The 72,089-nt window shown below is 41.3% G+C and overlaps 1 protein-coding gene across 2 annotated transcripts; it reads right to left on the bottom strand.

Moving 5' to 3' along the window:
- Positions 1-34,573: 34,573 nt before the first annotated feature.
- Positions 34,574-62,190, bottom strand: MXRA5 (matrix remodeling associated 5). Of its 2 annotated transcripts, none has more exons than XM_048494864.1 (7): positions 61,543-62,190; positions 56,268-56,483; positions 53,171-53,300; positions 52,053-52,443; positions 45,446-50,200; positions 43,880-44,780; positions 34,574-37,883 (listed from the first exon to the last, which is right to left on the bottom strand). In XM_048494864.1, the coding sequence occupies exons 2-7, from the start codon at positions 56,471-56,473 to the stop codon at positions 35,975-35,977; spliced, it is 8,292 nt and encodes a 2,763-aa protein (XP_048350821.1). In that variant the 5' UTR covers positions 56,474-56,483; positions 61,543-62,190; the 3' UTR covers positions 34,574-35,974. The 2 variants fall into 2 exon arrangements, with proteins under 2 accessions (XP_048350821.1, XP_048350820.1); XM_048494863.1 differs by having other exon boundaries at positions 61,547-62,190.
- Between the last annotated feature and the right edge of the window lie 9,899 nt (positions 62,191-72,089).

The following is a 72,089-nucleotide window of genomic DNA, read 5'->3' as shown; positions in this document are numbered from 1 at the left end:
AGGTAACAGTTGTTCCATGTACAAGGAGCTCATGGTATTTATTCTCTCCTGAGCTGAGTAATGAGAACTAAAGAATGAAAAAGCAACTGGCATTTGATATAATTTTCATATAAAAATTCCATACTTTGAACTAATACTCACTTTTCTTACTAACAAAAATGACGCATTGTGCACCCTTCTGACTCCAACACAGTACTGTATTTTTCCTAAAATGCCATCCTGATAAAAATATATGGGAAATCAGAAGAAGAATTTTTAAAAATCCATATCGTAGGAGAGCAAACTGCTGCTTCAGTAGAATTTCCATTGTGGCAATCCCAGGGGCAGGTATCTGCCAAATGTACATTTTGGCAAATTCCTGTAGTCTTAAATAATATTTCACATCTGCTATAAAAATCTGGCTGTTGACAAGCAAAGCATTATCTTAGGAGCCAAGTAAATCTTGATATTCAAAATATTCAAAAGGCAATTGCTGAGGTGGTCAGGAATCTGGCATATTTTTATGTTAGCTAGCTATAGCTAACAGTCAGGGTGTAAAAGTAAAAGAAATAGCTTCAATGACTGAAGAATGAATTCATGTATTCCTAATGGCTGCTGTTATTGTGGCATGTTGATTCTGAACACTGTAGTGGAAAATTGATCTCAATGAAACAAAAAAGAATGTATGGGAATACAGCTTGTGAATATAGACTACTTTATAAGCGTCACCTAGCCAGAGTTATCAGGACCTTATAAGATCATTACATTTCTTATGTACACATGGATTTAAGTATAGGTTATCTTTTGACCAATATGTGTCTTCCTAGCATTTATAGCATTTATTCATTCACGGCATCTATATGTCACCTTTCTCCCTGCAGAGTCCAAAAGTCTCTCTCACACGCAGCTCCTGTCCCTTCCCCCATGACATATAATAGAAACAAACATTCTACTTCTTGCTGACAACAGTTTGCTCTTATGCCAGTGATGGTGAACCTATGGCACAGGTGCCCCTCTCTGTGGGCACGAGCAAACAGAGTAAACCCCCCCCCCCACACACATCTAGGATGGCCTGGACCGCTGGGCTTGATTATTAGCATTAAACCTAAGACCTAGTTTTGGAGAAGCAGTGTAGGTAACCCTGTTAAGCACTGTTAAACCCCACTGATTTTCATGCAAACAACTAAAGCATAATCCTTTACCTGGGAGTAAGTTGCTAGTAATGGGACTTGCTTCTGAGTAAACCCTCCTAGGGTCGTGATTCACCTGTTGGAAGAGTTGCACGGTTGCTTCAAAGCAAAGCCATCGACTACCACCAAGCTTACTCCTGAGTAACGCACGCCTTGGAGCCAACCGTTTTTTCTAAACTAAAACCTCAGTATTCAGGTTAAATTGCTGTGTTGACACTTTGCAATAAATAAGTGGGTTTAGGGTTGCAATTTGGACACTCGGTCTTGAAAATGTTCGCCATCACTGTCTTATGAAGTGGATTTTTTCCTTTCTTTTTATTAGCAAGCCCGTGTAATGCAAGATGCTTTTGCAAATCCTAGTGAAGTGGCTTGAGGATTTTTGACTGAAAAGGAAAGAGTCTCATCCCATTATATGAGTGGCTATATCCACAAGGCTCTTTCAGTCATGGCCAGTGACCATAGGCTTCTCACATTCATGTCTGCGTTGGAGTTTAGCTTCATGTCGTAAATTCAAAGCCACTTTTCACTTTGTGAAGGAATCATAAGTCATCACACTAGTGTTTGCTTTTCTGCAGTTAATACATAAGGTGAGAAGAATACAGAGCAGTTGACTTTGTGAAGGAACTTTGTCCAGCTGGGAGTTTCAAGTTTTTACACATGCATGGCAATATTTATTTATATATTTAATTACTAACATCTGATACTGGTTTTTTGTAAAAATATTTAAGACTTAGGCATAAATAACAATGTGAAAATTTAACAATAACTACAGTAGTAAAAAATCATAGCTCATTAAAATTCAAACCACCACCAAATAGGGTTTGATGCCTGATGGATTTTATGTGCATTTGCCAGGATTCAAAGAGTCTGGACTCTCAAAGTGAGAGAACAACCTGACATTTTTGTAACCCTAAACCTGAGACAAGGGACCACTCCGCATGGGCCTGTGAAGCAATGGCACACCAGGATACATCATGCCGGTGGAGCCCCAGGACCATTTGCACACTCCCGAATGGGTGGCCCCAGAGCCATCACAGCCTGGGAGGTGCCTTCGCATGGAGGTGCCTTTATTTTGTTTGTAAACTTACCTTCTATTCACTGCACAGCTCTGCAGGGATGAGGGGACATGCCCCCATGGCCATGGCAACACCTCTGGGGTTTGAAGGCAGGGGGCATGTCCCCTCATCACGGCAGAGCTGTGCAGGGAAGAGAAATTAAGTTTACAAACAAAATGGAGACGCCTAAAAGTGGTGCCTCCAACCCAGTGCTGTTTACTTGGTACCGGGTGCAAAACGCTGTTTTTTAAAAGACTCGATCATTCAACGAGTTTCAAAAAAAAGTGTTTCCCCGCCGGTTGGGTGGGGGAAGCACAGTGCTGCCTCATTTCAGAGGCAGCAGCCTACAAAGTGCTCCCCTGGAACAATGTTTTTAGCATTCCAGGGGTGCTGTTTTTAGCCTGTGCGGAGTGGGTCAGAGAGTTACAGAGGGCAGTAGGCACTCAGTGTGAATGAAGAAGGGGAATGGCTGTGGTTGGAGGCGGGGAGGTGGAGCTTGTAAAAACTGTGTGCAGACCTATTTAAACCTTCTTTGGGTCGGGCCAAGAATGAGGAGATTTGGGCTGGTACTATTTCAGAGCTAACACAGGAGAGGGGGCCACAATGTACAAGAATGGAGCCCCACAACAGGATGAGAAAGATCCCCTCCATATTGGAAGGACCTAGGGCCCAGATTCCACTTCTAGCTAGGAGCCAAGGAGGCTCCAGCTACTTGGCTCAGTTTCTCCCTTTCCCATTCCACTACCCCGCAGCTACACCAAGCCACTATGATGCTTTTAAGGCTGCCCTTCCCTGCAGCAGACCAACATGGCCCAAGAATCTCACACTATCATACTGGAACTCTGATTTCTTATGTATTGTGAACATCAAGCATACATGCCAAGAAAACCACTGGCATTTTACATTTATGGTTTGAATTTAGCTTACGCCACCTAGTCTGCAAACCAACAGCTGCAAATCATGAGGTAATGTGAATATTATAGAAATATAATTAGAATTGCTACTATGAAGCTTCCTGTGTGGCCTAGAGGAAGATGTTATCTCTCATTTTAACTATACTTACAGGGTCACTGAGAAAGTAATTAAATACTGAATAAGAATTGCAGTGCACTTGGTACTCTTGCAGTGTATTCCTGTACAGAGTTATTCTAAACAAAGATTTCAGAGCTTAGAGTGTAGTAACTTTGCAATGCATTCTCAGGCCCCTTCCGCATACGCAAAATAATGCATTTTCAAACCACTTTCTCAACTGTTTGCAAGTGATTTTGCTATTCCGCACAGCTTCAAAGAGAACTGAAAGCAGTTTGAAAGTGCATTATTCTGCATGTGCGGAATGAGCCCATGATTAGAGAATCCTACTGGTTTCTGAAAAGTGTGACTTTTTCTCTCCCTTCACAGGGTAAGTGAAAGAGACCACTTTACACAGTATGTAAAGCTTTCTTTAATTTTCTCCCCCTCCCCCGTCCCCGCTTTTCCCCACCCACACAACAGTAGTTTTCCCATTCTTCAGGTCAGTGTTTCAAAATGATCAGAAGTTCTTCTTTTTTTAAAAAAAACATTGAAATTGAAATGAAATTTACATGTTCTAGCAAAAATAACACTAGAACAAAGACAGCACACACACACAAACACACACACTGTCACACAAACAAACACACACCCTCCCCAGAAAGAACAAGGAAGGCAACCTCCCCAGAAAGAACAAGGAAGTGACAAGCAGGCAAAATGACACATCAGCTAGGCTAGGGCCACTTCACAGGAAGAAAATCCTTGTGTAAACAAAAAACCTCAGGAAAAACACTGTGAAGCAAACAGCCATGGTAGTAGTGCTTCCATAAATGGCGTATGTGTGTTATGAGATATGATTTTATGGTAATTTAAAAAGAACATTCTAACCTTCTTCTTAATATATCTTTAAAAGCTTTACTTTGTTTTCTTCTTGGGCTGCTGTCTTCCTTGTTAGTTCAGATTTACTTGCTGAGTGTCAATCGACTCCAGAAAGAATGTGTTTATAAAAACTAGCCAAGGAATCATGAGCATGAGTTACCAGCAGGTCTTCTGCATCAGATTTATTGCTTCCATTGCAGAAGCTGGACAAGTTCTCTTTTCATTCTGCTAATACAATTCAGGTGAATCTATCCTAAGGTTACCAAAATATTCTAATCAGGAACTTCCTTTCAATATAGACCTGGGAATATAGGCAACAGGTTTACTATTTTAGTATATAGAAGGCCAAAATGTCTACATTCTTTACCCAGGAAAACATACTCATGCGAAAGCATTTCTAAATAACATTTGAATCCTTTCCAAAATGAATGTACCTGAAGAGTTCCCTAAAGGACACAAAAATGAATGGAGGAGAAAATAAGGGTTCTTCTTTAAGAAACAGCAAAGGCTGAACTGATGAATTGAGGGTGGTTCTTAAATTATTCTAATGAAGTGCCTGGGTATGAAAAACTCAAATCCATTTTGTGTTATTCATCAGGATGAACAATTTAAGATATTGAACACTGGCCCTTCCACACATGCAGAATAATGCACTTTCAATCCACTTTCACAGTTGTTTGCAAGTGAATTTTGCTGTTTTGGACAGTAAAATCCAGCTGCAAAGTACATTGAAAATGGATTGAAAGTGCATTTTTCTGCATGTGTGCCACTGGCTGCTCTTGCCCCACTAAAGAATGGCTTAAATAGATCTACTCAAGACTGGGTGCTTCAGTTAGCTGAATAAGAACAGGAATAGGATTTGGGAGGTCTGAAATTATGTCAAACCTCTACCTCATGTTCAAGTCCTGATTCCATCACTGGAACCGTTAACATGTTCGGGGAAGCCTTTCAGACTAGTGGGAGTACAGTGACGTAGGTATAGATTTTTATGGGGGGTTCAGGGGCAAGGCCATGCCCCCATCCTCCCCTGGGGCGTGGCCACACCTCCCCAAGCCCCACCCCTGGCCTCAGTGCTTATAAAAGCAGCTCTCCGAGGCCAGACATGGTAGACTCCCCTGCCCTGCCCGCCCCCCCCACCGGCTGGGCTCCCAGCTGGTAGCCGGCAGTCCCTTCTCCCTCCCCTCCAGGCAGAGATAGGGAAAATGGAGCCCGGTGCAAAACCTGAGGTTTGCGCCCCCCGCATGGGTGGCTGCTGTGATGCTGAAATCCACCCTGAAACAGCATCACTTTCAATGGTGTTTAAATTAGGGAGCCCAGATTCTCCTTTTAAATCCATCTTAAAGGGAGAATCCGGGGTCCCCAGTTAAAACAAGTTATTTTTGGGTGGATTATCCCCCACCCTGAAACAGCATCACTTTCAAGGTTTAATGTGGGGACCTCAGATTCTTCCTTTAAATCCATGCCGAAGGGGTTGGATTCAAAAGGAAAATCTGGGGAAATTTGGGGGGTGCCTGCTGTCAGGGGTCAATTGTTAAGTTAGCATCACCAAACTTTCAGCGTATCTTTAGGAGACTCTCCTGATGATACCGCCCAGGTTTGGTGAAGTTTGGTTCAGGGGGTCCAAAGTTATGGATCTTCAAAGGTGTAGCCAGTGGTGGGATCCAAAAAATTTAGTAACAGGTTCCCATGGTGGTGGGATTCAAACAGTGGGGTAGCGCCAATGGGGTTGGGCGGGGCACAACGGGGGCGTGGCTGGGCATTCCGGGGGCGGGGCATTAATTATTTCTCTGTTACTGTAAAAAACTCTTACTGTAAAAAAAAAAGTTCCTAATTTCCAGCTGGTATCTTTCTGTCCATAATTTAAACTCATTATAGCAAGTCCTATCGTCTACTACTAACAGAAACAACTACTTCTCCTCTAATTGACTGCCTGTCAAATACTTAATACGTTCAAATACTTAATTTTGTTTCTAGAAATCAAAAGAAGGAGACTTTCCTTAAACAAGGAACTTTACCATATTTCCAAAACATGTTTTTAAAACAGCCCAACAGGGAGAATTCTCCCGTTTTCTACCTTCGCTAACCAGCCACAGAGGAAACAACAGGACTTTATGATTTTTGGACCTAATGGAATTTCTAACGGAAAAGCAGACCCGATTAGTAACAACCTCTCGGCACACACAAATAATTAGTAGCCCACTCTTGGGAACTGGTGAGAACCTGCTGGATCCCACCTCTGGGTGTAGCCCCATCTTCCATTACCTCCCATTGGAAACAATGGGGGATGGGGCACCCCTTTTGGGAGTCCATAACTTTGGACCCCCTGAGCCAACCTTCACCAAACTTGGCTGGTATCATCAGGAGTGTCACCTGACAATATCCTGAAATTTTGGTGCTGCTAGCCTAAAAAAATGTGCCACCTGAGGGCCAAAAACAAAAAAACACTTTAAAATACAAAAAAACCCACAAACGGGGGACAGAGCTTTGGACATACAATGTGTGTGTGTGTGTGGGGGGGGGGGGGTTGAACCCCAGACCTACCCTTACCTACGTCCTTGTGGGAGTATATTTCATGTATTGCTCTTCAGATCCATCCCCTGCTGGTAGCTGGGGATAACTAACACCCTATCAATGTAGCATAACAATGCCATCATAACATGGAAGCAGCAAGGATATAATGCTCTCCGCTATATCTCTGAGATTTGTTAGTCTGGACATCCTCCATATTGTTCCTTGATCCTTTTAATTATGTTTTTGCCACACAAGTGGATTAGGAGATTCACTGGCGCATTCCACCTGGAGTTGAAGTAAGAGGCATTTTTATGGACCTATCTGTGAAAGGGTTAACTGCGTTACTATTGAATTCTGAAAGTGTTACAGTAATGATGTCGGCCAGCTGGCAATCTTTGTTTCTACTCAGCTCCTTCTACTCTCCAGGGTTCTTGTACTGATATATTTCTCACTTGAATATCTTCTACTGTAATCCCACAAGGGAAACTTCATGGCAGCATTTTCTTCCACAGAAATCAGAAACTGCCACAAGAATGGTTAAAAAAGAATTGGTCTGAAAATTAAAGCTAAATGTGTGCAGGAACAGCTTGAAGGCATCTAACACACTATAGACAAAGGAACAGTGTTGAGATCTTGAAGGCTTAATTTAACTAAAATTATGAGAATTTTGAAAACATTAGCTACTGTCCTTTGAGACACAGTAAACTGTTATTTGCCCTCAGGCTGGCATTTGAGGCTTTGGGAGTGAGAGCAATGAGAGCACTTGAGTAATGTTCAGTGGGCTGTTTTTTTATATAATGAAGACAAATTTGCAAGAAATTAATGTATTGTGGGTGCCAAGATTCAAGTTTTAAGTTGTCAAAACTGCTTTGTCATAACTGGAAAAAAAAGCTTACAAAACAGCACATATAATATTCTACATGCCAACCAAGTACAAAAAACACAAAAACCAGTCAAAAGTCTTAACTGTCATTTCAACAATTAACATTTTTGTCAAGATGTACATGATACAGTTTACCAGAAGCACAAATCAGTAGTACTTGAAGTTACTTCGCTAGTTGTACCAGTAAGTAAATACTCAGTTTAGGGCACAGTATGCATTTTGGGTGATGATTTTTTAATATCTCACAGTGTTCTGAGATTTAAAATGCTTCTATTACAAAACCTACATATGATCTGAAACAAAAGCAACTGATTTCCTTTTCCTCTCTAAATGGTTCCTCTTAAATTCTCAATTTTTAAAATCATAATGAGCCTCTTAAAATCAAGAAAAATCAAGTGTGAGAAAGAACAGTTTATGCCAGTGTTGGATATTTGGCTTTTTTATGCCTGAATTTCAAATGTCACCTTCTTGGATGAGTGGATAAGTGGACAGAACACAAACACTAGGGGTATGCACCATTTTCTTTTTGTATTTTTCAGATTCAAGTTATTGGACCTGGAAAAAGCAAAAAAAGTAAGAAAAAGCCATATACCCATTCTGGTAAGGAGGCTTATTTTAGCTTTTTATTTCAGATATCTGAAAATTTTAACCTCCATTCAAGTTTGGAGGGGGGATCTTTGGAGGGGATCTTTGGGAGCTGTTTTTCAAGGTAGAAGTATCAAATTTACAGCTCAGCTGCTGGTCACTCACCTTAGAAGAACCCTCAAGTTTGGTGAAGATTGGGTCAATGAGTCCCCAAAGGGGGTACCTCCATCTATCCAATGGACTGTTTAATCATTTTTTTTTAATGAAAATGAATGTACACTCCTAACAAACATAATATTGCTGTAAGAGACAGGTTGAGACTCCATTTTCAAGTCTTAATCAAGTCACTTATGAAAAATATGACATAGCAATTTCAAATAAGACTCATCCCTTTGATAATAAACAGTCTGTTTCATTATTGAAAGCTGCTATCCATTTAGAATGAGGGATCCAAGCAATTTTTAGTAAACTCTGCTGTGGAGAACTGATGCCATTGTGCTCCACCCAGTTAGTGGAAAGCTGCTTCACCGTCAGCATTCTAGAATCTAATATTTCATTGCTGAAGCATGACTTTTTTTGGCCTTTGAATCTTCTTTCAAGAAGATGATGTCCACCTGATTGAAACTGGGGCAAAGTTAATGAAAAGTGTCTTAACTACAAACTGGATAAGAATTAAGATGGAGACTAGAACTTTTGGACCTGCTTCTTGGTTTAAGCTTTCTTATAAAGCTGAATTTTCCCCAAGCAAAGATTTGACCACTGTAAAATCAGGGAAAGACCTTGGCAAAAGATGTATGAAATTTTAGTTAGCCTTCTCAGCTGCTCAGAGAAAACACAACAAAATGTGGGGACAGAACGAGTTCAGTCCTTCTGAGATGAAGTACAATACAGATTCTCTCCAAAGAGAGGAGTTAGACTGTAAAGGTCCAGAGATTTTGCAAAGTACTCCATATTTCCAATGTGTCATCTGAAATTAATACCAGGAAGTATTTCTTTAACATGAAGATTTCATTCATATTTCATATCTCTTCCAATTAATTTTTTTTACAATATCTACAGTGTCAGAAACACTTATGTGCACACAGAGCACTTACATGCATTCTTATTCTTATTTTTATACATGGAGGTGGCAGGTCAATACAAATGGTTATGCAAAAGACACTGTATATCTTGTACCCACAGGATCAGGATGTACATTGCTGACCACACTGGGAAAAAAACTCTGTATGACAAAGTTCACTAAGTCCATTAATGGTGCCACCCGGATTGTTAAAGGCATCCTGAAGTAGTACAATCATGAAGCAAACATCTGTTGATCAAAAATATCTTTCATTTACTTGTTTCATATAAACAGTTACATTTTGGCTGACAACATAATAAAACAATAAAGAATGACTCCAATATAAATCAAAAAACCTAACTGTTTAACAGCTAATCAAAACATAATGTATAAAACTTCTATAGCCTTGATTTGAAAAAAATCTCTTTAAGACCTCAAAGAGATGAATCTGCCCCATCAATCACTGCCTTCTTCCAGTGGGCCAGAACTTATCAGTTATAATTGGCTATTCCTCATTGATCTCCCTTCATATGTGTTTTAATTATTTGTGTTAATTTGTTGTTTTTAATTGGTTTTATAAAATATATTTTTAAATGCTTGTTTTAATGCTTTTATTGTTCACTGCTTTGGGAACCACGGGTTGGGTGGAAATGTTACTGAACCATGGTGGATGGGGGAGCCCTGTTTTAAGACAACAGTGTCTCTAGCCATCCTGCCAACCCTTGGGGTGACCTAGCAGTGCATTGGCAAGATGGAGTGCTATTCACTGCATTGGCTCAGTGTCACCCATAAGGACAAGAACTAGCTGAACTAGCCCTCGCCAACATCAGCCTTGCAAAATAACCTGCCTCATCTTCTTAAAGAGATTAAGAAAGAGAAAATACCCCAGCTTGGGAAAGCTAGTTTCCATCTCTAGCTCTGGTCTACATGCCTCTGTGAAATGAAGAGTGCACTAATATGACTTTATCGAGTATGCTAATATGACTTCATCAAGAAATTCCTGCCAGTCATTCCTCTAGAATGTCTTCGTCCCAGAACACAGGAGCCTCCCCTTTCCTGGAATTCAGGGTCACATGGCCTACCCTGAGGGCCCATTTCTCCCTATAACTAGCCCCCTCCACCAGCATTCAGAGTTCAGTATTTCCATGGACATCTCTTTGTCTTCCTAATACTGTCCCCAATGTGTTGTCTTCTTCTTCTACTGGAGGTCAGTGTGGGTTGCTGAACTCTGCTCATCAGGCTATTTTGCTCCTAGATCAGGTAATTATTGCCTTTATTCACCAAAACCCTTCACTTTTCCAAACCTATCCCCTCAATACTATATCCTAGGACCATATGATTTATTTTGTGTATTTTGACCATTGGTGTGTCTGTATTTTTATTATTTTACTTTTCCTCATCAAAATTGTTAAACTTTTACTCCATTCTCCTGAAGATTTCTTGTGAAGACCCATCTTCTTAAATGTTGGCAACAAAGATCTTGAGCTTACCTGGCTGCTTGCGATGTTAGATCTTACCTCTGCTAATTTCCCACTCTAAAAGGGGCAGACCATTTACCATTTCAAGTAACAGATTGGCAGCTTTAAAAAGTTTTAAATAAATAATAAATAATTCTCTTATAAATTATGGAATGATTTAACCTTTTGGTCCTTCTTTGGGGGACTAGTCCAAATCACAGGTGCTATGGCAGAAAGCCAGTAAGATCCTGACACAGAGAACCAGATCTGATGAGGTGATGTCATTACTAACAAAAACGGAGAAGTATTAGAGAAGTGTTAATTCAGATATTCAGCTTGTAGGACATGAAGGGCTTAAAGGTAATAATCTAGCACCTTGAATTGAGGCACAAAACAAACAGTCAACCACTGGGAGCCAGGGGGGCTCTGCCACCACCACCCCTGATGGAGGTGGTGTCATAACCACAGTCCCTGGATCTTGTCTAGTTCCAATTGTTGCTGTTGCTGCCACCTCCCCAATGTCTCTGCATGGCCAGGGGGTTTCTGCCACTAACTCCCTCTGGAGGCACAAGAGACATGTTTGAGAATGACTGGCCAGCTTGGGATTGCTCAGCTTCATGTGCTCATTCAACCTCAAATGCATGCAAAAGTTTTACTGTTAAGCAGTGTCACAGATTAAGTTAAATTATAAAATCAACTATTATGAGAAATAAATCATACCTCTATTTCTAAGGATGAGTACAGACAAGCGTGACAAGTAAACTTACCTAAGAAACGTAGATCTCTCCTGAATTCCATGAAAGGCTTTTCTTCAGCAGGTCTCTCCTGAAAGTTACATGATCAAACACATCTGTGAACAATTTACCTGTCTTCATTGAAATGCAAATGAATTTTTAAAGGAAGTAACATCTGGTCCATTTTGTCCTTAAGTGAACTTCTATTTGATGTGCGTGCAAGGTAGAAAAAGTGGGGAAAGTAGACAGAATAATTGGAATATATAAAGGAGTTCTTCACTGCAATTTGGGGGCCATAAAAGTTTTATTGAAAGCACTGTAGATGCAGGACCTCTTTAAAATGGGCAAAGAAAAAAATCCCCTTTGAAGGTCTACATGGTATAATTTTAGAATATAGCCGTAAACTAGTACAGTAGCTCTGGGCATTTAATTAAACGTAGCACTACCTGGTTCAATATAAATCCAACTTCAAAGCAATAGAAATAATTTTAAATAACGTTAGATGGTGATTCTGCGGATATTTTTAATCAGAGGTTCAGGCGAAAGCTTGAATTTTAATTAATGTTGACATTAACTTGCTGGCTTTGCATTCAGATTAAAGTCAATTGCTCTGCAATTAAGGTTATTCCATTACTACTTTCCTGCTTGTTTGCTATGGAATTTAAAAAGAACCAGATTGCCGTAACGATAAAACCAGAAAGAGAGAACAATGCATTCCATTTTTGAGCTTCTTGGAGGAAGAGCAAAATAAAAATGTACTAGATAAAAAAAAGGAATAGGAAAAGTGACCAGAGGAAGGGTAGAAAAGGAGGAAGAAGTTGGTGAAGGAGGACAAAGAAAAGAAGGTAACTTGAAAAAGAATAAGGAATATGGTCAAGAAGTGGGGTAGCAAGCATGTGCAAAGAAATACATTGGCAGGGACTGTGTTTAGGACTACAGAACGAAATACTTGACCTGTGAATTACAGAATCACAATGCCATGCTTTTCTGCTGTTGCCTGAAGAACTTCAATACAAAACAAATTATTTCTGTAATCATGAAGCAAATCTTTTATATACTAGCTGAAGGAAGAGAACAGGGCAAGTATGAAAGGGGGTGGGGTGGGGTAAGATAACAGAAGCTGATATGAACCCCAAGCTGTCATAACCAACTCCTATGCAAGTAGGGATGTCACTGATGTCATAGCAAACATATTCAATAGGTCAGGGGTCTGCAACCTGTGGCTCTCCAGATGTTCATGGACTACAAATCCCAATTGGCCATGCTGGCAGGGGCTGATGAGATTTGTAGTCCATGAACATCTGGAGAGCCGCAGGTTGCAGACCCCTGCAATAGGCAAACCTATTGTGTTTGACAGCCAAGATCACCTGTGAAACCTCTGAACCTCTCAAACAGTCATTGAAGAGTTTTGCAGCTGCACAGCAGCCTTAGTAATTGTGTTCAATTTACCTGTGGGGATAGACTTTCTTTTCTTTGTCCTGAGAGAGTTTTCATATCTACTCAGTAGGTAAGACAATTGTACCCAGGCCATGAATAGTTAGATCAGGTCATTAAAGGATGTGAAGGGAGAAGTATGCCTCCAGGAAGGTTGTATGAAAATGCACAATAACATTAAATAAATGGTACGACTTTTTAAGCATACAGTGATTATCATAACTGGCTGATAAATTTTCTTACTGATATAGGATCAGCTGCCAAGAGGTTTGTGTGGGTGGGAGGAAAGTAAAAATCTGATTAGATGGGGTGTGGGAATGCACATGTATGAAACACTGCCAGACGCCCCATACTGTACTGTTTGAATATGTGAAAAGTAACCTGAGATGAACAACTCCAAACTTTTAGCAAACAGCCAAACAATGGAGGAAAAATCAGCCTTTTCTTCATGACTGTCGAACAGCTCATGAGCCAAACACATGGGTGTTCAAGCATCCCTACATGCTAGCACAGATTTACAGTACCAAACAAAACATTTGCAAATGTTTGTAGAAAGTATGGCTGAAATGCAGCCAGAACAATATACTTCAAATTGCTATTTAAAAACTTCCATATTAGAAGGCCCATACCATAAATCTGCAGCCAGCCTCAGGGAACATTGTAAGCTTTATATTCCAGTTAGGAAGCTGTAGCTATATAAATTTTTCCCCCTTCCAGGAAACAAACAATTTTAAAATTTGCAAATGAGCTCAATGAAAGTATTCATTGAAGGGCTATTTTATTCTCAGTGATACATGTGGGATTAAAATTAAAATGTACTCCTTCCAAGAAGTGGGAGTTTACAAACTGTTGCATTTAAGTCTGCCAAGCTCATTCAGTGCATAATGTTTATTTATTTTACTTATTTTATAAAGAATAAACATAAGTTAAAAATTTTATTTGACAACATGATATTGTGAATTTCAGAGTGTCAACAGAATCTCCCCAAAGTGAGGGGCTATCATTAAGATCTGAATATAGACGTTTCCAGGTTTAATCCCCAGAATCCTGAGGCATGACAAAAGTCCTTAACTCTAGCTAAGAACTGCTGCCATCATTTAGACAATATGGTGCCTTATGCACCAGTAGTCTGATTCAGTACAAGACTTTTTCATATGTCAAAATGCCATTGGCACTGTAGAAATACCAGTGAACTTTTTCAATGTTTAAACTGTGGACCTCACATTCTCCCTTTAAGTCCATGCCAAAGGGGTGGATTTAAGAGGAGAATCTGAGGAAATTTGGAGTGTGCCTGCTATCAGGGGTGCAATTGTTAAGCTAGCAGCACCAAAATTTCAGGGTATCTTTAGGAGACTCTCCTGATGATACCACCCAGGTTTGTGGAAGTTTGGTTCCGGAGATCCAAAGTTATGGATCCTCAAAGGTGTAGCCCCCATCTCCTATTAACTCCCATTGGAAACATAACTTTGGACCCCCTAAACCAAACCTCACCTAACTTGTGTGGAATCATTAGGAGAGTCTCCTGAAAAATCCCTGAAATTTTGGTGCTGCTAGCCTAAAACCTGCATCTCCTGCAGGCCAAAAATCGAAAAAACACTAGAAAGATACAAAACACACATGAACCTGAAATTCTTGCGCCCTCCACTAGGGGGCACCTGGGGACATGGGGTACCCCATGTCCGCTAGGCAAATACGCCACTGGACTAGCCCAAATTCACCCAACAGGCTTCACTTCATGTGTAGGAGTGGGGAAACAAATCCAGTTCACCAGAGTCAGATGCTCATGTGGAGAATTTGAGAATCAAACCGGGTTCTGCAGGGCAAACTCCACTGCTCTTTAATCACTATGCCACCAAATACTCATGTTGGCGAGCCCATACTGAAATTAATCAGTCACATTTTATCTCAGGCCCTTTCTGCACAGGCCTCCGGGCACCTTCACACCGGCAAGAATTCTGCCAGCGTGGGGGTGGAGGCCGTTCGCACGCAAGTGTGTGAGCGGCCCCAGCAGAGGCCGGCGCAGGAGAGGCGGCTCCGCATGGAGCCGCCTCTTCCCCGTCCCTCTCTTACTTACCTCATTGCTGTCGTCGCCCTGCTGTCCTCCTAAGCCCTGCCCATGCTGCCCTCCGACCTCCAGGGGTCGGAGGACAGCGTGGGCGGGGCTTAGGAAGAGACAGCAGCGGCGATAAGGTAAGTAAGAAGAGACAAGCTGGCGTGTTCCCGCGGTGCTGTTTGCACCGCGCCGCCGAGAACACGCTGTTCACTCAAAAACTACCCTTTAAACGGGTGTTTTTGAGGACGGCCTGACGCCGCCCTGAGGGAGGGGAAGGGGAGCCAGGTTGGCGCTGCTGCGTTTCAGCAGCGCCGCCTGTGTGAACCGCGGCCTGGGGACGGTGTTTTTGCCGTTCCCAGGCCATCGTTTTTGGCCTGTGCGGAAAGGGCCTAACTCTCTTTGCATCATTCTTTGCATAGGCAGTATATATAGTCCACTTACCTAGGCTGATGAGGCAGACTAGACTGAGGGGGAAAGAGAGAGAGAGCAAGTAGCCCAGGTTTGCCCAGTAAACATTATTTCCTGCTGGGATCTTGAACAAAGGGCTTGGATCTATGAGGGCAAAGACTTCTACCCATGGTGTGATTTTCATGACTTTACCATTCAGTAGCAGCCAAAAATTGCCTTCCTGGGGGAAAAGGGACTTCAAAGAACAGGATTTAGGGGGGCATTTGGGGCTGCTGCAGGACAGAGAGGCAAAAACATCAGTCTGAATCCAAACTTTGATTTCCGCAATCTTAGCCAATACTTCGAACACTAATTAAAAAAAATAAAATGTCTGTCAGATCATTTTGTAGGACAGCTATATTGCTGTGTTTTTATTCGTTTAGTGTTGGCTAAAAGCAAATTTACTTCCTGTACCTATCTCAGTGCAATGGAGAAACAGTTGGCATCAAGATTCAGAATTCAACTGACAGGATTATGCAGAGTAATACTCTTGAAAATCAAGGTTGTAATTATGTATATTGAAAAGGGCACAATCCATTTGTAACATTTCTTCACAAGACCCATATAAAAATGAATGGGATCCACACAAGAACACATCCGTGACTCACGTTCATGTCTATCAGGCTTATAGTAATGCTGACTGCATTTGGCACAGACAGCCTATTGCAGTAGTTAATGTACAAAACTAGGATCTGGAAGATGCAGGCTCAAATCACTCAGAAATTAACTGATGGAGTCCTTGGACTTGTCTACCTACCTTGCAGGACTGTTATGAGATTGAAATGGAGGAGGTAGGAACCATGGAGAGAAGAATTCCTGAGCTCCTTGGAAGGGTGGGCTATTATGTGCTTAATAAAAACATCAACATTCCACCAAGGCTTCCTAAGACAACTTACTGGTAATTCCTACTATTGTGAGTTGATAGCAATGAGATATGGAATATGGAATCAGGTATTCTTTTTTGAGTCATGAGGGCTGGCTGGATTGAAGCAATCCAATATAGAAACCTTTATTGCGCTAAAGATCAACCTACTTTTTTTGAGTAGCAAGACTTCTATAAATCAATTTCTCCTTCTGATCCTACTGAAACTAAATAAAACTCAAAGCAAGCTCTTGATGTTAATGTCCCAACACTTCACCAACATGGATTTGCTTAATTCTTGGCTGTGCTAGAGGAGCTATAGCTCATCCTGTTACTGTTAATGGGCTCTCTGCCAAAATACAAACCCCACTCTCATAACTTAAAAAACAGTCAGGCCAAATTAAATAGTTCTTTTAAAAACTTGCTGGTGTTAAATGATGAAACTTGGCATACTTAGCAAATCTCTTTCAACAGTTAATGCTATTGGGTGTGTTGTAGTTAGATGTGGATTCAGGCGATGTCACAATTACCTCTTTTTTAGCACAATGCTTTCTAAATATCTATCGATTGTATCCATATCCTGTCTTTTTCCCAAGGAGCTCAGTGTAGCATATGTGAGTCTGTCTGTCCTCCATCTTATTCTCACAACAACTTTATGAGATAGTTATGCTGACAGAGTGTGACTGGCTCAAGATTACCCAGTAATCTTTAGGGGCAAGTGAGGGTTTCCTCAGTCCTACCCTTACAGTTTCACTGTATCACAGGTCTCTTAATATACCATACTGCAAAGATAATATTGTTTGGAAGTATGAATAAAAATTCACTCAAGACAACTCATGCATTGCATGTATGGATCACATCAACCGGAATTTCACACATAGCCAGCTTACCTCACGTATCCAGCTCACCCATCTCTCTTACACCCTTTACAGGGAGTTTTGTGGCAGTGGGCAAATAAGTTGAGCTTCTAACTGAGGACATTGTGAAAGATTATAGTTCTTCAACGCTTGCCAAACTCTGCACCTCATTCTGTGTATTTGCCTTTTAATTGTGTGAATCATTAGGTATGGTATTAATTTTTACTAAGCATGTCATCAGTGAAACCCAGCTTTAAATATTTCAGCATAGGATGAATTAATGTTAGCATTTAACACAGTATGCTTTGCTTAACTATATTTGTATATGCGTTCTTAAATGAATTGCAGATTTGTACATGCACTCTTAAATGAATAGCATATCTGTTAACTGGGACAGTGAAATGGGTGGAGATGTTTTGAATCGGATCAGTATTACTGAACAGCATCAACATCCAATTGTCATTTTTTATGTATTGTCAAAGACTTTCACGGCCGTATTCAATTTATTGTGGTGGGTTTTCTGGGCTGTGTGGCTGTGGGCTGGTAGATCTTGTTCCTAACATTTCACCTGCATCTGTGGCTGGCATCTTCAGAGGTGTATTATGGAGAAAAGTCTGTTTCACACTGTGTCTAGTGCAGGGGTAGGGAACCTGCGGCTCTCCAGATGTTTAGGAACTACAATTCCCATCAGCCTCTGTCAGCATGGCCAATTGGCCATGCTGGTAGGGGCTGATGGGAATTGTAGTTCCTGAACATCTGGAGAGCCGCAGGTTCCCTACCCCTGGTCTAGTGAGAAGGGAAAGTTTAGTTTAAACTTCGGAACAAGATTTACCAGACCACGGCCACACAGCCTGGAAAACCCACCACAATCTGTCATTTTTTACTTTAACAACAAACTTGCAGTTTAAAAAAAAATCTGATTTTTGTAGGAGAGATTAATGATGTTAGTTGCTTTCAGTACCCATTGGAGAATATAATAGGATGAAAAGGAACAGTGGTGGAAAGTGCTGTCAAGTCACAGCCAATTTATGGTGATCCTGCAGGAGTTTCAATGCAAGAGACACACATAGGTGGTTTGTCATTGCTTCCTTGGTGGTCTCCACCCAAGTACTGATGAGGGCTGACTGAATAGAAATAGATAACCTTGTTACTGATGGGATACACTAAGGCCCATTCCACACATTTATTTTTTATTTATTTTTTTTTTAAGCTTTTATACCGCCCCATCCCCGGAGGGCTCTGGGCGGTGTACAGCAGAGGGAAAACAATGTAAATAATTAAATTAAAACATTTAAAAGCAGCGACAACCATAAAACATTCCTAATAATATGATAAACTACTGTAAAATAGATGGCGTTCACTAATCTACTATAGTAATTTCGTCACCTCCCCCAAAAGGGGGGGCGTCCAGCATTCTAACCTAAAAATTCCCTCCCCCTTCCAAAAGGGAGGAATGGTGAGTCTGAGATGACAGCTGGCCCAGATGTCAGGGCCCGGCCCAAGTATCAGGGCCGGGCCAGGGGCGGGGGCACCATCAACGGCTGAGTCCTCCAAAGGCCCGGCGGAACAGCTCCGTCTTACAGGCCCTGCGGAACTCGCCAAGGTCCCGCAGGGCCCGGACAGCTGGAGGAAGAGCGTTCCACCAGGCCGGGGCCAGAGCCATGCAGAATAATGGACTTTCAATCCACTTTCAATGCACTTTGCAGCTGTGCAGAATAGCAAAATTCACTTGCAAACAATTCTGAAAGTGTATTGTCGAAGGCTTTCATGGCTGGAATCACTGTGCTGCTGTCTGGTTTCCGGGCTGTATGGCCGTCTGAAGATGCCAGCCACAGATGCAGGTGAAACGTCAGGAGAGAATGCTGCTAGAACACGGCCATACAGCCCGGAAACTAGACAGCACCCCAATTGTGAAAGTGGATTAAAAGTGCGTTATTCTACATGTGCGGAAGAGGCCTTTAAGAGGAGAGAGAAAATGTATAGTTACTCAATCCTTTGTGTTGAAAAAACCCAGCAACCCTGCTTGTTGAAGGGTTGAGGAAATGCAGGACACTGATAGAAATAAACATGTTTTTGTCAATAATATAAATAATCTTTTTTTATTTGAAGGAATAACAGGTCAGCCACATGTTTAGTTACATGTGCATCTAGAAGTCCTACTTTGAAACCTGTTCTCAAGCAATGATTGATCCATTCAAACACTTACTGAAGTGATCCTTACAATATGAAGAACATCAAATTATGATTTTGGTCCAAACCAAACCCCAAGGAAAAATAAAAGCAATTAATGCAAGGCATTCCACGTACATGAAGTAAGATTGTTCCTTTATGAGATTTACTGGAAACAATTATGTCATTTAGCCACTGAAATGAATACAGTACTTCATCCACTACTGATTGGTAGTGATCTAATTTGAGAATTATGTTTTTAATCCAGATGTTTCCTATGATTCAGCCAAAATATTTAGCACAAATCTACAGAAAGAAGGTGTCATAACTTTCTTTGCACCAGAGGTACGGCACTGAATTAGATTCCATCCGGAGATATCCTGAATCTGCATGAGTCCATGAACTTTAATTTGGAAGCAGGTCAGAAAGCTGATGTTTAGTAGACAATGATTTTCCTCCCAGCTTGATTCCTTTTTGCTGACGGTGAAATGGCTGTGTCAAGACTTTTACAGGTAGCTTCTATAACATCCAGGCAACACCATAGTACACTTTTGTAGAATGGGTCAGCAAATGAAACTGACAGGTCACATCTTCACCCAACCCACTTCTTTTTGAAGGTTTGCAATGGCAGAGTCAGATGTAAAACCTCACACAAACATCTCATCACATGAGGAATACAGAAGGTAATTGCAACTGAAATTGCAACTGCTCTGCCACATGGGGAGTAGCTACTGTGTGTATGTATGTTGTGCTGCCCAATTGTATGCATGTTTATATCAATAGAACTGCATGTTTATATCAATAGAACTATTACAGAGGTCTTAGTCTCATGTTTAGACTCAGGGTTGGAGCTTAAGGATCTTTGCAACCAAAGGTGGAATCTTCCTTTGCTTTAAAAAGCCTTTCGCTGGTGCAAGGTTCCTTGCTCTGGAATCACTATCAATTGTGGAGAAGTTCTGTTGAATTCAATCCATAGGTTTTCAATTACTTTCATATATATATATATATATATATATATATATATATATATATATATATATATATATATATATATATATATATATATATATATATATATATATATATATATATATATATATATATATATATATAAATAAAAACATATATATACATATATAAACATATATATACATATATAAACATATATAAACATACATACACACATACACACACACACACACACACACACACACACACACGTGTATGTGTGTGTGCATTGCAGGGACAGCACAAATATTTATCTGTTCAAGTTCACATGAGAAGCTCCTACTAGATTGTCTAATAGCCAATTCTATTCTACTGTCTTTTTTTGATTTATGACAAAAGGAAATTCTCCCTTCAAAATCTACCTGAAGTTTCAAAAACACAACAAATGTTGGAGGCAAGCGCTACCTTTAATACATGTATACTCACAGTTTGATACATATCTTGCAAATTGTACAAATCACAGTCAATATTTGGGCTGGGGTGGGGTGGAGAAAGAAGAGGATCTATTTTTTGCTGTTTTCCATGCATGCACTTTAGGACTATGAAGATCATAAAAGGTACCTTTGAAAAAGCTTTGTTTTTCACCTGGATAAGAGGACAGTGTTGAACATGAATGTTTATGAAGTATTTCTATATTATTTTAAGAGTGCCAAGATTATGTGTCCAAAAGAAGTCACAAAGGGAAAAAAAGCATGAAAAGAGATTCCTCCTAAACATTAGGAAGAACTTTCTAACTGTCAGGGCTGTTTGACAGTGGAATTCACTGCCTCGGGAGAGTGGTGGAGTCTCTGTCTTTGGAGGTTTTTAAAGAGAGGCTGGATGAAAATATCTCAGGAGTGTTTTGATTGTGTGTTCCTGAATGGCAGGGGGCTGGACTTGATGGCCCTTGTGGTATCTTCCAATTCTGTGGCAGTTTCTACATGGGCCAGCACCAGCATCTCAGGGATGGTAAAAACACTGTCTTCGTGGTACTTTTTCCATGGCTGCTGCAGCTGCAATACAGCAGTGCTGTGCTTTCCCCTCCAAAACGGCGAGAAAATGCTGCTTTCTTTTGGAAAGTGCCGTCCTCCCGCCGGCGCGTGCAAAGCGCAGCGGAGTGTGGGCGCCGCTTTTAGGTGCTGCTGGTTGTTTTGTTTACCTACCTTTTCTCCCTGTGAAGCTCCGGAGGGCAAGAGGGTTGGAGGGCAGCATGGACGTGTCCCTTCCTCCGTCCAGAGCTTTGCAGGGAGAAAAGGGAGGTAAACAAAACAAACCGGAGGTGGATCTGTGTGGAGCTGCCCCTGTGATCCATGGGGGCTTCAGGATCTCCTGCACGAGACCATGTGATCGATCCCGAGGCTCCACTGGAATAATTTATGCCCGTGGCCAGCTGCTTCTTCCACCCATGTGGAAATGGCCTTATTGTTGCTGCCCTACCTGGCCCTTTTCTCAGCCCTCTCACAGGGCTGCTGCCCTTCTTAAGACTGTGACCCTGCTCCACCCCTCCTCTGCTGGGGTAGAAAGTCCTGGGTTGTGACAGTACCACTAAAAATGGCTGCCACATAGGGTTGCTAGCCCCCTCTTAGGGATCCTCTACTCCAACTGGCACTTCCCACTGCCAAGCAGTGGGTGCAAGAAAAATAAAAAAATAAAGGCCATTGGCAATAGCATGGCATTATTTCTGGGGAAACCTGAAAACAACATCTAAGCTACCTAGGAATTGATCAAAATTCTATGGTAAAACTTAGATGTGCAACATCATTTCCAAGTTTTCTGGGTGGACAGTATAAAAACATATGCACACCCAGGAGGGGATAACATGCATATAGAACAAGAATAAGGGAAAAGGAAGGTAAAGCACCCATGATAATGTCTGGTGCTCCCTAGTGCCCCACCTCCCTGCCTCATAGCAGTCTGTGTGTCTTATGTACGGGATCCTAGATCCTTCCCCAGTGAATGGAGGGAAAAATCCAAGTGAAAAATCCCTTTATTTGTACAAAGTCACCAGCCACAGGTTCCGTCTTCTCAGTGGCCTAATCTACTTTCCTGAAGCACATGGTGGACACCAGAGGAAGTGCCTGCAGATGCTGTGGTGTTAAGTTGGGAACCCTTGACTGAAGAAGGAGGTGAATAGTGCAGGGACTGGCTTGATTTCGGTTGTTCAGGACTTCTTGGAATAGGTTTCTCAGGTAGCCTCATCCATCCTAATAATGAAATAGGAGCCCATGCAGTATAGAAACCCAACAGACAACACAACTACTCCAAATAGAAGCCTGCCAAGCCTGTCATAAAATCATGTTTTGTGACATCTGCGCATGATGATAGTAACAAGTTCTCTGACTCCATACTTCAGATTCTTATCACACAGTCCAGTAAAAATAAATCTGTACGCTAGATGGAAATGTGATCTGTCTCACTGAGAGTCAGAACAACTTTTCTAATCGATGGTTGCTTTACCATAATGCACAATGAATGCTTTTCTAAGAGAATCTGACATATATTTATAACAATTTTTTTATAAAATATTGCTATTTTTTATTTTTCAAACTGCCAATGAAATGGAATGGAATTATAAACAGTTGTAAAAATCTGGCATTTCATTTCCATATTTTAATATCCTGGTGTTTACAAATAATTCTGTGCAACGTTCTCCAACTTTGATGTGTAGCTAAATTAAATCTTCATTGTGGATTGCTCAATTTTGCATTTAAATACTAGTTTCCATTCAAGTAAGCTGCTTTTCATTTACCCATTTTAAACAAATCTTAAAATGAAACACATGTTTCAAGATTACCAATATTTAATAACCCACATATTTTTCTTTATTTTTGTGAAATATTTCAGGCTTCTATTTTGCCTGTAAGTGAGAACAGGCAGACATTTGGCTTTTGCCATACATTTGCAAGGGGAGAGATTATAGCAAATCCAGGGGAAAATGATATCAAAAAAAGCCAGTACTTCATATTGATGATGCTGAAAGCACAAAAAGTCTCAAGCCAAAGACATTTCAATGTCCGTTAGTTTATTTCAGGAGTTCTTGTTTTTGTGTTAGCAATTGTAGAAGAACATAACTGTAAAGTTTTATGGAAAGAACTGGGATCAAAAATAATTTTAAAGGGGAAAATAATGGAGGGATCCATAGTTAGACTCAGCATTAATGTAAACAAATAGTTTGGTGGAGTTATCAGAATGTGACTCTCATTTTTATAAACAAAATTCTGATTTGCACTCTAGGATTGTAGGTGTAAAGACAGTGAGTTATATCCTAGCTATAGTTTTATTTTGGCTGTAATACACAAGATTTGTATCGTTGAAGAAATGTCAAAAGACTCTGTGATATTAAATCCTGCAAGTTGTTTGACAAGGCAATTTTGAAACAATATGAGTGCAACATTGGCCACTGAATATAACATTGGCCACTGAATATAATTCTGTTTCAGGAGGAAACTGCAGGAGGAAGCCAAACACATTTCAAAGAAAACCTCTGATAAAATGTTCAGCTAAGAACAAATAGATGATGAGCACAAAGGACTTCATAGGGAGTAAAATAACAGCTACTTCAAAATTGCTGACAGCAGTGCTGTTCTTTTGGGATGATGAGTACACAGGAAGCTATGCAATACAAACTTAAAAATGCTGTAAGTATCCCAGGGAGAGCTCAGCTAGAGAATATCTCATTTCATTCCAGGCTCTCTCTGCTTGGCCTGGGAGGTAACACATGGAAAATGTGTTGGCAACTTATCACAAAGTGCCCTGCAAAATCATTGCTTGTTAGAGTCTATATCAGAAGATACTCAACAGAGAGATGAGATGGAGACTTGAACAAAAGATTATGGGCAGTTTGACAGCCATGTCTATTGGACAGGTGTTCAAATTAAAGAGGTTAGCAGGGAAGGATCAAGCACTGATTCACAAATAAACATAAAGCACAGATCTACTAATGGCCAGTTTGATGTTTCTGAAGGAAAACTGAAAACTACTTTGTAAAGAAAATATCTATTGTTACAGGTGTATCACTTACTGTTAGCAGTGAGATTGCACATCAGCTACCGTGCAAATTGATGAAAGAGTAAATAAAACTTTATTCAGGAACGATTATACTTTATAGTAAAGAGAAGAGATAAGTTTCTAGCTATCTTGCTAGCTGAGAGAGAGTTGTTTTTTGTGGAACTTCCAAGAAGGCGGCAGATATTGCTCCAAAAGAAGCAACCTGGAGACAGGGAAGGATACTTGTCAAGAAGGAAAGCACTGAGTCCACTTGTCTAACTAGCACTTCTTGTTGCCCTCTTCTCTTGCTTTGTACACCAGACATAGCTTACTCCAACATTTACTGGCTTGTTCTCTTATAAGGACAGAACACTGGAGATTTATGGTGTTTTTACAGTATCTGCTTTATTTACAAATGCACAAAGAGATCACAGATGGAGGAAAATAGGCACTCCTTCAGATCTGAAAGAGAGAGATCCTGACCACTTCCTTCAGCCAACTCACAGCAGTGTCTGTCTGCCTCTGTCTGTTTTAGAATCTCATCTGCACTTTCTTTTCAAAAGACGCACACTTGTCCCCTCTTTTCAAAAGAAAGGGGTGGTCACTCAGTCCCTTTCAATTCTGATTCATGTTTGGCAAAGTCGTTCCTAACATGTCAGATCTGCAAGGGGCTATTTAAGTAAATCTATAGAATATAATAATTTACTGAAAAAATTCACAACAATATAAATATGCTGGTATGACATATGGGGTATTGTTGACCACAGGTGGGGGGTAGTCTACCAATGTATCTTTGGAAACAAACCCATCAGAAATCACACTTACAAGATTTGCATTTTCTGTACTGGAAAGCTCTATAGACTCGGCTTAGAAGGCACATTTGATTTTATTAAAAATTAGCTTCTTCTGCTTTGTACCTTGCATTAACAACAGGATAATTTTGTAGTTGTTCCTTTTCATATTCTCTCTGACAATTATAGTGTTGATATTTAGACATTACTTAAATAAAGCTCTGCCAGCTACAGTAGTACAATTTAGAGAGCAGTGCCAAATTCAACGAATGATTCATATGTTTCCTATTTGCTCTAACTGTGAGCTGAACTCTTATTCTGGCACTAAGAGCATTGTAATAACAAAAATTCTTGACCAATACCTACTTTGGTATTGTATAAGTGTTCTGTGATTTCTGAAAGTTACATGTTGCCTACTGGAAAGTTATGAATCGTTTGATTGAGTGGGTAATCCAGCACATACATCACTTGGGAGTATCTCTCATCACTTGAGAGTTTTGACAGAAATAGCAATGTGACCAGGGCTATCCATATCAACAAAACACCCATATATTACATGAAATAAAGTTTATTATGAAGATTACATTTGTGTACATCCTGATATACTTTTACAAGCTTCTGAAATAGACTTTTATTCTTTCTTCTTTTTTTTGCAAAGCCTCTTCCCACTCCAAGCTTAGCTTGTCACATTCCTGCCCTGGGTCTGTGTGTCCACACAGGCAGGTTGTGTTTTGTCTACATTAAAAAGTGTGTTTCCTCTTTGTGCCACCACTCCAAGATATAAAAACTCAGTCTCTCATTAACAGTGTATTGGGGAACACTGGCAACACTGTTTCTGAGCAAGTAAAAAGGGTAGAGCTTCCAATTACCTTAGCTCTTCCCTTGGGAACATGTTTTAGCATGTATGAGCAGTCTTAGTAAGTGAATGGGAAATCAAGCACAATCTGCTTTCTTAAAACAGAAAAAATTTATTACTAAAGATTAAAGTAGAGCACATACATAAAACTAGCCATCATAGTACAGACCTAAGGAAATAAAAGGAAAACATATATCTAACTATGTTTCATAATACTAGTTATCTTTAGATGCAGCAAGCACATTCCTCTGGTCATGGCCTCTGAGTAAAGTGTTTGGACATAGAACAAAGGAAAGGTTCACCTTATGGCTCTTAGGTGTCTCTCCAAATTTCAGATTTTGAAATCCTGCCCCACATGGGGCTGCTCTGCTCTCTGCTAATGGGCTTCTTTGCACAGATTGGCTCTCTGACTGAATTTTATGATACCCATCCATTAGATCCCTTTATGATACCCATCCATTAGATCCCTTTAGGTAGACTAAATGGCTAGGTTTTCATTGATGCAAAGTTCCTGTTTTCTCTGCATCCCATGGGAAAATAGATAGTTTGCCATGGGTTCAGGAGCCTCCTGGTCAGAACTTCTTATTCAGGAATGCAGTTGAAGGCTGGCAAGCAGGGTTCACCTCATTAGCCATCTTCACATGGAGGTCAGGTGTGCCACATGCAGTTGCGAGCAGCATAGGCCTGTTGGAGTCCAACTAAAGCCATGCTTGGACCCAGCTCTAAGATTCAGCTTGCAGCTTTGAACTATATCCAAGCCTGGCCTCAGTGAACTCATACTGAAGATGACTGATCTCGTTCCTTCAAGCTTTATCCTGTTGCCTCTGCCCCCCAAGCTCCACCTGACTGGAGGTGGAGATTTTTGGGCAGAGCCAACAGTAGAGAATCCACAGCTGCCAGCTTCAGTTCAAGCATCGCTCAGGTCAGGCTCAAACAGCCCCTGTTTCTCCCCCCTCCGTGTGGAGGTCAGGAGTGGGACTAGCCCCATGGCTTACTTCCACTTGGAGAGGGGGCAGGGTGAGCTGGCTCACCCCATTTGAAATCTCCACTTGGAGACTGTGAACAAGGGTGAGCCCAGTTTGCTAGTCTTCAACTGCACCCCACCCAGTGAGGGTGGGGCAGTGTGGGGTGCAGCTGTGAGGGGGATGTGTGGTGCCCAGGCTTGCTCCGGGTACCATTTTAGGTCGACACACAGTCACCACTTACTCCACAAAATAATTCACAACCAGGAACATAGTAAATATAACATTTAGATTAGTGCACAGTGACATCACTGGGAGGTTCTGATATATAACATGGCTTCATCATACACAGAGCTTCAGAATTTTATATAAATAATTAAATCATGTTTTAATTTCTACTGGCTATCAAAACCAGAAATACACAGAGAATTATTTCCCATGACCAACCTTCTGGGGTAGTTCTAGAGATCACCAGAAATTGTATGAATTTACCATAGATTTTCCTGCAATTCCTGGAGCTGCCTTTTGTCACATCTAGTAAACACTTCCAGTAAGTCAATAAGACTACATTTCTACGTTATGAAACTGGAATTACTATGTATGTCTTAATAATTTTATAGGGCAGAGAACTTAGCCTGTCTTCTGACTACTTCACTGAGCAGTTCACAGCACTTGTAGTTCTTTGAGTGGCTTCAAAGGACTGTGCATGTTGTGTCTTGTTGTCTTGGTTGTTCACATTCACTGTCTGCTGCTCAGATTAATTTAAAAGCCAAGGAAAGGATGAAATATAAATATTCCAACTCAGCAAAGCCTGCATGAGTTTGACAATCAGTGGCTTATTCTGACTGGGCTAGTTATTGCTTTTGGCAGGTCTAGTATTTGTGTCCCTCTAAAAGGATTATTTGTTCCTAAATGACATTAAGGAAAAAGTGGAAGGCAGCACCAATGAACAGAAGAAATGGAAAATTGTGAACAGGTGTTGGGAAGCAATTTATTAACATAAACTATTACATCTTAGCATGCATCCCTGTGACACTAATGTATATGTGGATTTGGTGCATTTCTTTCAGGAAAACAAGCTATTTCAGCCAAACTATTCAGGGCGAGGGACTAATATTTGCACAATTCCTAATTCTTTTCAAGGCTGTGGCGAATTCAGTTTAGCCTCTCAGGTCCAAACTAGACATGCTGTGTGTGTTTTTTAAGAGTTGCTGCTTTGTAAAGAATTCTGTGCAGATGGAGCATCAAAAATGGGAAAACAGCTCTCTGCAGCTTTTTCTCTCCCCCATGGCAGTATTCCATGCCTTAGTAGACTGTCTTGAATTTTTAACTGCCCTGGCAGCTGCCGCATAGCTGTGGGGAAACATAGTTGAGACTAGGTTTCCCAGGTTCCTTGGAATCCACTTTTTAATAAAGAATATGTGTAGTTTGGCCTTCAGACCCAACATCTTCCATGTCAGAAAACACATTTTCCCAGAGGTATATTGGGGGGAAATGGTGCCCAGGGGCAACACCCCCCCAGGGCACCTGGAGCAGTGGGGGCATCCCTTTCCTGGTGGCAGACTGCCACCCCCACCTCTATTGGATGTTTACCTCCAATAGAGGTGGAGACACTGGCAGAAGCCTGCACCAGGCTGGACTGGGAGCCTTCAGTGAGCCCACTGAAGTGCCCCTCGACTCGAGGAGTGCCTGGCGGGCCTGCAGCAGGCTGCCCCCCCTCCATCAGAGGAAGGCAGAAGCTGGTGTGGAGGGGATGTGGGGAGACTGGGAGAAGCTGGTGCTGAGCCAGCAGTCTGCCATGTCCACTGAAGTGCCCTCAACTCGAAAGGTGCCTGGCAGCCCTGCAGCAGGCTGCTGCCCCCCCCCCCACCTCTATCAGAGGCCAGCCTGCAATAGAGCTTGGGAGGCTGGCAGAACCCACACCAGGCTGGGAGCCTTCCACAAGCCTGCCAGCTGACCCTCAAGGGTCCCCTCAAGGAAAATATCAACTATATGCTAGGGATTAATAGGAAAGTGATTTAAAATAAAACATCCAGTACTGGAAAGCTCTTGTATGGATCTATGTGCAGCTACAATGGGGATATTGTTTACAGTTCTGGTCACTGTACCCAGAAACAGATCCTGTAGAACTGCAACAGGGATGGAAAAAGGCACCCAGAATTATCCCAGCATATTCCCTGAAAATAAAGGGTAAGCAGTCTTTACTGTTTAGTTCAGAGAAAAGATGATTAAGGAGATGGACAAGATAGAAATCTATATAATTGTTTTAGGGAAAATGTATAGAGAAAAATCTCCCTCTCCCAAGAGACTAGAACTACAGAACACCCAATGAAATCAATGTGCACTAGATTCAGGGAAGATAAAAGGAAATACTTCATCATTCAAAGACTAATGAACTGTCATAGGCTGCAGTGATGGATACTAGTTTAGATAGCACAGTTAGACATCCATGAAAGATCCCATCAGTGGCTATTGTCCATGCAAACTTAATGGAATATTCATGTTAGATGCTGTAACCATATGAAAAGCAGTGGTGTGGGGCACAAGAGGGAGACTCTAGTCTTTATGTCCTGGTCTCCCAGGACCATCTGGTTGTCCACAGTGTGAACATGATGCTGGACCAGATGGACCACAAGTCTGATCCAAGACATCTGGTCATGTTCCTGATTTTAATTCACTACCCAAATTTTAATCTTATGTTTTCCTTTAATGCCAGTATATGAAGAATTCCATGTATCACTTGCAAACCTTGAAATGCTCACTGGGGCCACGTATGTCCTCTGAATCCACACAGTTATATAGTGGCTGGTGATTGGGTGGTGTCTCTATAACTTGCAAGCCAAGAAAAATACAAGGCATCTCTGCCTTTCTGTTTATTGTGCCCAAGCCCTCCACACAGTGAGAACCACTTTACATGAAGCAAAACAAAATGATTAATGTAACAGTAGGACATACAGCGTAAGGTCACAAGGACAAGTGAACCTTTGTTGTATGGGTGTACTTTCCAGAACTTCCCAGGCACTCAAGGCATTTGATAATGAGGGAAAAGTGAATTTGTTTGAGCCACTGGCTGTTTCTATTGCTATTAACTCTATGATGGTCATTGAATGTTCAGCCTATTGAGATGACCTAGGTATAGATGTTTCTTTTGTTTGGGATGCATATGGGAATTTTGGGATGCAATGTAGCTGAGATCAATCTAGTCAAAGGTAAGTCTAATATTGGCATACTTTCCTTTGTCCTTGCAAGGCTGTAGAAAATCCAATTCAAACTGTTTCCCATTTAGAACTGATGGGATGTCAAGTTAATCACACAGATGCATAAAAATGTTGCAACTGTTAAATAAATCTTCTGGAAAAGAAATGTTAGTGGATTAAAAATAGCACATTTTTAAAGACACTTGCAAAGGGGGATAATTATTCGTATTCTATATGAGTGTGATTTTTTTTATACAAAGAAACAGTTTATTCACATTAAATGCATTTTTTTGTGTTTAAAAATAGGATTGGAAACTGCCCTTCCACATAGGTAGAAATGGATCACATCTTGATTTTTTTTCTTTAGACAGTTACATCCTTGAGTTTCCAAAAAAGATTAAACAAAAAATCAGGGAACCTGTGTGGCTAAGATGGAGAGGGGACATGTTTCCTTGCCTCTACTGAAGCAAAAAAGAGTTCAGGATCCAACCTTTAATCTTGTGCTATGTTTATTCAAAACCACAGGGAGTCAGATTTTGTCTATATTGTTAGGATTTTTTTTCAAATTTTAAAAAAGAATAATCTTTTTTGCATCAAACACTGTAATTTCTGTCAGAAGTAAGATCTGTTTTCTGAACAATAGACAGACACTGTTCAGTGCAGTTAATTATTAGCAGAAACTGCTCAGAGAAACTCAAGAGGATCTATATCTGTAAGGAATTACATAATTGCTTTTGCATGGTTTGTGGGGGCTTTTGTTTATTAAACTAATCTATTTGACAGTATCATTATAACCAGTCTTGACAAATACAATTGTTTCAAGTGCCCTAGAATTCAGTTCCTGCGACTCAATATTGTAAGTCACTATACAGTTTCCAATATCTGCAGATGAAACAACAGCCACAGGGCATGCTGTATGAACTAAAATAAGTGTATGGGTTTGTATGAGAGAGAGCTCTTTCAGGATTCTTCTATATTGTGCCTGCAAAAATATTCCCTTAACAACCACTAATGGTCCATTACGCTTGTTTTTACCTAAAAATCCGTGTGGAAGGTACTGGAAGCTTTACTACCAGTAGGGTAGAGACTGAAAGGAACAACCTGTGTAGGGGAAAAGGGAGGAAAAGAAAGAATGGTATCTGAGTTTCAAAGGCAGTGACAGCCTTAGTAATTTGAAGACTCTTATGGCTGCTTTGTGTGGGACTAGAGGTGATATAGGATTAGCAGTCGCTTTATCACCTTCCTCCTTGCTTCCCACAAGCTCTACTTGTGAACAGATTTTACATAAGTACCTTATGTCTTCATGACTGTCTCCTCCCAGGGAATCCTACTCTGTAAAGCTGCTCTAGAAGTTCTTCCTGCTTGGATAAATAGGGAGTGCCCGGAGCAGTCATGAAGATAGCTCTAACCTTAAACTGAAGAAAACGTTGGTATATACATTTTTCTTTTTTCTCTGTTTTGGCAGCCATCAAAAACTGTCAAAAACTTCTGAGTATACTTCTCAGAACTAAATAATGGCATCTCGGTTAGGAAGCTGCAGAAGTTTGTACCCTGTAAGCCAGTCAGCCTATTGAATAAAATATGGGTCTTGCCCTCCATTTGGAAGTTACATTTAAAGATTAATTAAAAAACAATATTATTAATCGAGTGAGCATTTATTTTTGCGTTTGCACTTTCTGCAAGCTATCTTGTGTCTTCAGAACATCTCTAGGTAAATCATCACCTTGGCATGTTGCAGGGGAATTTGCAAGTCATGTGGTAAAGTTAGATAATTGGGCATACATCCAGTTGAACTTGTCTTTCAGCTTAAACTGCTACAAATTAACTTTGGTTGATTTACAAAAATATTCTGTGGGAGGGGAACCTGCCTATATAGGTGTTCTCTAATTTAGGTGTATATTACTACTGAAGATACTTGCCAATTTAACAGTTGCTTACAACCAGCTTTGTTTACAAAGCTGCTATGTGTATGTAATCATCTTTGAATTCACTCTTCCGAGGCACAAGAGAGAAAAACGATACAGTGGGGAGAGAGAGAAGCAGAGAGGCTACATGGAGGCAGGATAGAGAACAGCTACATGGAGAGAGACTTACATAGAGAAAAAAATATTGTGTTAATTCCAGCCAGTTTTTTCATTCAATTTCGCTTAGTTCCTTGCCTTAAAGAGCCTCATCCCATATGGGTTTTTTCCCTTGCAGGTGCCATGATACTCAGAACAACATTTTTTGAAGGGTGTGTGTGTCAATGGTCCCTTTATTTTTCAATAGTGGAAAAGCGGTTGGATCCAGCCCAGTAACTGCACTTGCATATGGCAGCTGACTCAGGAGCACAGCAATTCAAACAGAAACAATCTTGTCCCAGTATTCACCATACTAGATGTTCTTTGTACAAAACAGACCATCTGCCACCGATCCTCTGTCACTATACCAGTATATGCTGCTCCAAGCATTTAAGGCAGGGCAGTGAAAACTAGCAGATCCTTGTGTAAAATGACTGCTTGCATGCTGGCTCCATGCAGCTGCTTGTAAAATAGCTGTTGTGCATCCTATTTGGACATTGCGAGAGAGAGAGAGAGACAGAGAGAGAGACAGAGAGACAGAGAGAGACAGAGACAGAGAAGGCTTGACCGTAATAGACATTTGTTCATATTCACGCCCTGGAGCTGGCGACCAGCAGGAATCCAAGGGTGTGGGGACATGGGGCATCATTGTGTAACAGCACAATGTCACTTCTGGGAAAACTAAGATGTAGCATCACACCTCTTTAGAAATCACCAGAAACTGTATTATAAAGCTGTAGAGTTTCCAATAGTCGACTGATCTCTTCTGGATTTATTCTGAAAGTGATATTGTGCTGTCACCTGATAGCAATTTTTGATTTTCTTCCCATCCCTGCTGGCTGCTGGAGTGGTGGCAGGAAATGGGAGGCAGGGAACCCTCCACCCTCACAGGAACCTGATAAGCCTACCTGGAACCACTGACTATAACCCAATAAATTGCTTCTGAAGGAAGCCACAGTTCCTTCACTCATGCTCTCTGTCTTCTTTCTCAACACCAATTCCCTCTCCCAGTGGACTGAATCTAACTATGGTGGCTGTTGCTGTTCCTCGATTCTACTGCTAGTTTGCTCACTTAAATTCTCTTTTTCCTGTTCTGGGCCCATTATAGCAACAACTGGTGATGAGCAACAATTGAAAAGAAGTTGGAAAGCATCAGGAAAGGATGTGGCAGCAAGCAGAAGAAATGTTCTGCTGTTCTATGCAGTCCCTTGGCCAGGACAGGAACTACCGGTACTCATGTATCAATGTGAATAGGTTCCACTGAAGCTCTGGCCGTTTCGGCATTTCCAACGCTGACCCAATGACGCTGGGACCGTCCGCATGGCGCAGGGCAGGGGGGCGTGTCCCCAGGCCTCGGCGACGCGCCGGAGGCCCGGGGACAAGGTAAGTGCCAGGTGGGGGAGGCGTCTCGAAGCCGCTGCCATTCGCTCGGCAGTGGCTTTGAGGCAGCGTTTCCCCAACAAGAGCGCTTCAGAGCGCTCTGGGGATATGCCGGCTTTGCGGCGGTCGGGCGGCGTGGCTGCGATGCAGCTGCACCCCCTGTGCGAATGGCGGCCTGGAGACGGCGTTTTTGCCGTCTCCAGGCCGCCATTAAATGGAAACGGCCTCTGTTCATGTTACAATGAACATACATCCTGCATGTCTGTGCGTATACCTGTTTGTAAGGAAGAGTCAAAACAAATTCACTTTTGAAATGAAGCCAGGACCTGGATAACATGTGGGTTTTAAATCATGTTTATCAATATACACATTAAATGTAATGTGAAAATTATGAAGCACATTTATAGAGAAAAATCAGATTCATACTGTATGTGTATTTGCTTTCAATTGTGAATAGGCTTGAATGGAATGGGGGCCATAGAGAAGAGGCTAAATTTTTATATAGATTTTTAAAGAGACACCATATTATAGATCAGCAGTATTGGGTTTTTTGAAAATCCACACCAAAGAAAATTAAGTACAAAGATGTATTTCAAAATGCCTTATTTGGGCAGTCACTTGACCCTTAAAATAAAGTATACTTCATTGTTCAGGACAGCTTGCAAACTGTGGAAAGTTCCACAAATAACTCCAAGAAATGAAGGAAATGATCCAGCTTTCCCATTCATGTTGTTTCCACAATTTGACAATCCAGTGGATCAGGAATTGGATTGGAGAGGCTCTTAGCCAGTGACAATTCTAGGCCTCAGTCTCCTATCTTTCAGGGGCTAGAATTGCCACAAGGTTCAAAGGAAAAAGAATCCTTTCTAATAGAGGTTAAACGTGTGGAAACGTACAAATGAAACTTTTTATCACATGAAGGTAAATAACATCATCTGATAAATAACAACCTATTAAAGAGGCAAGATTTTTTTGCTCCAGGAAGTTGGCAACATTGTGCAGTGTTCTGCAACTTAAAATGACTGTGAAATGCAAATGCAAACATCACTGTGAAAACATAGAGGCATTTCTAGAGGATGAGTCCTGTGCGCAACATCAATTTTGGGGGCAGTAGATGGGCAAACTATTTGAGTAATGCATATTACTCTTTGGAACAATTTTATGTTCAGAAAGAACCTCCATGGCAAAGCTCTGTGGAAAATATTTTTATTATAAAACATACAGTATACTGATCTTAATATTATATAAAACACAGTAGAAATATTAGAGTCTTGTAAAGACCAATAATTTATACACTGAGACACAGGTCATTGTTATTCTAGTCTCATTGTCTGATTGGAAATAACAATAATAATAATATACAGAATGATTGAAATATACTAGGGATTCCCTAGCTGTGGGGCATTTGCACTGTAATTACAATAATTAACGCTAGGTTGTCTTGGAATTAAATCAGATAAGTTTTTCATAATTGCTAACTGAATGTATCCTGGACTGCTGATAGAAGAATGAGCACCAAGCAGTTAGAATTTGTGTTCTGTAAAGATTCAACTATGCCACAGCAGTGCAGGGGATGAAAGAAATATTTAATATCCAGATTTTTTAAAGAAAAAACAGGTCTTCTATTATATTTTAATACTATTTTTTAGGTTTTAAGGTGCTTGTTGCATTAAGGAATTGATTTGGACTGTTAACAAAAAAAGTGTTTTAGGCTACAGATAACTTGGATAAGGATTTGAATGTTTACAAAGAATGCAATTTTATATTACCATTTCCCAGCATTCCTGCTCATACATGCCTTTAGATGTAAGGCTTTTACAAGGTTTTAGTATTCCAAGGTTAAAAAAATTAGACAAGTTGGTAGTAAATGTTATTGCTGTAAAATCCATCATACAGTGTTATTTAACACTGGGATCACCAAACTGAATTCCTGTCCTTTCTTCTTTGCCTTGTAATTCGAAGGAATACATCCCATTGTATCCCCATGCCTGACAGTTATATCCAATGATGAAGGGTGAGAGTGGGGAAATCCACAATGCAATGACATCATGTCATTGGAATAGTGGTGATATACATTATGTAAGAAATGGAGAACTGGACATATTTATGGTATCATAATATAATATCTAGATCCAGCCTTAAGGACACAGAAAGTAATTAAGTAATTGATTTCCATCACTTGTAGTGATCAACCCACTTACTAAAATTAAGGCCATCTAAAAATATTCAACTTTTCCTGGATCTTGCTTGTAATTTTTTTCATACATCTACCTATAAAAATTAATTTTCTTCTTGAAATTCACAGAGTTTTTCTGAAATACTGATAAACTCTGAATTTTATTTCAGCTCTAGTCTCAAGTTGTAATGGGAGAAACTCAGATGCATCAACTGGGATAGTTCAGAGGTCTTCTCAGGCATGTCACCCACCAGACAAGTATTTTGGTACTGCACAAAAGGGAAAGCAATGATATGCCACTTATGGTGCAACCCTCTCCCCTCTTAATATAACTGATTCCAATTAACAATTATATTTTTCTGGCTGTGCTCACTTGGCAGGATCTTTGTGTATTCAAAGGCATTTGTTTGAACTTTTAGAATATGTGTATGTAGGTTGCTTTTGAATCGCTGCCAAGTATATTTTTAGCAGTGCATTTGTACAAGCCTGCATCCCTTTGTGTAGCTTGTTGGATGATTAATGAGCCCTGAGGATGAGGGAATTTGTTTCCATACAGACGGGATTGAGCTCCTGTTGTCAGATGTGATTTGTCTGGGAGTTCCCATGTTATTTCTGCTTTAGGAATCCCAATGGCCATACAATTCAGTTTCACTGTATTGCCAGGCCTTGCATAGATGACAGGAGCTGGTTCACTTGTGATGCGAGGTGGGTAGGCAATCACAATCACTGGAACATTCATAAGAGAAGAACCATACTCAGTTGCTACCTTGCACAGATAAGTACCTCTATCAAAAACAGATGATTCACGAACGGTGAGAGTGCCATTCTCCAGCAGAGAGAATCGACCAATGTTCTGAGGGCTATCTAGTAACATCCCATTGGGCAGAGTCCAGGTTATGCGAGCCCGCTGACTGCTTTGGGTTATGCAGTGAAGCTGCAGGGTCTCCCCATTGATTATGCTTACTAGGTTGTTATACTGATTGCTGATTTCTGGTTTAAGGCCCACTTTGAGGAAGACTACTCGCTCAGCAGAACCACCTGGGTTCCTGGCCATGCAGCGATAAGTGCCAGCATCCGACCCAGAAAGGGCACTGATGTGAAGTATTCCATCTCTCTTATGGTAAAATCTGTGCAAATGACTGGCTCTTTGAAGTTCTGTGCCATTGGGAAGGATCCAGGCTGTGGTAGGCTGAGGATTTCCATACACTGAGCAGTTTAGATTGATGCTATGGCCTGCAGTGGCAGTGATCTGTTCAGTGACAGGGTCTCTGAAGGTGGGCTTTTCCACATGGTCCATTACTTGTAGCTGCACAATCAACCTGGCCTCCCCACCTTCATTTCTGCCAATGCACACCAGTTGCACTGAGTCAGTCGGTCTCACTCCCCGAATGTCTAATGTGCCATTACGATGCACTGTGATTCTATTCCCATAATAGGGAGCAGGTAGGATAACTCCTTCTGGAAAGGCCCACATGACCCGTGGAGATGGGATGCCTTCTGCCTTGCAGTCAATCAGCTTACGACTTTCTTTCATAGCAGTTTCTCTCACTGAGGTGCTGGTGGTGGAATACCCATTGATTCTTGGAGGCTGAACATTGATGTGGATGAAGACAATTTTCCGATCTTCTCCAGCGCTGTTCCGAGCAATACATGTATAGTTGCCACTGTCAGATCTTTGGGCTTTCTGAATGAGAAGTGTCCCATCCCTGTATACCTGATATTTATCTGACAGAAATGGGATGGGTCTGTTGCTTGGAGAGAACCAAGTAACTTTAGGAGTGGGCTCACCTTTGGCTTCGCATCCTACAGATATCACATCCCCATATGAGACATTGATAGTTGTGAAGGTTTTGTCCCTAATACTGGCAGACTCAGCTACTACTTTGACTCGTACTTTCATCTCATCTTTGCCAACCTGGTTCTCAGCATAACAGGTGTAGTCCCCCTCTTCTCTCAGTCCTACTTCATTGAAGTACAGTGTTCCATTGTTGAACACTACATATCTCTTTGCTCGGCTTCCACTGTCATCGGATTGCATCAGAGTGTTGACCATGCTGCCATCTGGAAGGCTCCAGGAGATCTCAGGGTTTGGCAGACCTGTGGCTACACAGTCAACTTTCAGATCCCCACCGTATATCACATTGTGATTATTATCATTCTTGTGCTCTATTTTTGCAGGTTTCATCATCACATTCACTTTGAGAACCACGTAGTCATCTCCAATCTTATTGCGGGCCATGCAGAGATAGTCTCCTGCATCCTTGTCAGTGACTGAATGCACAACCAAAGTCCCATTGCCAAACACCTTGATTCTGCTGTCCAAACTAATTTAGGAAGACAGAAAACAAAACACATGTTGTAAGTTTATGCTCATAATTCACCATAATTTGAGCCAGAAAAAGCATAATTATCTTCATTTGCAAGCAAACAATTCCATCCTGAAACAGACTCTCCCCTAATGGGAAGATGCTTTTATTTACTTTATGCTCCTGAAGTTCTAGTTTTGATTTATGCTATGTTTAAAAAAATGAAAGTGTAAAAAAACACTTGTTTACAAACATGTCTAAATTTAAAGCAAACTTATATGGATACACTTGTTTACAAAATGAACAGGATATTGACAATAAATTCCATATGACTAGATATACACATCTATCAAATGAAAACATGTTACTCAAAAAAGAGTCACACTGCTATGGTTTTAAGTGGTTAAAATAAACCCCAAACACTCACACTTAAACACACACACACACACACACAATCCGTCAGTTGATTTACACTGGATGATGAGAAGTATAAGAAAATGGTTCTTGTTCCACTAATACAACAGAAGATAATTAGTTTATATTGGCCAACTATTGAATGTATAAACTCTGCTGCAAGAGTAAACTGAATGATCAATCTATCTTAAATTGTTACAGACATCTAATGACACAATTTACATGGGAAATTAGATATGTGGCTGTGAATGTTGACCCTACAGAAGTCATTGAGCATCTAGCCCCAGAAGATGTTACTCTTCTATCCATTTTTTCCATTTCTGGGAGAACAGCCACATTGCAGCTGCCCTTCTCTCAGACAGATGAGGAGTTCATTTATACCCACTCAGATTACTGCTCCACCTAGTCCAGAGTTTATCTATTCTGAGTGATATCAGATATGAATGAAGAAGGACCACTTTCCAACATGTAGTCTCTGCTGTATATGTCTGATGGTGTTTCTTGAAGCACTCAAAGGAGAACTTGTACACAGTATTGTTATATTCACAGCCTGTTTCCCCTTCAAATATTACAAGAAACACAGCAAACTAAATGCAGAAGTGACTGTGCACTCAGTCCAAAGCCACGATAACTGGCTGCAGCCTTTTAAGGCCAAACAGAGGTCTTTCCTTACTGAGGCACCTGAGATCCTTTCAACTGGACATCTGCATGCAAAGCATGTGACCCATTAAAGCAGTGCACTATTTCTAAACAATGAATAACAAGTTGTGGTTCTTTCAGGAAAAAGTACATGAGGAATGGGGCACTGAACACACTGTAGTTGAAGAATGGTATTATGACCAGAAGAATAATTAGTTCTGTTCTGCTTCCATGAAGCCACTCTCAAGGAGTGAGCAGTGGCCTTTGCTTTGGCTGGAGCGGGAACCAGAGGTGTAGCTGGGCCAGAGTGTGCCCGGTGTGCACTCTGGCTCCCCCCCCCCCCGCGGCAGCGCCCCCCCCTCCCACTTACTTTAAAAAACTGAGCAGGCTGGAGATACTTTAGGAAACTGAGCAGGCTGGGGAACAGGCCTTCCTGTTCTGGTGGGAACTACATTTCCCAGGGTCTCCTGGGAAATGTAGTTCCCACCAGAACAGGAAGGCCTGTCCTGCAGCCTGCTCGGTTTCCTAAAGTAAGCGTGGGGGGGCGCCACAGGGGGCCGCTGTGGGGGGAATCACACCAACCCCCTCGCGGCGGGGGCCCCCCTCCCACTCCCTTTAGAAAACCGAGCAGGCTGGAGAACAGGCTTTCCTGTTCTGGTGGGAACTACATTTTCCAAAAGACCCTGGGAAATGTAGTTCCCACCAGAACAGGAAGGCCTGTTCTCCAGCCTGCTCGGTTTTCTAAAGTAAGTGGGGTGGGGGCGCTGCGGGGGGGTGGGGGCAGGGAAAGGGGGAGGGGCCGGGGGGATTTTGCGCCCCCCACATGACCCAAATTCGTGTGCCCGGTGCATCACACACACACCCCGGGAGCTTTGCCGCTGGTGGGAACACTACTGTTGCTGCTCTGGACCAATTCCTGCACAGTGCTAAGGTTCAATATGGTTCATTATGATTACACAGCATTGCTCTGCACCAGTGTTCAAACCCTGAAAAACAATCCTAATAGGTATTACCTCAGTACATTGTCTCATAAGGACAAGTTTATTAGCTAACTTTTAAAAAATCTGCAGCCTAAGCAGAGAAATAAGGTGTTATAGGATTTCCACAGAAAAGGGTATCCTTGCAACATGTCCCCAGCCATACAGTCCCCACTATGTGGAAATTCAGACTGTGATATGCTATCATCATATTATGTTCCCCTCCTCTTGCTAGTTGCAGCCCATTATGTGTAGCTGAGGATGGGAAACTCACATGATGGGCTCATGCTTAACACTGAATTTTGCTGTATGATACTCGTTCCACCCTCCTTTTTTAGTAAATTCCTATAAAACTCAGTCAGAAAAACCAATATTTCACTTCTTTCAAAAAGCAAAGTTTACCACAGCTATCTTACTTTCATTCTGTGGCTTCAGACATAATTAGTGATCTTCAGAAGAGGACATCTATAATGACAGATGTGACAGATTGGCTGCATTTATAAAACTTAATCAAGAAGGTTGCTTTTATTGGAAATCATTTAACCAATGAGATGGGCAGATATTTGACTGTGATTGAAAGTAACTGAGTTCAATTCTTTCCTCAGCTGTGAAGATTACTGGTTGACCTTGGGCCAGTTATTCTTTGTGTAGCCTCTCACAAGTTTGTTGTAAAGGCAAAAAAGAATAATGATATCAGATGTGCTGTTCTGAATTTTATTATTATAAACAACATCTTTATAATAACAGCAATGAACTCTAATAATATATCTGTTGATGAAGTCTAGTTGGACACCATCCCAGATATGCTGATTCAGTGTCTGGATGCCATGGTGGGTGGGTGGAGCAGAGCCAGCTGAAACAAAATAATTCAAAGATCGAAGTCCTGTGGCTTGGCCAGGGATGGAATTGATACCTACACCTACAATCAAAAGCTTGAGTATGACTCTGGATGTCTCCCTCTCTATGGAGATCCAGGTGTTTTGTCATATTCACTAGGCTAAAAAGTTGGTACTCTTTACAGTGGTGGGATCCAAAAATTTTAATGACAGGTTCCGATGATGGTGGGATTCAAGCAGTGGCGGCGGCGCACACATGCACCTCCAGTCACTATTGGGCAGGAAGGTTGCTTTAGTAACCCCTTCTCGGCACTCAGAAAAAAATTAGTAACCATTTCTAGAGAAGTGGTGAGAACTAGTTGGATCCCTCCTCTGGTACTCTACCTGTCCTGCCCTGAACTAGTTACTGCAATTGTCACCTCCAGATTGGACTAGTGTAACTCTCTCCACACAGGGCTACCCTTGAGATTGTTCCAGAAACTTTAGCTGATCCAGAACACAGCAGCAAGGGTTCTTACAGTAACACTTTTAAGATCCCATATTCAGCCTGTACTTCACCAACTGGACTGGCTACCAGTTGAACACTAGATCAAATTCAGGGTTTTGGAGCTAACTAAAGCCCTAAGTGGTGTGGGACTGCTGTATCTGCAGAACCATCTCTCTCAATACAGTCCCCAGAGGCTGTTAAACTCCACTGGAAGCAATCTGCTGGTGTTCCCTGGCCCCGGAAACATCTGACTGTCCTCAACCAGAACCAGAACCTTTTTGACTCTGGTTCTGGTCTGAGGGGAACTCTCTGACAACTGAGACCCAGACCCTGCAAAATTTAGCACAGTTCTGCAATGTGTGTAAGGTGGAGATTCTCTGCCAGGCCTATGGTTGAGGCACCGATAGTTACATCATTTCTGGTTGCCTTTCCTTTCCCAACCCTCCCTATCCTATCTGCCTCTATTAGTTTATTAATGGGATTGTTGGCTTGGTTTTGTTTTATTGTTGTTTTAAGTCTCACCTTGTGGGTTGATCAACCAGGAAAGTTGTACTAGAGGTTAACCAGGAAGGCTATAATTTTAAGGTGCAGGTATAGGAGTTAATTGATGGAGGTTTTAATTGGTTTTGTGGATGAAGTTTTTGTATTTAGCCTGAGCCAGTCTTTAGATGAGGGGAGGCACAGTATACAAGTCAAATAAATAAGATAGAAATCCAATGAAATGGAAAAAAAATAACAGAAGGCAACATTTCTGGAAAATAGGTCTTAAACCAAAATGTGTTTCAAATATCATTGCAGCTCTACTGTGCTATAAAATAACAAAAGTGAAGTGGAAGTCGAAACCAAACATCCTGGCAAAGCTTACACTTCTTGGCTAGGAATAAATGCAGTATATTTATATTTTTAAAATAAAAATGGAAACTTTAACAAAGACTTTATGCTAAATGTATATAAATAGATCACAGAGATAAAGTTCTGTTATTGTTGTACCATACACAGCCATGATCTAGTTTGAATTAAATCTTTTTCAAATGGAGAAATCAGTATACATTAATTTCCTTCCCTGAAATTAATGGCCCTTCACAAGGCTTAACTCAGGATGGACTGCAGCACATTTTGTTTTCACGCGGAACATGGCTGACTACAGTTTTTATAGGCAAGCAGACTTGTTACTCTTCTTCATCCTTCATCCAAACTATTTCAAACAATTCTAATCTGATTTTATCCATCCCCTCTATCAGAGGATTTTCTTTGTGACAAACATGCTAATCTTTTTCTAAGCTAGTGGATTTTAAACTTTCTGCCTTCAGAAATGGGCCCTGTTTCCTCATTCCCATGTCTGCTGCAAAATTCCATCATGATTCCTGTGGAACATCTGTGCACTGAACGACTTTCAGAGGCATGTATTGAGGTGCTCATGGAATACTGGTCAGATCTTTCAGGCTTCATTGTTCCCCTACATGAATCATAAGTACAAAATACAGCACAACCAGATATTCTCTTGTGGTTGTTCTTGGCAAGGAAAGGCTGTGGGAGTGGAGATAAGCTTCCCTGACCTAAATGAGGAATTGTTAATATGCTTCTGAGGAATTTCAAACATGGTAAAGTGGTTAAGAGTAAAGGACTCTAATCTGGAGGGCGAGGTTCAATTTTCCACTCCACACGAAGCCTGCTATGTGACTTTGGGCCCATCACAGTTCTCTCAGAACTCTCTCAGCCCACACAGGAAGACAATGGTAAACCACTTATAAATGCCTCTTACCTTGAAAATCCTATAGGGTTGCCATTAGTCAGCTGTGACTTAATGGCACACACACATACAAGCAAACTACACTATACATGCTTATTAATGAGAAAGACCCACTGAATTCAGTGGGAATGTCTGAATAAACATGGGAAGGATCACTGTAGTCAGAGCCAGTGTGCTCTATACTTTAAAGTACTAGATCTTCCAGTTTCAAATACCCACTTAGCTTAATGGATAGCTTTGGGTCAGTTATATACTACAACTGTTTGACAAAGTTATGGTGAGGATAAAGTGAATCAGAGAACCACGTATGCCACCATGAGCTCCTTGGAGAAAGCACCCTCCCCATTCCCCCACCTGCCCTTTCCCAACCCCTGAACAACAAGCCCTGCCAGTCCCCTCCCCATTTGCTCCCCACCCTCTTCCAGCCCCAACACCATGCCTGGTACCATGGCAGCAGAGACTTGTTTGCCCGTTGCCAGCCAACACCTTCCCCATTCTCCTGTATGCCTTCTCACATCCCCCAAACATTACCATGGGATGGCACAAGCCTCCCCAAGCCTCCCCCCTCCCCCTCCACCACCAAACACCAACCAGGGAAGGGCTGGGTGATTTACCAGCAGCTGTGAATCAAGAGGTGTGTTTGGGAGGGGGCAGCAGGAGGAGTGGAGGTGATGGGAGGGATGGAAGATGGGCAGGGAGGAAAGGCAGCCTTTCCCTCCTCATCTAGAGCTTGTTTTATTAAGCCGTAAAATGGGCTGTGCTGCTTTTGTAATGTATGGATGAGGAGACAACTTCACAATACAACAAGGCATAACACTGAAATTTGACATTGTTTGGTAACTTGTAAATCATCCTATAATCAAAACCAACAAAGTATGACCAGCATGCAATAGCAACAACAGATATTTTACCTGTGTCCAGAATCCACCATTCTTTTGGAAGGCAGCCTCCAGAGTATTCGTGGCCAGGGGTCACCTGATGCACTGCAGTCCAACCATAGGGTGCTACCATATGACAAATCAGTTCTCTGGGGAGAACTCCCGGTGATCTTAGCATTTGTAGACTGCTTCTTGACATGCACCCATACCGATCTCCTGGCAGCACCTACCATATTGGCTGCAATACATTCATAGCTCCCACTGTCTTTGGGTGACACATTGCGTATGTAAAGGGTTCCATTTGGAAAAACGAAAAGATTCCCATTAACAAACTGGGAAGTCCGAATCTGGGTACCATCAAAAAGCACCCAACGAATGCTTGGCAAAGGAGCTGCTTTGGCACTGCAGTGAATGTTAATGTTCTGTCCCACATTAAGGGAAATATTTTGCTGTTTTTCCTGTTGAATAATAGGTGGTAAGGCAGCTATGTGAAGTCTCACAGCAATGCTATCAGCACCTGCGGTATTGCTGGCTATGCACTTGTAAATGCCCCGGTCCGAGAAGTTAGTGTCCTTGAGGGATAAGGTTCGGTTTTCATACAGCATCATTCTTCCCTCTGTAGTACTCACAGTTTGTAATATTTTCCTGTCAGGAAAAATCCAAGAAATGTGGGGGCTTGGAATTCCAGTGGCTTGGCAATCCATGGTCACCTTTTCTCCAAAATAAACAGTCATGTCTCTAAAGCGGGAACCTAATACTTTGGGCTGCTGGGCTAGGACTGTCAACAGGACAATCATTTTATCAACACCGTGCAGGTTCTGAGCCATGCATAAATACTGTCCACGGTCCTGAAGCTGAACTTTGCGGACAATAAATGTACCATTTCTCAAGACTTCAAAACGTTGTATCCTTGTATTGGCTGTCATTAGAGCCCCTAGAAGATTCAACAGAAAGAAAATAACAGAATTTGTAGTGCTTAAACAGATGCTAGAAACCACATTATGATAGCTGCAGAAAACCCCTCTACTAAACTTTAATGGAGTAAAGGAGAAAGGGAGCAAAATCTCAGGCCGGATAGCCTCCCATGAATATTTTGAATGTTCTTGGGCATCCCTGAATGTATTAATTGATGCAACTAGCCTATTCAATATGTCTTAGATGAGTATCACAGTATCTATCTGAATCTGGATGATACATTTCCACCTACAAAGTGAAGGCTGCTTATGTGTCCAGATCACTTTTGCTAGATCACTGTGATTGTTAGTTCAAGATAGTGACTGTATTATTCCGTGGTAGAAAATAAAATAAAAAATTAAATGACACCTCTGTGTCTTAAAGGTGCCATTATTTAGATGGTGATCTAAATAAAATGTGTTTTATTTAGATCAATGTAAAATACTGAACTAGAATAAATGCAAGTATGGTCTGAGGTTAGGTACAAAATTACAAGACACAATAGTAATAATGGGGAACTCATTTTTAAACTGGTTGAGCTAGCTATGTGAAAGGATATGTATATAGCAAGCAAAGTACATAACCTTTAAAAAAATGCAAGTAATCAAGCTCTTTTGTGACTTCATCAGCATTAAAAGCTCTTACCTGTGGAGACTTTTGTCCAAGAAAGAAAAGGTTTGGGTTCTCCTGTGGCATCACATGGGATAACAGCATCTGATTCAGCAAGGATGGATAAACTGTTAAATCCTTTTGTTAAAATCTTAGGCCTTGCTCCCTGTGTGCTGAGATTTGTGGAAGGCTGAATTATGCTGGAATTAAATGCTTTCCCTCCTGGTTTGGCCACAAATGGCACATGTGGAATGCTGTTAGGGATCGTTCTGGACAACTGTAAGGTTGAAGCCATTTCAGGTTTAATGCTTGGAGCTATCAATGCAGGAGGGATAGTTACAGCTGGTGGTACAGTATTCAAAGATAGAGGAGGGGGTGGAATAACTGTAACCCTTACAGGAGTACTCTGCGTTATAATACCGATTGGAGAGACAAATTTATTTTTGGTTGAGCTTGCTGGGGCAAGCTGATTAGTCATTATAGGTTTAGAATTTATATCTAAGTATTGGATTGCTCTTGTTCTGTTAACCAGGAAGGGCACTCTAGGCTTGGGAAGAGATGGTACAGCTTGATTGATTATTTTTCCAGCCTTGTCTTTGGTATCAGGAATGTAATTATTGACAAAAACTCTTGATGGAATATTGTATCTCATTTCACCCTGACTGCCAAATCTGCTTGGAAGATTTGACTTAGGTCTATATGGTGGAGCAGCTGTTGTGGTGAGAAAGGTCTCAGAGTAAAGAGAAGAGATTTTTCTGTCTTGTGTGGTGTGAGCAGCATAGGCAGTTATTTCTGGTTTATTGGTATAATGAAGGGGAGGCTGATGGGTTCCAAAACGATAAAATAGACCTGGTGTAATTAGATATGGAGGCCTCACTGTACCTCTCACGAGAGGACGTTTTGGTGGTAGAAAAGCATGTGGCTGACTAAAAATGGGTATAACTCCCATCGGTTGGTGAGGAACATTTGGATTCAGAACTAAGCTGTTGAATGTTCTGCTACCAGATGATTCTTTCCGTTGTACTTGCCTTTGTTGTGTGGTTATTCTGTTCTGGTTTGAATGGATGAAGAAAGGTTCATTCTGCCTTGAGCCAAATTTGGTTTGTATACTCTCAGCACTGGATCCTTTGTGGCCAGGATGTATAACTTGACTAGATGTGTACTTTTCCTCAATTGAAAAATGGTCAGTCAAATTAAGAGTATGGGATTCCAATGATGGGACACTAGTTGTCAGAGATGCAGTAGGCAAAACTGGAGAATAGTTTATTTCGGTTCTATGCATAGCAGTCTGATCATGATGGTCTTGTAACTGAGTGATCATTTCTTTTGTGTAACCTGAAGAAGTTATTATCTGTCTTTGGTTATGCAAAAGACTAATAGCTTGATTAGCTTCTGGAGGGGTTAAAGGATCATCAGTTATTGTGCTATAGTGGGGTGATGCTGTTTCTCTTTGTTTAGGAGATGATGCAATTGTAGTCAGTATTCGTGAGCCTGAAGATTTCTGCAATTCATTGACATTTGAAGGACTGGTAAAATGAATGGCCATAGTATCAACGGGAGTCAAGTGCTGTACAATAGCTGGCTTTGACTGAGGTGCTTTTGAGATTACTCTGTTCTCTGGAGATGATGAGCCTGCAGATCTTTCTTCAGACTCTGGAACTGAGGAGGTTGGTAATATTGGGCTAGTGAAACTTGCAATCGATACAGAAGATCTTGGTCTATGTGCATCCTTGCCTTCATAGCTTGTTGTAGGCACATTTCCTTCAAAGGTTTGGATGAAATCATTGTCTGTTGATGTTGTTAACTTATGCCTTACGCTAGGATCTAAAAATAGTTCTGGACCAGGGGCTGCAGTAAAAGCCTCATGTAGTGATATCAATGTGTGAATTTTCTGTTCTTTGGCAATATTAGAAATTGTTACAGGTGTTCTAGGTGGTGAAAGAGAAGGACTGAGGACAGAAACTGCCTCCAGGTTGATGGATCTTTGTAATGCACTAGCATTTGTAACTGATGAAATACTCTCTTCCAAAGGTTTATGTTCTTTTGCAGTTTCTGCTTCAGAATCAGGTTTATAATGACTCCTGTAAATATACCTTTGCAAACTTTGGGTTGCAGCTTCTGTTTCAGGTTTATTTTGAGCAAAAGGCCTATCTTTCACAGGAGAGACACTGGGAGAAATAGGTCTTGGTCTTCTGAACCAGTTTGGTCTCAATCTCCTGCGACCATATGGTCTTCTTCGAGAATGCTGGGGAGACTGTGAATTAGAAGTAGTACTTTTCCTTCCATGGTCTGGAATGACTGTCACTGTGGTTAGCCTGTCAGCAGCAGCAGTCATTAGCCAATCACTCTTTTTAAAAGGAGCATCAGTTCCTTTAAAAGTAGAAACAGACTCTGGTATTGGAATATGTATGTTTTCAAATTTTGCTCCTTCCAATACCCTGTCTAGGTCAGATTTTTTGTTTACTTGCTGATGTTCTATGCTATCACTGTTCCCCAGACCAGAATCTGTAAGTGGAGAAGTAGGTATAAAAATGGCACTTGTGACTTTGGAGCTTTCAGAGGCCTGGTGAACTGCAGAGACATCAGCTTCTAGTGGTCTTTCTATAGAAGAAAATGTATGCTGTGTGGTTGTAACTCTCTTGTGTGCTGTACTCTGAATATAAAGTTGGCTGCTTATTACGTCTTCATTTGAATGCTCTTTAATGAAAGAATTGGGTACTGTTGGGTAATAACCTGTTCTCAAATCACTGGTTTCCCACTGGTGAGACTGTAAAGTTGGGGAGATCCAATAATCTTTTGCAATAGGAGTTTCCACAAGGTATGTATTTCTTGCTGATTTGTACTCTGTAACCGGCTTGGTCCCAGCACTTCCTACTGTAGGTGATTGATACCGATTATTATCCTGTGCAACAGTAATGGGAGGAACAGTGACTGAAAGTGGCCCTGTCTCTTCCAAGTTGGATGTGTCACCAGAAGACTCCTCTTCACTGACAGGAAATTCCATGGTAGTCTTTTGTGGGGGACTGACAATAGGAGGAGGTCTTATAGTTTGATACAGGAATGGAGTCTCTGTAGTAGTCTTTAGAGAAGTGACTGGAGTCACAGTTGTTCTAAGAAGATTTTTTCCTCGAACCTTGGCCAAAATGTTGGCCCATTGCTGTGGGTTAATCTGTTTATTTGCCATGTTGATTCTCCTCCGAGATTCAAATACTCTACGTCCCTCTGCAACATTTATCTCTGGAGTCCTATCTATTCCTTTCCATAACTTCATTTTGCGTTTTCCTTTTTTATTTTTTTTAACATGACCATGAGAAATATTATCATTCTTTTGCTTAAGAGGCACTTCATGGTTCTTCAAGTGGATTTTTTTACTTAGAGTCTCATCTGACTCTTCCGCACCTGATCCCTCATCATCATCTATGACTTGAACCTTTGGTTTTATTAAGAGTCTTGAACCAGGATGCTTTTTAAGTTTCATGCTTTTTGATGATCTGTCAGATGCCATTTTATTTACTGTTACACTGATGGCAAATTGATCTGATCCTTGTTGGTTTATAGCCACACACCGATAATACCCACTGTCACTGACGTGGCTATGTGGAATTAACAATGAGCCATTGTCCAGAAGGTATCCATTGGAGGAATTTGATAAATCATTGAGAACATGGCTGTTTGGAAGAATCCAGCTTAGGTATGCATCTGGGACAGCTATCGCACTGCAGGGCAAAAGTATAGATTCTCCCATATTTTTCTGAATCTTTATGATCTCAGAGTCTGATGGCTGAATGACTGGAGGCTGCACCAAAATTCTGTACGACATTGAATCTACATCACCTCTGACTTGAGCAACACAGTGGTAGACTCCTGAATCAGCATAGACTACTGATTTGATGACTAGCTGACCACTGCTGAGGACAGAAAATCTGCTGCCCTCCATTTTGAATGGAGCTTTTAATTTAGTCCCATCTGGAAGAAGCCATTTGATGGAAGGACTTTCTGTTGCTTTCACATTGCAGCTCAGCAGAGCATCTGAACCCTCTACTACACTCTGAGCTGTTTTTGTGTGCGGGTCTTCTATCATAACCCAACTGTTTCTCTGTGGTTTGTTTCCTTGAGTTTGAAGGGTTTGGGAAATATGAGTAAAAAAAGACAGCACTACTTTCTTCCCAGTACTCTGGCGTCTATTTAATTGGATGTGTATCAGAGATTGCATCAACCAGGCAGGCTCTGCAAGGATCCTGCCTCTGACACCTGTGTAATATAGTGCATCATAATCCGAACCTTGCCTGTAATGGTAGCTCATCTTAGGTTCATGGCTGATCATGTGCTCCCTTTCTAACTTGACAGGAACTTCACTATAATAAGCAATTAGTTTCCACAGCTTTTCATAGTTTTCTCGGTTCATGAGGCACTCTATGTCCAGGGAAATGGAGGCATTAACTTCAATTTCTTGAAGAGAGATTTGATTCCACTGGATTTTGGTGGACTCTGTTGGTTTCTTGATTTCACAATTCAAATTTACAATGTTCCCATGCTCATCTGTCAAGTTCAGAGTAATGTTCCACGGAGTAAGCTGAAATTCTTTGCTGTATATTTCAGAGCTGTCCTCTTCTTCCTCTTCCTCCTCAATGTGGCTGATGTTCAGTTTTAGTGGAGACTGTATGATGGGCTTTGTGCAAGAAATGTCTTGCAAATGTTGAACATCATGTGTCTGGAGTTGCTTAGGATAAGTACATTTTGGGCAAAGTTGCCCATCTTCATAGATTTTGTCTTTTTTACATTTTAGGACACCTGGAAGACAAAAAAAACCACCTTAAATAATCCAGATAACTTTCACATGACTGATTCAGGATCAACAGTAAGCTTGCTCTTTAGTGATTGCTGTCAGTATGATGTCTCCATGCAATTCTAGCAAGTCATAGTCCTTACTTAGGGATGTAGAGAGAAGTTTGTAACCATGCCCACAAGACAATAGCAGAATAAACAGTTCAATGTTGACTGGGCTGGCAGGAGGGGATGGTATGGCTCCAATGCGACCCCACTGCCTCCAGAGGGCTTTCCCATGGTTAAAGAAGAAGCCCTAAAACATACAAAGAAAGGCAAAAATTCCCCATAGTGGGAAATAGAGATGCTCCACAAAAATCATGGTGTATCTCTGCCAGTGGCTTTGCCGATGTACACAGGCTGATCAGCAGAGACGTAGCGGAGGAAAATGGCGCCCGGGGCAAAATGGTGCAATCCGCCCGCCCACGCCCCTACCTCCCCATGCTCCACTTACTGGTGGTGGTCCTGGGCAGCCTGTCAGGGTGGTGCTGAAGTGCGCCTAGCAGGCCTGCAGAAGGCTCCGAGTAGGTGCACACTACTATGGAGGTGGGGTGGGGTGGCCTAGCAGCAGTCTTCTGCTGGCTGCTTGGGTGCTCCTCAACTTGAGGGGCACCCAGAGAGCCTGCAGAAGGCTGCCGCCCACCCCACCTCAATCGGAGCATGTGCCGGAGGCTGAGCAGCCTGCTCGGAGAGGGAGGCGGTGTGGCCATGCCTGCAGCGCTCCAGCTGCAGCCGCGCTGCGTCCTGCTCCCAGCCTACTTCCTGTTCCAGCTGGAGGCTGAGCAGCCTGGTCAGAGAGGGAAGTGGTGCGGTCAAACCTGGAGCACTCCAGCAGATGCTGCGCTGCTTCCTGCTCCCAGCCCGCTCGGAGAGGGAAGCGGCACGGCCGGGAGCGCTCAAGGTGCGGCCGTGCTGCTTCCTGCTCCCAGCCTGCTCATGGGGGGGGCATTTTGCACCCCCACATGACTAATTGGTGTGTGTCTGGGGTATGTGTCCCCACATGTCCCTGTGGCAGCTATGCCACTGCTGATCAGGCACTGAAGGCTGACTAAGGTCAGCCCCACCTTTGGCCATGCTAGCTCAGTGTTTTGTGCCAGTTGGCCTGGGTGACACAGCCAGATTCTGGGTCAGGTGACGTGAAGGTTTTCAGCATCCAATCTCTTGGGTAAGTCGCTCACCTGCCGGCACATTTGCCCCTTGTGGTGGCAGAAAGTGCATTTCAGCTGGCACAGAAGTACACTGACTTCAGAGGGGGATTCCCCCCCTTTTGGATTGGGTTATTAGTCACTGACCCAAGGAAAATCAGAAACGAGCCTTCTTTCTGACAGGGTAAGTTCTATAATTTTCTGATAAATGCTCCCCTATTTGAAACTCACTCTTGGACTCAAAGCAAGAGAAACAGGCCACAGGTCATGAATATAGAATCTAAAAGAAATGTGGGCCACCATAACCAAATGTTTATGTACACAAAAAGGATTTACATGAGAGATCAAGCCCTTTAAGATCTACTTGGGCCCTCAATAGGTGCTGTTCATCTTAGTCCTGCATGACATTTAGTCATTCAGGAAGGACTTAGATTCCTAAATCAAACTTTTCTAGACTGGTCTCCATTAATCAACCCCCCTGCAATGAAATCACAGGATCAGTTCAAATGTACATTTTTATCCCTGATGGATTTTTTTTGCTATTGTTTTGTTCACTGAGGTCTACTATGAATTACAGAAAGAGATGCAATCTAAGTGTCCATACCAAAGGAATATAAAATATATGTACAAGTTTAGGTTGGAGTCAATTTTCTAGTTTTTAAAAATACACTTACCTGTAGACTTTTTGTTCCATTCAAGGAGCCATCTCAACCTGCAATCACAGGACCAGGGATTCCCATGAAGATAAACATTCTCTAATAGTGGCATTTTTTGAAAAATGCCCATAGGCAGTGTTCTAATAGCATTTTCGGACAAATAAAGATGCTTTATTGTAGACAGCCTGAAATAATCAAGAACGATAAATGTGGAAAATGTGTTGGGGTGAAGCTGTTGAAGTAAATTTCCTTCCAAATGGAGAAGTCGAAGGGAAGTTAATCCATTAAAAGCATTTGGATGGATGAATTCGATTCGGTTGTGGTCCACATGCAGTCTCATTAGGCTAGAAAGTCCTTGCAGTGTTTGACCAGTTAAAACTTGCAGCTTGTTGTAGCTTATTTTGAATACCTAAATGGTTGAAGAACATCAGCACATTAATAGTTCCAACTATAAGATATTTCAGAAAAACACAGAACACAAAGAAGAAAAATGTATTACATTTAACTCAAAAAAAGGCTGTCACAATTGAGATCTACTGAAATCAAAAGGATTTAAGAGAACTGCATCTAACTCATCCCATTGATTCCACTTAAGTATGATCAATGTCCTATGGATCAGGGCCAAAAACAGGATGCTAAAGAATATAATGAACCACAACAATAGACTGACTAAAACTTCAAGATCTTCAAGGAATAAAATTGTCTACTTTATGCACAACAGAAACTTCATAATGAGTGGCATCAATCTTGCAACTTGTAGCTCTTCCAGAGGGCAATATACTTGTTTAATTACAATAGGAGTAAAACCTGAAGTCCAATAGTTGTGTTCTTATGTTTGCATGAAAAAACTGACTAACTTTGAAAGTGCAATAAATATTTCAACAAATTACATATTAATAGGTGAGGTAAATAAATTTTGGCTTGGATACACAAGTCAGAATGATAAAATAAGCAGTCTTCAAGTTAAAATGCATGAAAACAATGGCTGCCAAAAACCTATGACCCCAAATTCATGTGACAATAAATTAATGAGTTGCCATACCAAGTACATTTGAAGCTGCAGATCCCCATACCAAAAAAATTTGGAAACTAACAGAAGACTAATTATTATTCTAAAGGAAGCACATTGACTTTACCTGTAATGCTGATAGATCTCTTAAAGCCCCATTAGGTATATTTTGGATGTCATTTCCATGGATCATGAGAAGTTCTAGTTTTGTAAGTCCTGCAAATGAATTTTCAGATATAGTTTGTATGCTGTTAAACCTGGAAAGAAAACACAGTTAGTTACGTTTTGTAATGAATGACAGCTGCATGCTATGAAAATATATAACTTTGGTTGGTTCTTAAGTATGCTTTTAATTTGACACAATTAATGAAGCTTTCTAACAAGGTTATCCATGATTTATGATTACTTTCATATGTAATTTCTAAAACCAGGTTTTTGGCTTCTACAGCCACTTAAAATACTAATCACAATTTAAGAGTCTAAACTGGCAATGTCAATTAGAATAGGCTCCGTGCACGGAGGATATTAGTTAATGGCAAGAAGCCACATGATGATGACATGGAGCCTGGCAAACCAGTAGACCTGCAAATGTGCCAGCAAAACTTGCATCAATAAATGAATAAAGATTGGCGTAGAGGACATTTAAAAATGGATGCCTGCCAAGCCAATTCTGGAAGCAGAAAACCACAGCTACTAGCTAAACTGCTAGATTTTCCAATAGAGTATGCAATTATGTATTTAACTGTTAAGATAAATCATTGGTCTTCAAATGGCAAAAGTGTGTGTCTAAAAACCAGGGTTGTGATCTCATTAAAACATAATAATTACTATAATTTATAAAGCATGTAACCATCTAGGGCTGTATAATTTTTAATCAATCATTTAATTATGTTTAAATACATTTGCAAATTAGCCAAGCTGTTATAGATTATTCTTTGAGATACTGAAAGCACTGAGTGATCTAAAATGGGACAGACAGAAACCGCTATGCATTGCTAGAAAAAAAATACTTCAACATATTGGTATTTGCCTGCCACTCAACGAAGCAATGTTTAAAAACTTCCTTCACCTTATGCTGCCTCCCTCCAATTTGTGGAAAAACCATTCGCATTGACCAATGTCTCTAAGGAGTGGTGGAACTTTCTGTAGCATGTATTCACTGACTTCTAGCTTCTGATTTATGCAGACTACATACTGAAAGTCACAACTCAAAGTCACATCAGATTCTGAGAGATAGCATGAAAATCTCAGACAGTGCACTACTACTAAGCACTAATCAAGATAGGCACTCCAACCTAATCAGCTAACCTGCAGAGATAACCTGAACAATGGTAGGTAAATGCTGGTCATGTGGTAAGCCATTGGGTGATGTAATTAAAATTTGCTGTGATCCTGGGACTTGGCCTGCTTGGTTTAATGGAGGCTGGGTCTGACACTGATGTCAAGCGTAACTGCATGAGATCATACAGTTGAGGCTTCTGATCTGTTAGAATCTGCATAAACTTTGATGTATTGACAGGATTGGAAGTTCTTATTTTACGGCTCTGAAGAATTTCCTTCTACTTCCTACCACATCAGAGCAGTGGGAGTAGAAGATCCATAGACAGCCTTATGCTTCCAAAAGCTAACAATAATTGGCTGTGACTGGATTGCTCTTTTAGTGATTTGTGTTGTTATACATCCCCAGGTAGTTAGATTTGGATATTGTCAGAGACTGAATACTGGAAGACCAGATAAAACCTTTTGTTTCTCTCATTAAAACCCATATTTCATTGCTTACACTGATCTTAAATTATCATTTCATTCATAGGAGACTCCCTTTCCAAATACTGCACATTAGCCATGTCTGTACCTTTTTGAGGAAATGAAAATCTTTACTATTGTTTATATCAAGGTCACCAATTGTTGTTCCTCTGAAACTTTTAAAAATATAAATTAATGGATTGGGTTTCTTGATTTTGGCAAAGCAGCATCAATTCACAAAAATGAATTTTCAGTGCTGTCATGTATAATCAGTTTGGTGATTTCTTTTTCTTCCTGAAAGAAACCATAACCTACTCCAAATGTCATGTCATGAGAGTCACAAGCAGCAAAGGAATTAAGTGCTTTCTTCTCTTTGGAAAATATACAGAGATTTTAAAAAGGGCTTTAAATGATGGCAAACAAATGCTGTAAAATCCTGTGGTGTATAAAAATGTCTTTGCCACTTCTGTGGTGCCTTTCCTAGAATGCTACATATAAGTCGCTGCAGCAGGGATAAAAATAGCTTTCTTTTGTGGTGCTGAGTTTGAATCATTCTAGAATGACACAATAAATGAACCCCAGAATTAGCATTTCAGCAAAAATGCCAGTTTCTTTAAGAGTATGGAACTCAGAATAGGATGTTGAAGTTGAGCAACATGTAGTCTGAGTGATCTGTACTGCCATCTTAAGTAGAGTTAACACCCTTCTATGTTTTGTGAAGTCAGTGGTCTTAGAAGAGTATAACTCTGTGTAGGATACAACTGTTGGATATGAGAATGATAAAGCTAGTACAACAGCCATGATTAGTGGTGAGCAGTGATGACAGAAAAAATGTGAAAGAGTAATAGCAATACAAGATGTGATGAGAAGATGCAGATTATTTGGGAAAAGTAAACACCCATGAAGTGAGCAATGTAAGAATGAAGGTGGGCATAGATGTGTGAACAGAAAGAAAACACAATGTCGAAACTGCAAAGCGAAATGCAAATACTGTGAAAACAATAACTGGGAGTAGCTTCATGTAGAATCTTGGAAGTGGCAAGGCACATGGGAACTGAGGCAGAAAGCTGGAGATCTCTGAAAGGAAAATATTACACAGGCTGTGGTATTGTTGTCAGACATCTCAATACCTGTAACAGTTTTCTTCATTCTAAAATTGCAATGAAAAGAATGTGGGCAGGAGACAGTTTTGAAGTAAATGGAGTGAAAGCACACATGATGAACATTCCAGGATGACCCATCTTTTTTGAAATGGATTAAAGGAGGAAATGAAAGAGATTTGACAGCATACAACAGCACAGAGATTACAGAGCAGGTTTCATATGTACTTATACACAGCTTTTGATTTGGACAGTGGAGGTATCAAATTACAGCTCCGTTCAGTGATGCATAATTCTTTAACTAAATGCCACATGTGGGGTGAACTCTATAGGATTATACTCAAAGAATGTAAAATGCTACAGTAAACTTGCAATACAAACCCCAAATTGATTCGTTCCACATGTTTCGAGATTCTTGTTGGCACAGCTACTAAGGACCGAAATGTGCAATGAACTTCAGTGGGAACATAACAGGCACATGGGTGAGGACACGTAAGTGCGATTTCTGGAAGCCCCAGAGACAGAATCAGCACCACGGATAGTGCTCCCAATTGTGGGTTTTTTAGCATCTTTTCAGATTTCTTCATTTTGCCGTATCTATTTCATTTGCAAAAGAAGATAACAGTAATTCTTACACAGATATACATACAGCATTTACCAAATCCAATTACACCTTTCATACAAGTGTCCCTGAACATTTAGGCTAACTTATGTGCCCATGACATTATGTTAGATAAGCTCAAGTTACTTATCATCTTAACCACTTTGGAATCAGTTTCCAAGTCTTAGCTTGTAACTTTATCTGTAACCATTTGCTACTGCAATCCTAAACACATTTACAATGGAGTAAGCCCTACTAAACTTAGTGGGATTTATTTCTAAGTATACATGATTAAAACTGCATTATAAATAAACAGACAGGTAAATGTTTTATATGTATGTCCACAGCCTATGGCACAATGATAAGAAACAATACAGCAAATGCTTACTATGTAAGTATTAAACTGATTTATTGTTTTAATCACTGTGCTGTGCTGTGGTAACACAAATAAAATATCACCTGCTTGGTCATTTACAATAACATTCTATGACAAAAGTACAGACATAACCTTTCCCAAACCTCAAATTTAGCACCAAAATACATTACATAATAACCTTCTTTGTCTGTTGCATAGTGTCCAATTAATTTTGCCACTGCTTAGTCAAATTAATTATTGTATTTTTAGTGTCTTATTACTTAACTGCAAAAAATGTAGGCAATTTACTATATATTTGATAGTTCATGTCTTCTGAATTTACTCTACATGATAGCTCACAGATTAGAGCCTTTAGTCTGCACAGGGCTATTGCTTTTGCGTTGGGGTGTGTGTGTGTGTATGTGTGAGTATGTATACACACAAACACACACACACATTCATAAATATGCATGCAATGAGGTTAACTTTCCTATTAACTTCATGCACCCTCTCAAATATCTATAGTCAAGTCAACAAGCAAACTGTACCTTTCTTTAAAAATAACTCAGTTAAATGTCTAAAAGGCATGTGCTTAATGAGGTGACTGTTTTAGAAAAGTTGGCATATTTAAATATGTTCCTTGTTTTCTTTTCTTTAGGGTTAGGGTGAGAAATACCCATTTTTGCTCTTAGACTTCTTTTTGAGAGCCAAACAGAAGTTGCAACATCAAAAAAATACTTTCTATTGAAAATCCTGGGCTCATTTTTCGGAGTGGAAATTATGCACAGCGAGGGTTTTGATCTATAGCAATGGAAAGTGCATTATGTCTTCACATTGTCTACTTGGCATCTATACCACTGACTATACAAAAATGGCTTTTAAAAGGCTGGAAGTCTTTATTCAGAAGGCTGGAAGACTTTACTACTCAGAAACTGGCATATTACAAATGAGAAGTAATAGGCAGCCCAATACAATTAATAACTTTTTGGCAGAAGATTTTTCATTAATAATAATTTCGAAAAGTCTGCTCAATCTTACATAATCCATTGCAAGTATAATTCACAAAATTTGGGTCCAGTAATGCCATGAGAGCCAGCGTAGTATAGTGGATGAGACTGGAGGACTCTAATCTGGAGAACCAGGTTTGACTCCCCACTCCTCCACATAAAGCCTGCTGGGTGATTTGAGCTAGTCACATTCAGCCTACTATAGAAATCTGCTGCTAAGTGAAGGACAGCTTTGCCTTACAGATTCACACAACCAATAACACCAGCAGAAAGTTGCTTTTAGGTTCCCTTTGAAAGATACATTTCCAGTGGCAGGCATATTGGTGGGACGGTGTACTGTAGTGACTGAAAAAACCACATCTTTTAAAGGACCAGTCTAATTACAATTAAAGGATCCTCACTTTGGATGAGGAATCAAGTTTGTAGTTTTCTAGTTTTTAAATTATCAAATGCAACAAAGAACAGATCTACCTCCACACTTACATAGCAGAAGGTGTTTCAGCAAATATGGTTAGTTACCCCATTTGCCGGAAGGATGAGTAAAATGTCCCTAACCCAAGTTTCCTATTTTATACAGCTTTTAAAAACCGCAAGAACCCTGGCCTCTACTGCAGATCAGGACAACTTAGCAACTGCTTTTAAAAGAGATAAAAACAGCTCCGTTATTATGCTATGAAAAGCAATGTTGCAGAACTCTGAGCTTTATTTACAGATAGCTGAAAGCCAGAGAATCCATACTGGCAAATATAAAAGTGACAGGGATGCAATGAATGAGCAACTGTCTAATAAGATGAAAAGTGTTACTCTAGTTCTTTCACCAACCTGTAACCATTAGCTTGTGGGCAACTGAACCAGCTTCACAGTGTTAAGGATTCTGTGCCTATAAACTAGGACAACAATTACAAAGCTCTAAGTAGGAACCACCATGGTACTGTGGACAGAGAACAGACTTAGACTGGAAAGATCCAAATTCATGTTCTTTCTTGGTCATGAAATTCTTTGGGCTAACTGAGATCTCTTACTTAACTTGCTGAACAAGGTTTTTCCTGGGATTAAAAACAAACAAACAAACAAACAGAAAGCTAGATGAAGGGTAGGGATTGGACTTTGTGCTAAATCTCTGCTGAAAGAAGGGATTTCCTGCTGCAGCCCTGAGTGATCTCTAAACTTCTTTTCTAGAGGGTTAAAGAACTTCTAGGAACAGCATGAGAGGAGTTGGAGGTCTGAAGTGTGAAAGGCAGTCAGCAAAAAATGTCATCCCCTTCAGTAAACAGAAATTTCCCATAGGATCCAAGACACAGCCTTCTCTGTGGAGGCTCCCTGGCTGGGATACTCCTTCCACAACAATCAAATGAAGTTTGTATCACTCATTTATACTAATCACAAAGAAAGTCTGTCTTTTTATTCATAAACTTTTAGCACCTGTAGTTCATTGAAGGAATTTACTCTTTTTTTCTATTGTGTTTTGCATTTACACTTTAAAGAATTTTTATTTTTGTTAGCTGCCTTGACTAACCTTATAGATGAAAGACAGCCTATACATGGTTAATTTTTTTTCTCACAATCCCATGAACACCACCATAAAGAAGTAGCAAATTATACATGATAAAGATACATTTTCTCCCAAACTTTTTGCTGGTAAAAAAAAAAGGTAAAGTTTTCCCTTAAGTTGTGTTTGGGGTACCTGGGGTACCACTGCAAGCAGTGATTTCATAGGCAAGCCGTTTTTGTGGGGCAGTTTGCCATTGCTTTCCCCGGCTATTCTTTACCCCCTAGCTATGTGCTAGGTCAGGGGTAGGGAACCTGCAGCTCTCCAGATGTTCAGGAACTACAATTCCCATCAGCCTCTGTCAGCATGGCCAATTGGCCATGCTGGTAGGGGCTGATGGGAATTGTAGTTCCTGAACATCTGGAGAGCCGCAGGTTCCCTACCCCTGTGCTAGGTACTCATTTACCAACCAAGGAATGGATGGATGGCTGAGTTGACCATGAACCAGCTGCCAGGATATCAGACCCACAGGGCGCTCGAGCTCCTGACCTTGTGAGTGGCAGTGCAAGCACTTAACCACTACGCCACGCAGCTCCTTTTTTGCTGCTAGTGCACACTAAGATCAGGATTGTGTAAGAAGGATCCATGGTGACCAGATGAGAGAGATGTGGACTCTTCCAAGCTGGAAATCCTGATTGAGCCAGAGAAAAGCCAAGTAGCACCAAAGGTTCTGAGCAACGTATTTTAAAACAATAGAACTCAATCAGCTTGCTACTACAATTACAATTAAAATAATTTCTTTTTTGAAAAGTAGCCCAAGTAATTATGATAGCCTAGGTATTATCATCTGGCTGCTGAATGGGAAAGGTAAGAAAAGAAGTCTTGCTGGCATTTGCACCACAAACCAAAGGTCTTTTTATTATGGCATATATAGCTACATGATCAAAGACATTTCAAAATAACTTGCATCAAAACAGAATGGCTCAAAAAAAAAAGCAGTTGCAGTGCTGCTTTTTGGCCAGATGGGATCCATTAAGATGTTCCTGGAAATATCACTTTGGATGTGTGGATGCTAAGCAACATGCTCATGTCATAAAGACACACAGTGTGGATTTCTCAATATATGCAAATTCATCTTCAGTATGTGCTGTGGTGCTGTTGTTGACAGTTGTATCCTGATTAATATTGAATATAATAAATGGCACCCAGGCTGAAATTCTCCTTTTAAAAAATGCATGCAAGGATCTCAGAATAAGGATGCCTGGGCAAAGCAGTAAGAATCACATTGTAGCTCACTGCCCTCTAGGGACTGCACAGAGTTATTGACCAGGTACAATTATATGGGATAGAAACAGAAGGATTGCTGTGATCATTCATACGAAGTGCCTTGAGTATTCTGAAAAGCTATGCAAACACCATATAATAACAACAAAGGTATGTTATAGCAATGAGCCTCTAATTCTGGCAAAGAGAAAAGTAAAATCACAAGGAAGTCATCTTTGGTCTGGCATGAAAGCCTCTCCAGTGCACCTCTGTATATTATTCCATTTGCTTGCAACATTTGTGCACATTCTGTCTGAATATGAGCTCTGGGATCCAGTCCAGGGATTTATCCCCAAGGTGGCCTCAGGTTTCCTTGCTAGACAGCAGAGACTGAGTAGGTGGTGAGCAAGAGAAGGGCGGCTGATGATTTCACCAGCCACGCTGAGAACAGAAGAGGGATGTGCCTCAGCTACGCTGTATGCGATATTAGGAGACACTGGGACTGGTTATGCCTTCCCCACTTAGACTAATTTTTTACAGCACATGCTTCCCATTAGAGAAGAATGCCCTTAATTCACTGAGTCATTACAGTTACAGTGAAAGAAAGAAATCTCCCCTGAAACTGAACTCCCATTCAACATTTTCATTCCAACTTTTCCAACACAACAAAAGAATGGGGGGGGGGGGGAGAGAGAGAGAGAGAGAGAGAGAGAGAAACAGAAACTCCAAAACAAATCCAGTAGACTTTGCAGCATTCCCCTCTCATTCCTGATAAGAAAATAAAATTATTTGGGCTTCTGTAATTCACCGACTCCCACTTGTAAATGCTACTTTTTTCAGTTCAAGAAAGTCTAGGGAAAGCCTCCCTCCACTGAGCTGTGTTTGGGCAAACAACGAGACACAGCCCAACCCCAAGAGATGAGAAAAAATAATAATATTACCTACTTTTTGGCAGGGTGTTAGACACAATAGCCCTCAGGGTCCATCCTTCCTTGGACAATGGAAGAACAGCTAGTGCCACATGCACGCAACTCGCTTCTCTGTTTAACCTCCCTAAAATCCTGGGTCGCTCCACTTGTGCCAGGAGAGGGTTGCAAATGTTGACATCCCACCCTAAAGGTACTTGATTCAAGCCAGCCTTTCCATTCTTCCTTCCTGATTATTTCTGCAGCACCCAGTTTTGGAGAACCATAACAACTCCAGAAGGGTTAAAAAAAAATCAAAGGGAAGGAAGGCAAGTTGTTGGGAAGGGAGGGGGCTTCAATTAAACCGTGAGCTCAGGAATCCATGCAAATGATTGCGCTTTTCACACCCGCGGAGATGCAAATCCAGGACTTCTGATTGAAAAGCCAAACGAGGCAGCGGCGGCAGCAACCACCACGAGACCCCCTGCAGCTCCACGGGCAGTTTCTGTTTGGACGCCTCGCAGAAGGCGCTTTCGGGACTCCACAGAGCGATCCTTCCTGCAGACGAGCCGGGGACACCTCGCTGCCCGCCGTGCCCCGCTCGCTCTCGCAGCCCCTCGAGCGGCGCGTTTTGAAGCAGGCGGGAGTGGCGGCTCTGCTTTCTTTGGGGGCGGCTCGAGCCGAGCGAGGAGCGAATGGGCAAAGGGCGCCGCGAAAGAGGGCTGGAGCCGCCGTCGCGCAAAGGTAGGGGTGGGGAGGCGGCGCGCAGTTGACCGGCCCCGAGGAGCTCCCTGATTCCCCCCCCCCCCACTCCCACGTTGCTTGCGGCCCCGCGTGGCGCTCCTGGGCTGGGTCGCCGCGTGCTGCGCCGGAGGGTCCTTTCTGCAGCCCCGCGGGATGCCAAGCGGGCGACAAGAACGTGCCTGTCCCGAGGCTGCGCGCGCGCAAATCGCCTCGCTTCTTGTGCACGTTGGTTCGTGTGCCAGGAATCTGTCGCCCGGCTGCGCACAGACCTGGCACGCGAGGGTTGTGTTTCAAGCACAGGTAGGGGCGTGTTTAAAGCAGCACGGTGCTCAACGGTTGCGGTGCGGGTGCCGTTTCAGAACCGTGTGTGCAGAACTCACAAAATCCAGCCCAAAGGAGCAGCAGTGGCATACGAGGTTAAGAGCTCATCTATCTAATCTGGAGGAACCGGGTTTGATTCCCTGCTCTGCCGCTTGAGCTGTGGAGGCTTATCTGGGGAATTCAGATTAGCCTGTGCAGTCCCACACACGCCAGCCAGCTGGGTGACCTTGGGCTAGTCACAGCTTTTCGGAGCTCTCTCAGCCCCACCCACCTCACAGGGTGTTTGTTGTGAGGGGGGAAGGGCCAGGAGATTGTAAGCCCCTTTGAGTCTCCTACAGGAGAGAAAGGGGGGGGATATAAATCCAAACTCTTCTTCTTCTTCTCAAAGTGTGATCCGTTTTCAAAGCTACATGACACTCCCCCCCCCCACGACCTGCCATGCACCTGTTTCCAGTTTCCACCACCCCCCACCCAGATTTTGCTTTACCTGACTGTGGTGTGCCACACCAGCCTGGTGTTGTTGTTGCTGTTGTTATTTTACTTTAAATTGAGTGCTACCTGGTAATTTTTGGATTTCATAGTTCTCACCTTGTGAGAAACTTAATTTCTGGGTTATTTTTTTTCTGGCAGCATCGAAAGAGTTTCTTCTGTATTGACTGCTGATTCTTTGTTCACTGTCAAGGTTAAAAGGGTCAGATACATAGGGTTGCCAACCCACCGGTAAGGACTGGAGATCTTCTGGAATTACCAGCTTGGTCCAGAGAGCAATTCTGCTGGAGGAAACGACTGATGTGGAGGGTGGACTGTTTAGCATTATAAACTGGTGAGGTCCCTCCTCAAACCCCATTCACTCCCAAATCTCCAGGAAATTCCTTACTTGGAGCTGAAGCAGGTGATGAATGCACAGAACTGTGTGAGAACAGCAATTTGTTCATTGCAAACACTTGTTTCAGGCACTGTCCCCCCCCCCCCCCAAGTGGGTTCTACATCAAATCAAGTCTGAACTGTCGCTAGAAGCTAAAAATAATTAAACTGAGATTGGGACATATCATCCATGGGGACATGGGGTATCCGTTGTCCCTGGGTGCACACCATTTGTCATGTGGGAGGGTGCTGGGTGCCAGCCGGGTCCCCGTGCCTGGCCTCTCCCACAGTGCAGCAACCTGGCTGGTGCCTGGTGGCTTCCCCAGCACCCCCTCCCCATGCCAGGGCGCCACTCGCTGGCTGAGTTGTTTGCCATGGCCACAGGCCAGCTGCCACCCCTCTCCAGGAAGGCCGGGGAGGGCAGAAGCTGGCCCAAGTCACCCACCGCCATGCCGCATTCCCCCGGCTTGCAGGGAGGCCAGGGGTGGGTCCTGGTGGTGGCCAGTCCAGGGCCTGGGGTGTGCAGGAACTGGTCTGCAGGGAGGAGCTCAGGAGCCAGCCTGCCACCACAGTGCCCTTGCAAGCCGCCCTTGAGCCACAGCTTCCCTGCTGGCTCCTGTAAGTGGAGTGGGGAGCTAGGTGGGGGGGAGGGGGGAGCCAGTCATACCCCCGAAGGCTATTTAGGCCTGATACACCACTGTACATTCATCACATAATGAGAAGACAAGAGTTTCTGGAAAAGGCAGTAATGCTAGGAAAGATGAAGGCAGCTAAAAAAGAGGAAGCAGAGAGAGGTTTAGATTCTCCACTTGAAAGACTAGACACTTCTGTCCCAACTAATTTCATTTCTCCTCTGTCCTGTTCCCCCTTTTCCCACATGAACATCTTTAGCTCAAAGATTAATTCATGTTCCAAACTGGAGTAGCTCTGCTGAATAATTGTATCTATATTAGTTAGGATAAGAAATGTGTATGTGCTTTGATTTAGTACAACTTGTGTTTGCTGAGGATAATGCCCCCTCTTTACATTATTGTACCCAATCCCTCTGTATACTCTATTTTCCATTCAAACCAGGATTCCGTCGTCTTTCTCCTTGCTAAAATGTGCTACTCATAGCCACCTCTTTAGATAAAAGATCCTGATTTTCTGTACCTGCACAAACACACAAGCTAATTCACCATGTTAATCTGAATGCTCGTTCACAAGTTTGAGGGGGTGTGGTGAGGGTGTGGAAACAGTATATATTCCCTGCTAGACACCAGGAATGATAACCACTTCCTTGTGAAACCCATGTGAATACCATAACTATGTGGTAGAGCCAGTTGTCTCTCATTTGATAGTCACTTGGCTAAGAAAGAGTTTGATGATTGGATGGGAACAGTCCATATAATTAGTCCCAGTCACATAATTCTAGTACTCTTGTCCATATGCACGCTGTGTGGGTTCCCAGTATAAAGAAGCATCTCCCTTGCAACTGCAGGTACATGATGAACAGAATCTATAGCCTTGTACATAGGTCACTGTGGATGAAGGTGCAATTCATGTATACAGAACATTTGGTTTTTCTTTATACAGCAAATAATTCTCATATTACATTGAGGGCATGGATAGCTCAACATGTAATTTAGACATCACATTTTGCCAGATGATGGTCCTCAGTTTTTATTATTAAAGTCAGTGCACACTGGCTTTGAACAGATATATGCATGTACATGCACCATGCATGTGAATTCGTTGTAATGAGTGTGGCTCAAGTATCACAGCTTTATAATGAAAGGTGATAGAAAGCTTCAGTCCCATAAATAATTAGTTTCATCCTCTCAGCTTTGCTGAATGCACAGTAAACAAAGATGGAACAATAACTTACACCATGCATCATGTTGGGCAAATGTGAGCATATGTATTATACTGTCAGAATCTGAAAATTATATAAAAGAAAACAGATCAAAGCCAACATGCTATCATTATCTTTGGGAGGGAGGGCATAATGGAGGTTATTGGCTCATCATGTCTAAAATGATTTTATGAAATGAGCATCAACCAAGTTTTTTTCTTATTCAACTAAAAAACGAATGTCTATTAAAATGAGACTGAAGAACTACTGGTTACTGTTGAGAGCAGCATCTCTGTATCAGAGTCTTTTCCTCCAGAAAATGTTACAAAACTTCTGCCAATGCATTGACTCTTTCCTTTGCCTCACACCACATCATTGGTTGTTGCAGAGGGGTTTCAGAACATCAAGACATGCACAACCATGTGAGTCTCAGTTTAGCAAATGAGGGATATGACTATTTAATTGTTAAAGTCCTTTTTTGCAGTTTAGTAGTATTTGAGAGAGACTGATGACTCACATAATTCAAAGGAGCTTATTTGCAAGGTTCACTGTAACAGGTAGCCAAGTGATTTGTTTTGTTATGATACTTGTTTTAGATCAGGGTCTTGGGAGGGGTGCAGTGGAATTTTTGCCAGGGGCAGCTCTGAGCCTTGTGTGCAGACAATGATAAACGAGGCCAGAGGAAGATGCAGGCCAAGTTTAGATCTGGGTGGGTCTGCCCAACAAAAGCAGCCACTGTCAGGCCACCGTAGCACTGCCTGCCTATTTAAACGTATATTAGCATATTTATGAGATGATTTAGATTTGTACACTTAATTAATCAAACTAGTTAAACCCAGTGCTGTTGCCTCATTTGTTCATTGAGAGTGCCTGGGATAAGAGGAAAAGAAACAGACTGCTGCATTTCAGGGGGGAAATAGGAAAAGAGACATCAAGAAAATTTCTCATGATAATGCTATTCCAGAGCCTGTTTTGTATCACAGTCCTACTCAGAAAGCTCCACTATGGCAGACAAGTTTAAGCCTGTCAGCAGACCCATGTTTTTGATCTCTCTTTCTATGCTGATCCTTTTACATAGGAGGGTTATTCCGTTGTGATTATACCATTCTATGTGCTTTCATATTGGAAGACTGTAATCAACAATTATGCTCCAGCTGTCATTTCCACAACTTCATCTTATCTGCTGTGCCAAACCACCAGTGCACAAATGCTGTCTGAACTGCATATATTATATCTTTATGATCTGTGATAGATTAGTATTTTAAGATAGTTAAAGATATCTGGGGAAGAAGTATTGGCATGTTCTACTTACTAAATATTGTTATTCACTTTATTTATTTATTTAGATTTATTCCTTGCCCTTTACAACAGTCTCAGAATGGTTACAATAAAAACCATAATATGGTCTTTCCATACCAGTCCGTTATAAGGGAAGAAGAAGAGTTGGATTTATATCCCTCCTTTATCTCCTGTAGGAGACTCAAATGGGCTTACAAACTCCTTTCCCCCCTCACAACAAACACCCTGTGAGGTAGGTGGGGCTGAGAGAGCTCTGTAGAGCTGTGACTAGCCCAAGGTCACCCAGCTGGCATGTGTTAGAGTGCACAGGCTAACCTGAATTCCCCAGATAAACCTCCACAGCTCAGGTGACAGAGCAGGGAATCAAACACGGTTCCTCCAGATTAGAGTACATCTGCTGTTAACCACTATGCCACTCCTGCTCCTTTCCTTATTGATCTTTAGAAGAGAACATAAAACTGTTATGTATGTGAGATCAACTCCCATCTAGTTTTTTTTCTAGTAAGATATTAAAATAAGTTAATTATATTTATAGAACCTGAATTTTATAGAACCCGAAGTAAGCATTATAGCATAACAATAACAGAGACTGAAGAATGATTCTCTAAAATCTGACTGGTTTTCTAACTATTTTTCTATCAAATATTTACTGTTTTACTGTACAGATATTTGTTTACTGTAGGGGTAATGGTGAGTACCATCCCAAAATGGCTGCCACAGGTAGCAGAGCCAGACATATACCTCCCTCGGCATTTTGCAAAAGAATTGCGTTGCAATTATGAACGTGTGAAGCTACCATTAGGACTCTGTGTTAGTGTTATATATACTTTGGTGAGAAGCATGGTCCAGCTGCCAGGTGAACATCGATGTGGATGGGTGGTCTACTCCTGAACATTCCTCTCCCCTCATGCAACAACCCAGCTTCTGGACTGTAAGACCAGAACAAAGCTACCTCTCTGCTTTGCAAAACAAGCTCAAGATAAAAACTGGTGAGATCACAAATTTCATACAATTCTCACCTCATCTGCTTCACTTTATTCCATGCTGAACATATGAGACAGCCTGATCACTGGTCTGACAAAGTCAGAATTGTCTCTGACAAACATTCTTGATGACCTTTTTAGTGACATTCATTTAAATTTCACCCTGCCTTCACTCAGGAGCAAATTTCTTTTTCAAGTTCACCTACAATAATTCTAAAATGATTATTTGACCACAACCTAAAATACATTAAACCTCATGCAGTACATGCTTGGTCACAATTAAAGACCTGTCATTGTGGGTTGCTAGTGACTGAAGATAGGTATTAAGAGAAAAAAAGCATTTATTCTACATGAAATCTGGAATAAATAAATGGAGCTACATGTTGTCAACTGCCTCCCCACCCAACTTTAAAACTATTTAGGAGAGGATTAAGAATTCATTATTTTAATCTTATTGCTTAGTCATAAACACATAAATATAAGTATATAAACTTTGAAGTCCACTGAGGCAGAAAGTAGTATTTGTGAGTAGGATTACTATGCAAGTCATTACAGTATGCAGCAATATCCAAAGCCTTGGAAATAAATCTGAGTCAGGGGCTGACAAAAGGGGTTATCATGAGTGAGATGAATTATATTCAGCATATTGAAAAATGAATGGCCCACATTTTATGGGCCACTTTGCTTGGACCCCATTGGGGAGTACCAAGAACAACTGTGTGACCTATTGAAGAAGATTCCTGAAAAAGTGCAGGAGCGAATCTACAAAGATACACCCCAGAGAATTATCCAATGGTTACCTACTATAGGACAAGGCCAGCAGAAAAGTGAGACAATGTTAATTTACACTTAAAGTAGCTAAACTGACTCTAGCTCCTAGCCTTGGACAACAGGACTCTGTAGTGGTTAAACTGTTTGACTAGATATTGTTATAAGCTTTCATGGCCAGAATTATCTGGCTGCTGTGGGTTTTCCAGGATGTGTTGCGTGTGCTGTGATGTAGTAGTTTTTGCTCCTACTGTTTTCAGATGCCAGCCATAGATGTGAGTGAAACTTTAGGAGCAAAACTACCAAACCATGGCCACACAACTCAGAAAACCCACAACAGCCAGATGTTTGATGAGGATTTGGGAGCCCCATGTTTAAATCCTCACTCTGGAAGCTTGCTTGGTGACCTTGAGCCAGTCACATATGTTCAGTCTGAACTATATCATAGAGTTGTTGAGCAGATACAATGAAGAAGGGCAGTGCATGCCACCTTAACTTCCTTATAGAGGAAAAGTAACAGATCATTGGATTCCAGGTTGAAACGGGGCAAACAGGATTTAAGAGATGTTCCTTAATGCTACCAGAAATACAGGAACACACATGAAATGGCCTTGTAATAAGTTAGGCCATTAGTACATTGTCAAGCTCAGTACTGCGTACTCAAATTGGCAGTGATGGTCTCTGGTAAAATATTTCCCTTGGAGATGCCAGAGATTCCATCTAAGAACATAAGAACATAAGAACTAGCCTGCTGGATCAGACCAGAGTCCATCTAGTCCAGCACTCTGCTACTAGCAGTGGCCCACCAGGTGCCTTTGGGAGCTCATATGCAGGATGTGAAAGCAATGGCTTTCTGCTGCTGCTGCTCCTGAGCACCTGGTCTGCTAAGGCATTTGCAATCTGAGATCAAGGAGGATCAAGATTGGTAGCCGTAGATCGACTTCTCCTCCATAAATCTGTCCAAGCCATTTTTAAAGCTATCCAGGTTAGTGGCCATCACCACCTCCTGTGGCAGCATATTCCAAACACCAATCACACGTTGCGTGAAGAAGTGTTTCCTTTTATTAGTCCTAATTCTTTCCCCCAGCATTTTCAATGAATGCCCCCTGGTTCTAGTATTGTGAGAAAAAGAGAAAAATTTCTCTCTGTCAACATTTTCTACCCCACGCATAATTTTATGGACTTCAATCATATCCCCCCTCAGACGTCTCTTGTCCAAACTAAAGAGTCCCAAACGCTGCAGCCTCTCCTCATAAGGAAGGTGCTCCAATCCCTCAATCATCCTCGTTGCCCTTCTCTGCCCTTTTTCTCTTCGATATCCTTTTTGAAATGTGGCGACCAGAACTGAACACAGTACTCCAAGTGCGGTCGCACCACGGCTTTATATAAGGGCATGACAATCCTTGCAGTTTTATTATCAACTCCTTTCCTAATTATCCCCAGCATAGAGTTTGCCTTTTTCACATCTGCCATGCATTGAGTTGACATTCCCATGGAACTATCAACTAAGACGCCCAAATCCCTTTCCTGGTCTGTGACTGATAGCACTGACCCTTGTAGCGTGTATGTGAAGTTTGGATTTTTTGCCCCTATGTGCATCGCTTTGCATTTTGCTACATTGAACTGCATTTGCCATTTCTTAGCCCAGTCACCTAATTTATCAAGGTCCGCTTGGAGCTCTTCGCAATCCTTTGTGGACTTTCTACAACTAGGATTTCTACAACTAGGATTTCTACAATCTAGGACTTTCTACAACACTCTTGGCATCAGTTCTGTCTCTGTAACAGCAACACTATCATGGATCAAAACAGAAGCAGCCATAGTGTCAAGGAGATTGTGACACAGAAAGTGAGGGGATCCATTGTCCCTCTGATGAATTTGTGGCACTTGCTTGATTGTGTGATATAAGCCTTTCCCACAGTCATTGTATGTTCTTAGAGTAGCAAGTGTAAAGGCTTTGGGTTGCTTTTATGAGGTAAGTTTTATATTGAATATGCTGTTATGGGGTAAGTTTTATATTGAATATGAAGAATATGAAGAGACCGTAGCAGGAGGTTCAGTAAAACATCAAAGAAGGTTAATTTATGTACAGATTATGTGCTGAATTATCTTTACAGCTCATAGTTACCATATCTGCCCATCATCAGAGATAGGTCTCAAAGCTCCCATCAGTACAGTTAAACTATTTTGTCAGGCTACGTGGCAGTACAAATGAAATTGTCTCTTTCCTTGCTAACTCCCCTCTCATGTTTCAGGCAACCCTCAACTTCCCTCCTTTGAAAGGAGTTTGGATGCTCTCATAAGTTCAGGTGATAAAACAGCCGAGTAGCTGGTTTAGATCTTGCGGCAAGATACCTTCTGTTCATGACAGAGATTTGCACTTTTTTCTTTGAAAAATCATTATGGATTTTCTGTAGGATAATCAAAAGAATACAAAATTTACATATACATCTACCTACTTTATATTTATATTCTTAAAACTGAAAGAGGACAATCAAGTAAGTGATAGTATCAACTGACAAAGAAGACTTGAACAATATAAAAATTATAATAAATGTCAATATTATTCAATTTGCCAAGAATTTCTTCTGGCACAATTTCTGATACAATATTTGTGGTCATTTGAAAACAGTCCCCTCCAATTCTTATAGGACAGTCTATGTGCAAAGTTTTAATTGGACACAAACTAGAAATGGTAACAGTCCATTAAGAATGGTTTCATTCATAAACAAGCTGGGAGCATTTCAGTTTCTTCATTCTGCAGCCAACCACAATGTTGCCAATAGCATACTTCAACAAACGAATTCCAAGAGGACACACTAAATTCAAATTCTTTAGTAAATGTAATGTTCTGGTGTTTGGTCTCTCCAGTTCTGGGAATGATTAACTCACTGCAGAGTGTAATTGTAATTCTGTAGATGATTATTCACAAGGCTGGTCTTGTTATACCTATTAAACATCAGCTATTGTTGATTAATAATAGCATCATATTATACTGATTGAGTCTTGTATTAACTTGTTTTTCCATGCTCTCTGTGTTCTGATTAATACTGTAATATAATTATTGATAGATTTTGCACTGATTTCTATTTTAAAGGGGTTTTTTGTTTGCTTTCTTCTCAGCATATATATATCTGTCTATGTCAGGCATCTGACAAAGCAAGTTCTGATCTACCAATATTTATGCCACAAACACTTACTAATCCTTGTGGAGTCACATTGTTATATTGTGGAGACATTACTGTCTTTATTACTACAGATTAACCCTTCTGGAAAGAAATTTTTAGCTTATTGACAAAAGAAATTGCCATTGCCTTTATGAAAGTTAAGGAAAGATGCTGAAAATTTCATTGCAGCTTTTCATAAATATGGCAGCAATTAGCATTTAACCTGAAATGCCCTGAAGATCAAACATGTTCATAGTGGTTTCAGACAGTTTCAATTTCAGGATAAAATTGAATGCATATTAAAACAAATGAGGTTTTTATTATGAACACTGAGTTGTTGATTGCAAAATTCTTGCACGGTTCGTTGTAGAAAGTTGCCAATGAACTGCTTCCTCTCTCTCTCTCTCTCTCTCTCTCTCTCTCTCTCTCTCTCCATAGTTTAGCTGTAAGTTGTTCAATAGAATTGGAGAGTGCTCTTATTTCAGCAATGGTAATTTTTATACATAAAATATTATTTTTAAGTCCATATATGCATATAAGTCATCAATTATGAACATGTCAAAATTATGAAGCTTTAACCAAGCAGAACATACAGCAGATTCC

The sequence above is a fragment of the Sphaerodactylus townsendi genome, linkage group LG04 (assembly GCF_021028975.2).
Source record: "Sphaerodactylus townsendi isolate TG3544 linkage group LG04, MPM_Stown_v2.3, whole genome shotgun sequence".
Taxonomy (NCBI): Eukaryota; Metazoa; Chordata; class Lepidosauria; order Squamata; family Sphaerodactylidae; genus Sphaerodactylus; species Sphaerodactylus townsendi.
The sequence above is the reverse complement of the archived record's forward strand: the minus strand, read 5'-3'. Positions and strand labels throughout refer to the sequence as shown.

Excerpts from the sequence above, each read along its gene's own strand:
- MXRA5 (XM_048494864.1), bottom strand. The coding sequence starts at position 56,473 with ATGAAGAAATCTGAAAAGATGCTAAAAAACCCACAATTGGGAGCACTA. Across the intron at positions 52,444-53,170 it reads GAGATCTATCAGCATTACAG|GTATTCAAAATAAGCTACAA; the intron begins GTAAAGTCAATG and ends TCAACCATTTAG. Across the intron at positions 44,781-45,445 it reads TTGGACAAAAGTCTCCACAG|GGGCTCTAATGACAGCCAAT; the intron begins GTAAGAGCTTTT and ends TGAATCTTCTAG.